General features: G+C 53.3%; 4 protein-coding genes across 6 annotated transcripts; 2 read left to right on the forward strand and 2 right to left on the reverse strand.

Moving 5' to 3' along the window:
* The first annotated feature begins 9,786 nt into the window (after nt 1-9,786).
* Mad2l2 (mitotic arrest deficient 2 like 2) lies at nt 9,787-14,464 on the forward strand. 2 transcript variants are annotated; one of them, XM_052178146.1, is made up of 8 exons: nt 9,787-10,436; nt 10,516-10,634; nt 11,919-12,014; nt 12,447-12,547; nt 13,197-13,291; nt 13,569-13,642; nt 13,893-13,985; nt 14,140-14,464. In XM_052178146.1, the coding sequence occupies exons 1-8, from the start codon at nt 10,397-10,399 to the stop codon at nt 14,179-14,181; spliced, it is 660 nt and encodes a 219-aa protein (XP_052034106.1). In that variant the 5' UTR covers nt 9,787-10,396; the 3' UTR covers nt 14,182-14,464. The 2 variants fall into 2 exon arrangements, with proteins under 2 accessions (XP_052034106.1, XP_052034107.1); XM_052178147.1 differs by having other exon boundaries at nt 9,791-10,436; nt 11,943-12,014.
* A 95-nt stretch (nt 14,465-14,559) lies between these two features.
* On the reverse strand, nt 14,560-20,432 carry Fbxo6 (F-box protein 6). Its single transcript, XM_052178145.1, is given in 8 exon segments — nt 14,560-14,758; nt 14,761-14,935; nt 15,051-15,186; nt 15,553-15,648; nt 15,967-16,093; nt 17,971-18,259; nt 18,400-18,578; nt 20,326-20,432. Coding segments are annotated over 6 exon segments (855 nt in total). The 5' UTR covers nt 18,230-18,259; nt 18,400-18,578; nt 20,326-20,432; the 3' UTR covers nt 14,560-14,696.
* A 1,413-nt stretch (nt 20,433-21,845) lies between these two features.
* Nucleotides 21,846-29,280, reverse strand: LOC127681660 (F-box only protein 44). Of its 2 annotated transcripts, XM_052178148.1 has the most exons (6): nt 29,093-29,280; nt 27,946-28,232; nt 26,086-26,212; nt 25,898-25,993; nt 25,651-25,786; nt 21,846-22,701 (listed from the first exon to the last, which is right to left on the reverse strand). In XM_052178148.1, the coding sequence occupies exons 2-6, from the start codon at nt 28,208-28,210 to the stop codon at nt 22,558-22,560; spliced, it is 768 nt and encodes a 255-aa protein (XP_052034108.1). In that variant the 5' UTR covers nt 28,211-28,232; nt 29,093-29,280; the 3' UTR covers nt 21,846-22,557. The 2 variants fall into 2 exon arrangements, with proteins under 2 accessions (XP_052034108.1, XP_052034109.1); XM_052178149.1 differs by lacking the exon at nt 25,898-25,993 and having other exon boundaries at nt 26,115-26,212.
* A 361-nt stretch (nt 29,281-29,641) lies between these two features.
* Fbxo2 (F-box protein 2) lies at nt 29,642-35,910 on the forward strand. The gene is made up of 6 exons (XM_052175753.1): nt 29,642-30,054; nt 33,537-33,914; nt 34,160-34,289; nt 34,367-34,462; nt 35,133-35,262; nt 35,483-35,910. The coding sequence occupies exons 1-6, from the start codon at nt 30,033-30,035 to the stop codon at nt 35,615-35,617; spliced, it is 891 nt and encodes a 296-aa protein (XP_052031713.1). The 5' UTR covers nt 29,642-30,032; the 3' UTR covers nt 35,618-35,910.
* The last annotated feature ends 32,311 nt before the right edge of the window (nt 35,911-68,221 follow it).

Consider the following 68,221-nt stretch of genomic DNA (forward strand, 5'->3'; position numbering starts at 1 on the left):
AGAACACACCCAGCCTCAGGGGGGCGTCGTCGAAAGGGACAGAGGCGCCCTGGGGTCAGCTCTGCCCCCACTCAGGGAGTCTCTGGAGACTTCTTCCAACCGTGATGTCCGAGTCCCCGAACTGAGATACCACCCAGAGTCAGAGACAAAAAGACACCGGGTCCCAAAGGTAGAAGAAGGCTAGTGCTGAGGTCCTGGTACACCGAGAGGGCGGCAAGGGCGCACGAGGCAGAGTACCACAAAGCACGATAAAGTGAGTGTCCAGTCCGGTGTCAGGGAGCAGATCAGGACACAGCTGGGAGCCAAGGGGACACGAGGTGGTGAAGTGGAGACAAGAGTTAGATGAACAGACATACAGACAGACAGACGCGCAGGTCGGAGGGCAAAGAGGAAAGCAAAGCATCCTCCCTTCGAGCAGGTTGCGGACCGAGGTGGTCCACCAGGTGAGCGATGGGCGGGGCGGAGGGCGGGCCGAGCCGAGCCTTACCTGTCGGGCGGACGGGGAGGGGACCGAGGGCGCAGGTCCGAGCGCCTGCGGGAGCCGAGCGCAGCCGAGGGCGGAGGGAAGAGGTGCACGGGTGGCGGGAGGCTGCTCGGGCTGCGAAGGAGGGAGTGAGCGAGGGGCGGGGACGGCGCGCAGGGAGGGGACGTAGGAGGGGCCGCCGGGCTCCCCGACCTCCCGCCGAGGGCCAGCCCCTGGCCGGGCCGAGCCCCGTGCGCTGCGGGCGCTGCGCCCTAGCCAGCTGCGCTCGCCACTCGCCGCCAGCTCCCCCGAGGCCTCGGTGCCGCCGCCAGGGCGCGGGGCAGACAAAGGAGGCAAACAAAGGCGAGCGCAGCCCCGCGGCCGTGTGGGCACCGGGCGAGGCGGGCCCGCTCCTCCCGGTGCGTAAAACCCACCTCAGCGAAGCCCCGGGACGCGTGGAACGGGAGGGGGCACCGGGCAGCGGTGGCGCATCTGGAGTGGCCCCGCGGGGACAAAGGGCAGCGAGAGGGCGTCACTGACCGACCCCCTTCCCCCAACAATAGATCCAGGCTGTGCGTTCAGCTGCGGCCGCGTCTGGCGGGGCAGGAGCCGGCGGGGTCCCCCAAAAGGATTATTCCGCCTAGGCTGTCAAATGGGACGGAAGAAATGCCCGCGGCAGGGAAGGCGGGACCGACAGCGGCGGGGCCTTTGTAGCCTGAGAAAGTGAGCGGAGTGGGGGAGGTTCTCAGAGAAGTCTCGTTACTAAAGAGTGATCGGACCTCACCTAGGTTCCTAGGCCTTCTTTTCACTTCCCTCCCAACACACACACACACACACACACACACACACACACACACACACTCACACACGTGCGAGTCAGCTTCTCGCCGCTCTCGCCGCTCTCACATCCCTAACCGGCCTTGCGCGCCACTCAGCCCAGCCCAGTCCGGACAAAGCCAGCCAGCCTGCCAGCCCTCGGGTCGCCTCATCCATCACCGCGCGGGGCGCCGCGTCCTGCCGACCCTGGGAGTCCCGGAATGCTGGGTTACGGGTCCCAGGGCCCCCATAACTCACAACGGGGTCAATGGGGCCGCCGACATTGCAAAGATCAAAGAGTAATGGGGCGGACCTGGCACGTGGGAAAAGGGGGAGGCTTCCATTTCCAGGGTGACAAACTGTGGCTTAGAGGTTTAGAAGTGCGGTTCCGCATCAGGCAAGATTCCTCCTCCGGTGGTGCCAAAGGGTAACCTCCTCCTCAGCAAATTAATTTCTTCGAGGGGGTCATGGTAGGGAACTCCAGACTTAAGGCTTAATGGCAGAGGTCTGTATAAGAAAAAATGTTCTGAATCTCCCAGCCCACAGAAGAGGCTCCAGGGAAATTAACCCATTGCTATTGTTGATGCTATCACGTGACCACGGCGGGCCGGAATGGCTTGGTGAGAAGCTAGGAGCTTGCTAGCTGGAAGGTTAAAACGACTGCTTCTGTGTGTGCCTACTGGACACAGCTTCCCTGGGACTCCCCGAGAATAGATTGCAGCAGAGGAGAAGCAAAGGCAGTTAGTTTAGCTTCTAGCACCCAGTTCCAGGACTTGAGAGAGATCTTATCTCGAAAAAAAACAAACAAAAAATAAAGAAAACCGAGAGTCAGGTAGAGCAGTTAGGAACTGTAGCGGAGAAGAGGCCAGGCTTTGGAGAGGAAGTGGGAAGCAGGGAGAGCGCTCTTCCAGGAGCAGGCAGTGGCCTGGTGTGCGTGGACAGTAGCTGCCTCTTGGGGGCAGTTTCAAAGGTTGCTCCGCCTGTTGCCCAAGTGTGGGACTCTCTTCCCCAGGTTCTGCCAGAGAGGCTCAGTTAGGAGAGGACAAGGCTCCTAGATTGTGGACTAGTCATCCAGATTATGGTGACTTGGGGTGGGGGACTCGGTTTCGCTATCTGTAAAGTGGGTCAGTTGATTGGCCAAAGCAGATCCAAATGTCCGTTGGCAGATCAGAGGACAAACACACTGTGGGGTCCATCAGGAGAAGGGGATGGTAACTGGTCCTAAAGAGGAATTCCAGCCGGGCGGTGGGGGTGCACACCTGTAATCCCAGCACTTGGAAGGCAGAGGCAGGTGGATCTCTGAGTTCAAGGCCAGCCTGGTCTACAGAGTGAGTTCCAGGACCGCCAGGGCTACACAGAGAAACCCTGTCTCAAAAAAACCAAATAAATAAATAAATAAATAAATAAATAAAGGGATTGGAGAACAACAGAGAGGCTCGACATGTAAAAAAACGCTCGATTTCAGCTAAGGCTGACCACCTGAACTTGAACCCCAAGGCCCACATGAAAGAAGTGACTCCCCCAGATTGCCCTTTGACCCTTACACATGTGCGATGGTGCGTGCTTCCCAATAAATATAATTTACTAATTAATTAGTTAATTGAAGGGACTGAAGTAGGGCTGGGGATATAGCTCAGTGATACAAGGACCAGAGTTCAATTCCCAGCACCAAAAACACACAAATAATACCCCAGCAATAACATCAAACAAGAAATATTTGTGTGTGTGTATATATATATACACACATATATCACAACTTGGATAAACTTTATCATCTTTAAGCTAAATCAGAAAAGCCAGATATAAGGTGTCACAGGGGTCCAACTGAAGTTTTATTTTGTTCTCTCTTGTTTCTTGGGTAAAATGGAACTCATTTTGCAGATCAGGCTGGCCTTGACCGCGGAGCTCCTCCTGCCTCTGCTTCCTGGGTGCTGGGATTAAAGGCACACACCCCATCACCTGCGTAAATTTCTCTTCAAGTGTTTCAGTGTTTGCCTGCATGCATGTTTGTGTTCCACGTGAATGTCGTACCCAGGGAGGCGGGAGAGGGCCTTGGATGCCCTGTACCTGAAATCACAAGTGGTTGTAAGAACCTGGGCTCTTTTGCAAGAGCAACAAGTATCTTAACTGCTGAGCCATCTCTCCAGCTCCTCTTTTTTAAAATAACATTTTTTATTATTGTTATTATTATGTGAGTGTGTGTGTGTGCACATCCAAGTATATGTTTATGTGTACAGCACACATGTGCTACAGGTCACAGAACAACTTCCTGGAGTTGATAGCTTTCTTCCCACCTATGTGTCCCAGGGACCCAATCCAGGTTTCCAGACTTGGCAACAAGCATCTTTATCTACTCTGAGAGCTTGCCGCTGGCCCGATCTTTTTTTTCTTCTTCTTCTTCTTCTTCTTTTTTTTTTTTTTTTTTGCTATAATTGATGAGAATGTTCTAGAATCAGATAGTGGAATGTTCAACTCTTCAACTTTCCTAGAACCCACTGGAAAAAAAAAGCAACCTTTATGATTTATGAATTAGTTTTCAGTGAAGCTATTCATTAAAAAGTATCAGCTAAGCCAGGTGGTGGTGGCACATACCTTTAATCCCAGCACTTGGGAGGCAGAGATAGGCAGATCTCTGAGTTCAAGGCTATCCTGGTCTACAGTGCTAGTTCTGGGATAGCCAGGGCAGTTACACAGGGAAATCCTGTCTTAAAAAGGAAGAGGAAGCCGGGCGGTGGTGGCGCACACCTGTAATCCCAGCACTTGGGAGGCAGAGGCAGGCGGATTTCTGAGTTCGAGGCCAGCCTGGTCTACTGAGTGAGCTTCAGGACAGCCAGGGCTACACAGAGAAACTCTGTCTCAAAAAAAACAAATCCAATCCCCACCCCCCCAAAAAAAAGAAGAAGAGGAAAAGGAAGGAGGAGGAAGAGAGGAGGAGGAAGAAGAGAAGGAAAAGGAGGAGGAGAAGAAGGAAGAGGAAGAGGAGAAGGAGGAACAGAAAGAGAAGGAAAAGAAGGAGGAGGAAGAAGAGGAAGAGGAGGAGAAGGAAAGGAACTACCCTTCCCAGGTCCCTTTCCCATGGAATGATGCTTGCTACCTACATTCAGAGTAAATCTTCCCTGCTTCAATCAATCCTCTCCAGAAATACCCTTCTTAATTCAGGCTCTTCCAAAGCTAGCCTCTTATCTTAGCCCATCCTAACTGGTGGTGTGCAGTCTGCCCCTGCAACCAGCGAGGCCAGCACTGCTGAGGAGGGAATGGCGTGTGTGTGTGTGTGTGTGTGTGTGTGTGTGCACACGCGCGTGTGTGTATGTGCACGTGCGCGTGTGCATGTGTGTGTGTGCGTGTGTGTGCGTGTGTGTGTGTGTGTGTGTGTGCGTGTGCGTGTGTGCGTGTGGGTGGGGGGGCTGTCTTCTAACTGAAGGGTTGGAAGCTCTCTGGTGCCGTGTGCCCGAGGAGGAAGCTTTGGTGTAGGTTGGAGGTCAGTGGATCCTAGGACCAGGAGCAGCTGTTTATGCCCGGCCCTGCTCCGGAAAGCCAAGTGAGATTGTGTCTATTTACCCCCTGAGCACCCAGGCTTTGAGAAATGGAAAAGAGGAAGGTCGGATGCTAAGGATAGATAAGATAGCTCTTGTTTGTTTGAGACAGAGGCTGGCTTCGAACTCCCCAGGTAGCTAAAGATAATCCTGAACTTCTTCGGTCACCTCCACCTCCTGAGGGGTGAGACTGGGGGTGTGGTGAGCCACACCTGGTTCCCGAGATGCTGGGGACCCCCTAAGGGTTCCATGAATGTTAAACATGCATTGCTCCAACCCAGCTTCCTGTTTACCCAGTGTGGATTGGGGAGTCTGTAAGGGTTGGTTGTCTGTTTTTCAGACAGTTTCACTGCATTGCTTTGGCCTGGAACTGTACGTAGTAGACCAGGCTGGCCTGAAATTCACAGAGTTGTTCCAGCCTCTGCCTCACCAGCGCTGTGATCTAAGGTCTGCTCTGCCATGTCTGATGGTCTGTATAGCTCTTCTCTGTTTTTAATATCTTTGTTTTTATGCACTTAGGTGTTTGCTTGTCTCTGTGTGGGCATGTGTGTGTGTGATCGGAGGGCCATTGGGTGGGAGTGGGTGGGAGTGGGTGGGAGTGGGTGGGAGTGGGTGGGAGTGGGTTCTCTTCTTTCCTCATGTGGCTCCCAGGGGTTGAACTCACAACAGGATCATCAGTCCTGTGTAAATGTTAATACTATGGTCATAAGGCCACTAACTGACCAATACAAACGCTATGTGTTTACATTTTACTTACTCAATAGTATAGAATTTTATTTTGTTTTGTGTTGGGGAGATGGCTCAGTGGATTAGGTCTATTGCTCTCACAGAGTTCCTAGGTTCGATCCCAAGCACCCATATACGATGGTTCACAATCACCCATAACTCCAGTTTCAGGTTATCTGATACCAACTTCTGACCTCTGCAGGTACCAAACATATGTGACACGTACACACACATAGGCAGGCAGGCAGGCAGGCAGGCAAAGCCTCCTACGTGCTAGGACTCAAGGTGTGTACCACCATGCCTAGGTGAGCCTTTGGGAATGGATCTAGAATGTCCCATTTCACAGAGCAGCAAGCTGAGGCTGAAAGAAGGAAAAGGGTCTCGTGGCTGAAGGAGCGTCCCGGTGGTAGAAAGAAGCTGAGAGTGGACACACAGGTGGGCTGTAGGTGTGCTGGTTCCCCAAGGAGCAGCCCACAGTCTGCCTCTGCTTCCAACCCAAGAGCTGGCATCAGAGGTCTTAGCTTGTTCTTTCTAAGCAAGCTGGGTTTGCAGATCAGGCCCCTGGGCAGGAGGAGTTCCTGTCATGAGGCCCTCCTTCCACTTTCCTTCATTCATTTAACACACATTCTGTGTTCTGTGAGAACAGGAACTGGCCAGGCATTGGGCGGGACATTAAGCCTCCCAAAATGAACCAGATGGACCAGTTGCCTTCTTGGGGAGCAGCTGGGTGGAGCTTCAGGGTGTTCTGGGACTGACGTGGCGCTTCCTGTGGTTGGTTCTCCTCCTCTCCTTCTCTGTTCATTGTCCTGGGAACTGGAGACAGACGGGAAAGATGCTGTGTCTTTATTAATTCATTAAATCTATCTTTTACATTTATTTATTGAGGGGGGCGGGTAGCACGGGTGTCTTTGCAGAAGTCTGTTTTCTCCTTCCCCCGTGTGGGTCCTGGGGATTTGAACTAAAGGTTGGCAGCTTTGGAAGCAAGCCCTCTGAGCCACCTCGCCCTTCCAGACGATGCTGTTGTGATTCCCCTCTGTGCGCAGGAACTTGGCTACAGAAGCATCATGAAGATCTGCACGCTTTGTTGACAAGTGTTTTATCCAGTTCATTCCGAGTGTTTGCTTAGCACACTCCCCACCCCACCCTGAGAACCCTTCAGCACATCAGTATCAGTAGAGGCTTAGTCTTTCCTGGGCCGGGGCATTTGTTTTTTTGTTTTTTTTTTTTCCAAGACAGGGTTTCTCTGTAGACCAGGCTGGCCTCGAACTCAGAAATCTACCTGCCTCTGCCTCCCAAGTGCTGGGATTACAGGCATGTGCCACCATGCCCTCTTTTTCTTTTCTTTTGTAGTTTGTTCTCTCTGGGTTTTTTTTGTTTGTTTGTTTGTTTTTGTTTTGTTTTTTTGTTTTTTTGAGACAGGGTTTCTCTGTGTGGTCCTGGCTGTCCTGGAACTCACTCTGTAGACCAGGCTGACCTCGAACTCAGAAATCCTCCTGCCTCTGCCTCCCAAGTGCTGGGATTACAGGCGTGCGCCACCACACCCGGCCCTTGTTCTCTCTGTTTAAGTGATTTTCCCTCCATCCCTATTGCTGGCCCCCAGGGACCGGCTCTAGTAGGCAAACACACACACACACACACACACACACACACACACACACACTTTCTCTTCTCCTTCACATGCATCTTTCCTTCCCAGCCCCCCATTACATATTGTCTTCATGACAAAAGCATGCAAATAACATTGAAAAACGGTCTCCCACCAAATGGGGATTCAAGAACCAATAAGTTGCCTTATAATGTAATCTCTGTCTTAGAGCCATCCGTCATGTCACGCCGAAGTAGCTTACATGAAAACCTGGGCAGTGTGGAGCCAACGGCAGAGGTCCCCAGCTGGTTCCCAGCCACCTTAGCCTCACTCCTATGCCCTTGTTCCATTCCCAAAGAATTGCCCCGACCCCCACCTCCACCCCTGCATTGGTAACGAAAATGCTGTTCAGAGGCTGGGGGTGGGGTGGATAAAGGACCCGGCAGGGCGGGCGTGCCCCAGCCCACCATGATGAAATCTCACTACCCTAAGGTCTACGAGGCAGGGAGCTGCCCAGACAGCTCTTCGTAGAAAGGGCTCTGTTGAACATGGCGGAATGGGGGCAGAGTCTTGAGAAGGGTTGCTGAGCCCACTGACAGGCGCACCATTCCTAAAGCCAAACCAGCATTCTACCAGATTAAGCACGGGCAGGATACAGAATGCAGGCGAACTCCACGGGCAGCTTCCACATCCCCGGGGAGCTTGTTAAAGAGCCCAGCCCCGCTGCTAGCCTGCCCTGGTCAGGTAAGGCAGGGCAGCTGGACAGCCAGGGTTTAATAGGGTCCCTGGGGGCTGAGATGAAGACTTTCTAGGGCTGCATTTTGAGAAGTGCTTTGCTCATATTCCAGGGTAATCCTCCCTCTGGCCTGCTCTTTATCCCTTCCCAGGAGAAGGAGGTGAATATATATTTGATAGCTTCTGGGAGCGGCAGGGCTGGAGGGTGGGGGTGGGGTGGGAAGACACCCCACATTGCAGGGATGAATGTAAAGCAATGTTTCCTATAGAGACAGGACAAGACAACTCTTACATCCCTGGAGGGCAGAGTCTAAACCTTCCTAACGCTGCGACCGTTCGATACAGTTCCTCGTGTGGTGACTCCCAATCATAAAATTATTTCCACTGCTACTTCATAACTGTAATTTCACGACAGCTAAGGTATTTTAATGTAAATATCTGATATGCCACACCTGGGAAAGAGTTGTTTGACCCCCCCCCCCACAGGGGTCGAGGCCTACACATTGAGCCGCTTCTTTAAATTCTCTTGGCTTCTAGGCCTTCCATGTTATGCCTAACTCCAGGCCATTTCTCTAACCTCAGATTTTCTTTTTCTTTCTTTCTTTCTTTCTTTCTTTCTTTCTTTCTTTCTTTCTTTCTTTCTTTCTCTTTCTTTCTTTTTTCTTCTCTTTCTTTCCTCCTCCTCCTCCTCCTCCTCCTCCTTCTTCTTTTTTTTTTTTTTTGGTTTTTCGAGACAGGGTTTCTCTGTGTTGCCCTGGCTGTCCTGGAACTCACTCTGTAGACCAGGCTGGCCTCGAACTCAGAAAGCCGCCTGCCTCTGCCTCCCAAGTGCTAGGATCAAAGGCGTGCGCCACCACCGCCCAGCTCACCTCAGATTTCCTATCAGTTAAATAGAAGGGTGTGAGTTAGGCTGAATTCTCACTAGTGTCAGAACATATGTTACCCATGTGGCTTTGGCAAAAGGAACATTCCTGAGCCTAGTGTACATCTATAAACTTGGGCTGTAAAGGCAATCCTTAGCTCCTAGGGCTAATGAAGGAATTAATATAAACCAGAGTTTGGGGAGGTGGAGAGATGGTTTAGTGGTTAAGACCACTGGCTGCTTTTCCAGAGGTCGGGGTTTGGGTGGGATGGGGGGTTGGGAGTGGGAGGTAGAATACTGGGTTTTGAGTGGTGGTTTCAATTTGTAGCACCTAATCCCAGCACTTGGGAGGCAGAGGCAGGTGGATTTCTGAGGCCAGCCTGGTCTACAGAGTGAGTTCCAGGACAGCCAGGGCTATACAGAGAAACCCTGTCTCAAAAAAAAAAAAAAAAAAAAAAAAAAAAATCCAAAAAATCAATTTGCAGCTCCGATATAGCGGTTCACCATCATCTGTAACTCTAGTTTCAGGAGATCTGACGCCCTCTTTTGGCCTTCTCCTGCACCAAGCAGTCACGTACTGCCCAGACATATACATGTAGACAAAACGCCCACGCACATCAAATAAATAGAACTCAGGGTTTGTAACATAAAAGGGTTCCATATAATGGATACAATTCTCGTACTATTAAACTTATCTGAGGCTGTTTCGGCTCTTCTGGAATTGAGTCTGTACCTCTGCAGGAAGGACCCTGGAGCAGCACCGCTGCCCGCCCACTCCGCTTGCTCACGACAGACAAGTCCTCATCAGTCGCGTCGGCAGAAAAAAAAAAGACAGCTGGGAAAACCCACACGTATTCTGAAGATTTATTGAGTCAACCCACAGACACCCAGCTCAGCGCCTACGGACTGCAGCTTCCAAAGGTCAGCTATTGTGAAGAAACCAAGGGACACTTAATTCTCTAGGGAGGTCAAGCCGAGCTGCACTCGGGTTCCGGGTGGGGGTGGAGCATCTCGGGTCCCTGTCCCCGCCCCCAAGCCTGCGGATTCGCTTTCGGTTGGGCAAGCTAAGAGTCCGGGGACGTTGACTCCGGACTAGCACAGATGTCGCTGCCCTCCTTTGGTACCCGGCTGTGCTTGCAGCTGGTTCTCACTTGCAACTACTAAGAGAAATGCCCGGGAGAAGAAAACACAGCGATCCGGTGCAGAGGCCACCGAAATCTCTTTATCGCTCCCACCTGAAGTCCAAATGCAGCTTAGTTCGCTCTTTGGAGATTCCTGTCGTTCAGGCGGGGCTCCGCCCCTAAGCAGCCCCCTCCTGCCCCGCCTCTCCCAGCAGGGCGAGGTCCGGATTGGACAGCACCAGGGTGGGCGTGACCTATGGTTGTGCTGGGACCGCCGGAGCCCCGCGGTGGGTACTGAGGCCGGGGGATTCCGGAGTAGCGATCGGGGGGGTCTCAGGCTGTGGCTTCTGTAGCCCGGTCGTTGATTTCGAACCTGAGATCGAAGCCGGAGCCGGCGAGTCGGGGAGGAGCGCAGAGAGGGCGGGATTTCCGCCGAGAGGGATCCGGCTGCTCAGGGGGTGGGGCTTCCCCGGCAGGGCTGCGTTTCCCGCGTGCGGGGCCGGGTGCTGTGAGTCCCTGCAGACACCCTCCACGCCCTCCCCCAGGCGGCCAAGGATGACAACCCTCACTCGCCAAGACCTCAACTTTGGCCAAGGTAGGGATGTGGGCCTGCTGGGGGGAGGGGGTGCGGTCCTGCATGGAGTCCTGCTCGACAGCTGTGTCCCCCTCCACAGTGGTGGCCGACGTGCTCTCCGAGTTCCTGGAGGTGGCAGTGCACCTGATCCTCTATGTGCGCGAGGTCTACCCGGTGGGCATCTTCCAGAAGCGCAAGAAGTACAACGTGCCCGTTCAGGTGAGCCCCTGTGCCCGGCTGGATTTACAAACCTTTATCTTATCTACAAGCGGACAGCGTCCTGCCTCTCACCACCCAGCCCTTCCCGCCCTGAACTCAGATGGAATTCTCTGGGTTAGGTGGTTAGGGGCCCTGGATGAGGGCTGTTCTGGCTTGCGATTTAAAGGGGTTTCTGAGGCTGGGAAGCTTCTTTCTCTCATTTTCTCTAAACTCTAATTATTATTATTTTTTTTTCTCGAGATGAGACAGGGTTTCTCTGTGTAGCCCTGGCTGTCCTGGAACTCACTCTGTGGACTAGGCTGGCCTCGAACTCAGAAATCCACCTACCTCTGCCTTCCAAGTGCTGGGATTACGGGTGTGAACCACCACTGCCCGGCTCTATTAATAATAATAATATTAATATATTAATGTATTAATATATTATTATATTATATAATAATTATATAATACATAATATAAAATTAATATTATATTTATTATTATTATTATTATTATTATTATTTTGGTTTTTCAAGACAGGGTTTCTCTGTGTAGCCCTGGCTGTCCTGGAACTCACCCTGTAGACCAGGCTGGCCTTGAACTCAGAAATCCGCCTGCCTCTGCCTCCCAAGTGCTGGAATTAAAGGTGTGCACCACCATTGCCCGGCAAGATTTTTGAAAAAAAAATTATTAATTATTTGAGATAGGTCTCATTGTTTAGTCTTGGCTGGTGTGAATTTCCCACTGTGTAGGTCAGGTTAGCCTGAAACTCACAGAAATTCTCCTGTCTCTGTCTCTCAAGTGCTGGGAACAAAGGTGTGAGCCCCATACCTAGCTTTCTCCTTTTTAAGATTTATATTAATTATGTGTGTATGTGTTGGGATGTGTCCACAGTAAACTCGCTGTTTTGGGGGGTCAGAGGCTCTGAAAACAAAGAGCTACTAAGTAACCTTCTGTAGGTTAACAATTCAGAGATGTTAAGTCATTTGCCTGTGGCTACACAGCTTCTTTTTTGCTTCCCCTCTAGTCAGGGTTTCTCTGTATAGCCCCAGCTCTGTAGACCAGGCTGGCCTCCTTCAATTTAGAGTTCCCCCTGCCTCTGACTCCTGAGCAGAGCTGAGATTAAAGGTGTAGCCACCATCCTTCACCTGACAGAGTACCTGTCTTTGATTACCTCTCCAGGGACAAGTAATTGATCAGTTGGGTCCCTCAGGCAGGGAGACCTAGGAATGGCTATTCTTTGTCCAACCATGTATGAATGTGGGTTTTTGGTGTTTCTCCTATTCGCGCCTTGGGCTTTAATAGCCCTGTGGGGTTGTGTGTGTGCAGATGTCCTGTCACCCGGAGCTGAACCAGTACATCCAGGATACACTTCACTGCGTCAAACCACTCCTGGAGAAGGTGAGGGGGCCCCTGGTCCTAACGGACACCCCGCGCCCAGTCTTTTCCATCTTGCTGCTGGCCTGACTCCGTGGGAAGTACTCGTGTCTTTCAACAGCCAGAAGCCTCAGACTGAAGACCACCCCCAGCTAGCAATAGGTCCCAGGGCATGTAGGTCACATCTGGGATGTATCAGTTGGGCTAGATCTGGCTGAGGCCTGCCCTGACCGGTCCCATCCCTGCTGGGCTGGGCCTCTTGGGTTTTTTTTTTCCTGTTATCTTGTCCTGGTATAAGACTTTTTGGGGAGCCAGACATCTCCTCCTGGCCTGTACCAGTCGTGAATTGGGGTCAGTTTGCATTGCTGGGCTCCTAGGTGGCCTCAGCCAGTGCCCTGTCCCACCTCTCCCGGGGTCTTCTGCATAGCTCTGGAGCGGGGGTTCCTGTGCTTACAGAACGATGTGGAGAAGGTGGTGGTGGTGATTTTGGATAAGGAACACCGCCCCGTGGAGAAGTTCGTCTTTGAGATCACTCAGCCACCCTTGCTGTCCATCAAGTAAGTTGTCCCTCTCCCTCGGCCGCTTGCTGCAGTCTCTCACAGGGACGCCTCTGCCGGCTCCACGTTACCTTAGTAAAGACCCTGAGGTGGCAGTATATACTGTTTACATCTGAGACACACTGGCCACAGAACTTTGTGAATCGTGCAGAAGTGACAGTCACCCCTCTGTGTCACCACCCCTGGGACATCCCAGGAAGTGGCGAATGTTAGTCCCTAGCCTGTGTAGACGGAGAAACCAAGGTCTAGAGAATAGACCTGATTGACATCACACAGTGGTTGCAGAGCCCAGGACTGGTTACCATGGCATCTCTTGTAGCCACTCAGCTACGGTTCTCTGTGCTGAAGCAAGGGCACTAGAATCGGGAATCAGCTCTATCCCTGGCTAGGCGGCCTCAGCAAACCCTTTCTCTCTTCCGTCGTGGGGTTCCGGAGGTATGCAGCCTTGAGCGCCACCCTGGGTGTCCTCCAGCCAGCTGAATGTTAGAGCTGCCTAAAGGGACCTTTACACCCTGCCTCCATTCTGTCAGGTGGGTGGGACTGGGCTGGCTCCCTCCAGCACCAAAGGGGTTTGTCCCAGAGTGCACCGGGTGCTGGAGGGGGCGGAGCAACACGGTAGATGGGCGGCGACCTTCTTTCCCGCTCCCAGTTCAGACTCCCTCCTGTCTCATGTGGAGCAGCTGCTTCGAGCCTTCATCCTTAAGATTAGTGTGTGCGACGCTGTCCTGGATCACAACCCTCCAGGTGAGATGCCCTGCTCCCCTGCGGTTGCCTCGGTTACCACGGCATGCTGTCTTCTTCCTAGCTGGCTGCCCTGAGCCACCCTCCTCCTCTCTATCCTTTGAGCACCTGAGAGTGTCCTCTCCAGGACTGACAGAGACTGTCTTCCTTGGCATTTGGCTACCCGTTCCATCCAGTGGGTGGCGCTGCCCAGCCAGCGAGGGGGGCAGGGAGGCAGCCTAGTCCACTGGGTTCTGAGGCTGCTTAGCTTTCACCTTGACCTGTTGTTTGTCCCCCTCAGGCTGCACATTCACAGTCCTTGTGCATACAAGAGAAGCTGCCACTCGGAACATGGAGAAGATACAGGTCATCAAGGTGTGTGTGTGTGTGTGTGTGTGTCTCGGGGGTGGGTACAGTTTCGATGTCGAACAACTAGTTCACCCCTGCTCCTCCAGGGAGAGGCCTTATTCTTTGGTTTTCATTTTAGAACCACCCACCTGGACCTAAGAATTGCTTGAGTTCTAGCTCTCCACACCAACCGCAGTGGAGTGTGGGTCCTGGAGGGGAGGGTTAGCAGAGTGAGGACAGACCGAGGTGTAGCCCCTTCTAACTAACCCTCACCTAGGACTTCCCGTGGATCCTGGCAGACGAGCAGGATGTCCACATGCACGACCCCCGGTTGATACCCCTAAAAACCATGACGTCGGACATCTTAAAGGTAAGCTGTCTGGGTGGAGGCAGGGCCCAGAACTACTTCCAGGCTAGAATTTGCTGCCTGAGGTTTGGGGGCTGGGGTGGTTCTTTTTTCTCCCCTTCCTCTGAGTCTTCCCAGCAGGCACCTCATGGTCTGACCAAAGCCATCTCTCTGCTAGATGCAGCTCTACGTTGAAGAACGAGCTCATAAAAACAGCTGAGTGCAGGCCAGCCACCCGGCAGGCGCCCAGCCGTCCCCCGCTCGGGGCCCCAGCCTCCAAGTGCTCTTACTGCCTTGACATGTGGCTGCCCCCTCTGGCCAGGCTGCTCAGCCCTGCTTGCCTTCGTGAGACAGCCTTCCCCAGAGCCTCGGGAAGGATGCCAGGACAGACGCCACTTCTCAGAGCCTCCTGGGCTCGGCTGGCCAACACCGTCCATCTGCAAGACTGTGCCGTGTTATTGTGTTAATAAAGTGGCCCCAAGGGCTGACCGTATTGTCATTAACCGGACGGGATGAACAGGTGTATGAAAGCTGCCCCTGAGAAGGGGCTGTTTCTCATCAGAGGGCCAGCAATCCACCTGTAAGCCCCAAGCCAAGCTGGATTACTGAAAACATTTATTATAACAAAATGTCTGTCAGAGCTGTGCGGGCTGCGCGTGGGACTAGTCACCACTGAGTTGATGGGCTTGTCCCTGGGACTGGGGACATGACTGCCCACTAAGGGCTTAGCTCTTGCTAAGAGTTATCCTCATGGTTTTTGGAGCCAAAGCTGGCTGTCTTCCTCCTATTGCTACAGTGTCTTCAGGAAGAGTTCTGGCAGGGGCGGGGTTCTTGGCTGTCCTGTGGCTGACAGTGATGCTGCTGTTGGTGACACGGGGGCCATACCAGCCTTTCCAGAACTGAGTATCCTGGCCCCCGTGTTGGAAAAGGATGTGACGGACGCCAGGGGGGTAATCGGAGAAGGTGTGGGAGACCTGGAGAGGAAGAGACCATTGAGACTTGCCAGGGAAAGCACGGCCTGGTAGAACAGTTGCCCCTCGCTCCTTAGGACCTAAGAGCCAGTGGCGGGACAAGCGGACTGGGTCTCACCTCTTGCCACTTGGCGTCATTCCACTGTTCGATGGTCACAGGCGGAGGCTCAAAAGAGGCCAAGACAATGTAGTCGGCAGAGACCAGCTGTACCCGGAGGTGATAGGTGCAGCCGCAGTCGGCTCTGGGGGCAAACCTGGGGAGGTAGAGGAGGCTGTGAACTCTCTACAAAGACACTGTCCAAGCCTGTCACCAGAGGGGGCATTGGATGAGGGCCTGGGCTAGCGACTGTGTGTTACAGAGGGTGAACTTAGGCTCTGGCTCCATCCTTAGCACCCAAGAGATAAATTCAAGCGGTATGGGGTAATCAGAGGGAAGGGGCGGGAGACGCTATGTAAGAATGCAGATGCGTTTCCACCCAGGGCAGATAGCTCGTTGGGAGGCCTCAGTGTCCATCTACAAACATGGCTAAAATTCCGTCAGGGCAGTTGAACCCTCCCTGTGGGTTCTCTTGGCAGGAGGGAAGACAGAGGGACAGGCCGCGGAGGCATAGGCCACTTACCAGTCCTTTACCACAATGTCGGGCCGGAAGGTGTCCATGAGCTCCTCCCAGTAGCCCTCGGCCTTGAGGTCCACCATCTGGGATTTGAGGCACATCCTAGGGGCAGAGGACAGGCTTGCACTGCCAGCATGCTAAACAGGGCCCTTCCTTGCCAGGCAGGTGGCTCAAGGGACCCAGGCGACTTCCAGGACAGAGCCTGCCTGGAGCTCCTTGGGTCTATCTGAGGGACATGGGGAGTGTATGGTCCCATGGGACATTATGTTCAGTGAGCTCCTGTCACCTGAAACCCAAGTTGACACCTGTTTGGGAACCCCCTCCGTGAGCTTCCAGAGGTGCCCCCAATTATCCCACCAGTCGGTAGAGTCTCCAGACTCTGCCCTCAGCACGGGCTCCCCCACCCCCACCATGGCTTACCCATAGGAGGTGACAAAATACTTCTTGACCTTGGTGTCAGGAAAGCTCGTGCCGTGGTCCCCAGGGAGGCTCTCCACTTTCCACTCATCACCCTCATTGGAGTCTATCCGCCATGATCTCAGGTTCTCTGGGGAGAGGGGAAGCACAGGTGAGATCCCCCTGCACCCCGCCAGCAGCTGCAGCCCTGAAGTTCACACTTGAAACTCTGAGGCCTTTCCCAGTCCTGGGAGACATCATGGGTGGTGAGATCTCTTTTTGGTTAGGGTTTATTTGAGCTCAGATTTCCAGGGTTGTGGATACCAAAGGATTCATCCGTTTGCTTCTGCAGTGTTTTAGGCAGCCAAGTTTAGCACCCGACCAGTCCAAGAGTGTGACATCATATCGCCATGGGACCCCTACAAGCATTATGTTTCAGTCCTTAGAGACTGATCATAAAGGCCCGTGATGGAGCAGACCTTACGGCTGACAGGAGTTCCCAACGTGGCCGCTTACCTGGCCACTGGCTTTTCTGGGTTTGGCGGGGGAGAGGCCCTGGTTAACTGTGACCCAGATTCTAGCAGCCAAAGGAGCCCACTGTTCCCACATGATCAAATGGCCTTTCCCTGGGCAAATGCCAAAAGGGCACATTGGTGTCCCTTCGGCTGGTGGCTGCAGGAGTCCTGTGGCATACAGGAGGAGGGTCAGATCCAGGGGTTCACCCCCTTCAGATTGTGGATATAGGAAAACACTTCAATCTTTATGGATGCCCGGAACCATCGCCAGGAGAACTCTGCCCGTCCACTCACTATCCGGCACCCCCAGGAGCTGGGTCGGCATGAGCTAAGGCTATGGGAGATTTGAACAAGGCTAGGCTAGCCTAAGTCGGAGCTGCAGGGTAGCTCTGTGAAAATGCCCTGAGATGAGCAGGCGGCCTGGCGGGGCAGGTTCTGAGTGGAATCTAGGGCAGGTAGGGAGATCAGGTATCTGAGGCATTGCCTGTGCGTCCTCTGCCTGGCCTGAGCCTTAGCGGGATGGCCCTCAGTCGGTGACCCTTCTGAACGTTAAGCCCAGTCACAAACCTCAGGGCCCAAAGTACTCTGAAGTAGACTTACTGTTTGTCTGTCTTCCAGAATCACAATGAGGAGAGGGAAAAGAGGGTGAATATCTGAAGTGAAGACAAGCCCTCCCCCCTTTTTGTTTGTTTGTCTTGTTTTGTTTTTGAGTCAGGGTCTCATTATGGCTGTCCTGGAACTCACTCTGTAGACCAGGCTGGCCTTGAACTCAGGGATCCACCTGCCCCTGCCTCCCAAGTGCTGGGATTAAAGGTGAGAGTCGCTATGCTCCACTCAGACAAGGCTTCCTACTGGCCAGGGGTGAATGGAGCATAGATACCGAACAGGAGGAAAAGCCCAACAGAGACGAGAGAGTGTTATGGGAAAAACCAGCCTCAGACCAAGAACTCTCAATCCTCCAGTCACAGGAGGCTGAGCTGCCACACCCTTAAAGCCCCAGGGAGACCCTGGACAGACAGCAGGAGACTAGAAAAGAGCCACAGGGGACAGGTGGCCCTGCCAGGTGACACACAGGGTCCTTTACACCTTAGCAAGGGACAAAGGCTCTGAAAAGTGTTACAGAGTCATGCGGAGTTGGTGACTGAGGGGAGACTGTCATTGGTCAGGTGTCAACCCAGAGGGTGACAATGGCTAGGCAGGTGCCGGCTGTCGTCAAGCCTGACAACTTGAGTTGGATCCCCGGGTCCCACGTGATGGAAGGAGAGAACCGGCGCTAGCAAGTTCTTCTCTCTCCGCGTGCGCGCCGTGGCTGTGCACGGCCCCATCCCCCAACCATGCGCACAAAACAGTGTAACAGATGAAGCACTCGAGGTAGGTCCGAGACCCCAAGAACGAGGAACCAAAGTGTAGGGGGTGTTGGGGACACGGGGACAGTGTAATCAGAGTGGGTTCCCTGAAACCCCGAGGTTCAGGGGAGCGGAGAGCAGGCTCCCAGGGCTCACCCCCAGCCCACCTTCGGCACACGGGTTCCGAAGGAGGTTCCTCTGCAGGCTGCACAGGATGTAGAAGATCTTCCAGTCTTCCACGGGCTCGTCCCGGTCTTTGGTGAGGAAGCCCTCTCGGAGGCTTTTGCGCTTCCACAGGGTCACCACGTCGATGAGGTCCCGCCAGAGGCTGCAGACCAGGCGGCAGTTGCGCAGCAGCTGGCGGGCCGGGACGTGGGTGAACAGTTCCAGTAGAATGTTCTCCGGCAAGTCGTTGATGCTGATCATGGTGGCGGATGGAGAGCTGTGCTCCCGGGCCTGGGAGTGGTAGGGGACGACAGTGGCCGTCAGGCCTGAGCCGAGGAGCACTCGAAACGGCAGACTCCTCCCCTCCCGTCAGGTTCTGGATCGCAGGTCCACCCCCTGACCGGAAACCCGGCCAGGAAGCACTTACTTACAGGGTGGGGGTGGACTGCGGTCCTGGAAATCCTCAGGGGCTGTTCCGTGTGCGTTAGGAGAAGGGTAAGGTGATCAACGTGCCGGACTTGGCTGCTCGGCCTTCACGCACTAAGGAGCCTAAAGCAGCAGGATCGCTTGAGCTACTTAGGCCGGGTCAGCCTAGGTTGGTCTTCAAAAGCTACAAGTACAAAATTAAGCTTTTAAAAATTCTTTGCAGTGCTAGCAATGAGACTTAAGACCTCCTGTGTCCTGGGCGAGCACTCGGCCTCTAAACTGTGCCCCAGGGCTTTTAGTTAAAGCCCTTGGGGTAGAGGTGGGTGGCTGGGTAACGCTAAAGTCTCAGTTAACTCAGAAACAAACAAACAAAAAAACAAGGGTAGTGTTGGAGTGGTGGCTCAGTGGTTAAGAGAACCGACTGTAGACCCTAGGGTCCCCGGTTCAAATCCCAGCCAGTGCTTCAAATCCCAGCCAGTACAGTCATCTGAACGGTAGATTAAAGAAGAAAAAGAAAAAGCCAAGAGTGGAAACTTTCTTGAGCCTATCTAGGCCAGTATGGGCAGCAGAGCGACCACTGCCTCTCAAAAAAGAAAAACAAGCAAAACAGAACCACAAAAAAGACAAGAATTCTAAATACGTCCTTCCCGCCATTGAAAAAAATAATTGCTTAGAAGCCCCACCCTCACTTCCAAACTGCTTTGTTTTGGAGCCCGTTGACCCCGTGACCACCTTAGTGAGCCAGAGGTATTCCCTTGGGCAGGGCAGAATAGGAATCTCAGGCAGTCTGCAAGCTCTATTACCCTGGGGACTTGCCCCAGGTAGGAGGTAGGATACTCAGTGGTCACACAATGAGCACGCCTTCCTAAATCGGGAGAATCGCTTTCCCACCCACTTTCAGGGAAACAGGAACTGTTGCTTTCTCTGACTTTTCAGAGGCTTTCCCGGAAGCTAGTGGTCTTGTGAGGGCTCCTGTCCCAGAACACAGGCGGGTGGGCGTATTCTGACCCTCCTTGCTCTGGAGGAATATTTACCACGGGGAAGGAAAGGGATCTGCTTTATCGCTTAGCTAGGGAGGACAGGGTCTTCCAAATGCTTACAGTTTTTAAACGTGTGTCAAAATACAAAATGATAATAATTAAAAAAAAATGCTGGCCGTGGTGGCGCACGCCTGTAATCCCAGCACTTGGGAGACAGAGGCAGGCAGATTTCTGAGCTCGAGGCCAGCCTGGTCTACGGAGTGAGTTCCAGGACAGACAGGGCTATACAGAGAAAGCCCGTCTCGAGAAAACAAAACAAAACAAAAACAGCAACAAAACCAAAACGAATAAACCAAACAACAACAACAAAAAACTGATCGGTGGAAGCACACCCTCACAGTGTCAGATACTCGGTGGAAAGTTTGAACTTTTTGGCCCAGTCTAATCAATTTAGCCCCCCCACCCCCCAGTCTCAAAATACAAAGTAAAAGTAAACAGGTCCGGGAATGACTGACTTCGCAGGCGCTGTGTATTTTGAGGCAGCGGGGAGGGAGGAGGAGCAGGCGAGCCTTGCCCTCAAGGGGGTGGTACCTCCTTATCTAGCACTTGGGAGGTCCCGGTTCCATCCTCAGAAACAACCAACAATCTTAAACTATGCGCATTAAAAGATGTCTGCAACTCCTACAAGCTGCCAACGCCGCGAGTCACGGTGCCCCGAGCGGGAGTCTCGCCCTGCCGTGGCCCCGATGTCGTTCCACTCCAGTGACACTCACTCTCCCCCACAAACAAGCCGCCTTGCAAGGAACACTACAGTGCCCCTGGTGTGCCTTAGTGGAAAAACTACCCCAGGCTGTGGCCGGTCCCGAGCGGAGCGGACGTCCTACCCTAGCGCCTGAAGCCCTGCGCCCCAAGGGGAAGCGGGTGTCGCCACCGTCCGGGACCCTCGCGTACCTACAGCAGGCTCGGCGTCCCCGCGTCCCGGCGCACCTGCCGCACCCCGCTCGAGTCTCCCCAGGAGCGCGTGACCCGCGCCCCGCTCCCAGCCCCACCCTCCCGCCGGCCACCCGCGGTCCCCGCCGCCCCGGCGGTCTCAGCTCCCCCGGCCTAGGGCCTGGACCTTGGATGGCGACGCGATCAGCTGTCGCCTCGCTCCGCCCCGTCCCGCCCATCCTCCCGCTGGCGTCACGCACCGACCAGAGGCCTTCCGCGTCACTGCGAAGAGGATGAGCTCGGAGCCTTAGAATCGCCACTGCTGCAGCCAGGGCTCCGCAGGCTGGGTTCCCAGGCCTTCCATCTCCCCCTCCAGGCGACAAGCGGCTCCGCAGCCGGCTCCCACCCCGGGCCTGCTACCTCCTCTCGGGAAGGAAGCACTACCTAGAATCTAGTCCAAACCAGACACACGACCTGATCTGCCCCACCCACCGGGAGGGGCAGGGTTGTACCTTCTGAGTTTTTGGTTGGTTGGTTGGTTTTTTGGTGTTTTGTTTTGTGTATTGAGATTAGGTCAGTCGGACAGTGGTGGAGCACGCCTTTGATCCCAACACTTAGGAGGCAGAGGCTGGTCTACAGAGTGAGCTCCTGGACTGCCAGGACTAAATAGAAAGACCAGATCTCTCTCTCTCTCTCTCTCTCTCTCTCTCTCTCTCTCTCTCTCTCTCTCTCTCTCTCTCTCTCAAGACCAGGCTGGCCTCGAACTCCGAAATCCACCTTGCCTCTGTCTGCCTCCCAAGTGCTGGGATTAAAGGTGTGCGCCACCACCTGGTGTCCAGTTTCTTTTTGGGTTTCTCTGAGGAGAAAAACCTCTTTCTGGTCCTAGTTAAAATTAATTAGTTAATTAATTAATTAATTAACTAACTCACATTTATCAAGAAGAGCAAGCGGAGGACAGCTCAAGGGGAGCTCAGTAATCCTGGTCAAGGCAGGTGGCTGTGAACTCTGGCCCATCCTAGCTCACCCTGTCTGTTTTATTTTTGAGTGAGATAATTAACTTTGACAAGGACTGAGCTCCCGTTGCATGCTGGGCTCAACCAAAAGTAAGGTTCTGGCCAAGGGGACAGTGGAGCCTGGAGTAGCTCCCTTGGCTTGCACTCCAGGGCAAGAAGACTGTAGCGCAGAGGGCTCTGCCCCTGAAGCTGGGGATGCCATGGCCACGCTCCTGAAGTGCTCAAGCCCTTGTTATAGCATGGGCGGCAGCCATGCCCCATGACTCTCTAGGGGCAGGCAGGATTGTCCATGAACGAACCCTAGCCAGGCCGTGGGGGCGCATGCCTTTAATCCCAGCACTCTGGGAGGCAGAGGCAGGTGGATTTCTGAGTTCGAGGGCAGCCTGGTCTACAAAGTGAGTTCCAGGACAGCCAGGGCTACACAGAGAAACCCTGTCTCAAAAAAATAAAATAAAATAAAATAAAATACCCCCCCCCAAAAAAGAACCAACCCTCCCCTCCAAAGCCACAGGGCACAAGGAGGCTGGAAACATTTTATTTGGCTATGTAACAGGAGGGGTGGAGTAGTGCTGGGAGCAGGGGGTGGAGTGTGAATTGATGCTCCTACAGATTGGGCTGGGATGGCTCCCAGCCACAGAGAACTTGGCCGGGTCCTTCCACTGTTTCCCCATCCCAGCTTGCAAAATCCTGGTCCATTCTGACCCTCATCTGGAGTCCTCTGGGGAGTCCTGCACTCATTTGGTACCCACCTTGGCTTTGGGCTTTTGCTGATGACCAGGACAGTCTGATCCTACCTTTCTGGTACCAGGCCTGACTTCTAAAGCCCAAAGCAGCAGCTGTCAACCAGGCTAAGGACTTGCCAGCAGAGCCTTCCAGCCCAGAGCTGCCTTATGACGTCTGCATCGTGAAAGGCAGTCTCCAAACCTGTCAGATATGTTGTCTGTCTCTGCTCTAAGGGCCCTTAAGGAGAACAGGGAGAGAGGTCAGGGGCAGAGAGAGGTCTAGGCAAGCATCCGAGCTGGAAACCTCAGGCACTGCACCCTTAGAGGGCAGCTCTGCTGGAGGGTTAGAGAGAGGAGGGTAGCCCAGACTTTAGAAGTGCCACACACAGAGGCAGCTGGGGGCAACAGCTAACAAGGAGGTCCAGGAGTGACAGACTTCCGCCTTCCTCCCTTTCCCAAGCCTGGCCCTTTCTGACTGTTTACCGACTAGGGCTCCGAGGGTTGGGGTTCGGGAGGCATCAGGGCAGCGGGGGCCCGATGATAATGCTGCTGTTGGTGACCCTGGGGCCGTACCAGCCGGCCCAGTAGTGAGTGTCCACGCCTCCGTGCTGAAACCAGATGTAGCGGACGCCGGGCGGATAGTTGGAGAACGTGTGCGAAACCTGAGGTGGGGCAGACAGAGGGGAGCAGTCAGGGTCTACGACGGAAGACCTGTCTACCAAAAAAAGCCGGGGGTAGGGTGGGGACTGGAGAGATGACACCACATCTAGGGGGCATTGACTGCTCTCATGGAGGACCAGGGTTCTGTTCCCAGCACCCGCAGGGCAGCTTGCAACCATCTGCAACTCCAGTTCCAGGGGAGCCAAAGCCCTCTTCTGGCCTTCTAGGCACACAGGAAAAAACACTTATACACATAAAATAAAAGTACATCTTTTACGAGAAGAACAGCATGCCGGAAGCCCTAGGTTTCATCTCCAGTTCCACGATGCTGCACACCTTTCATTCTAGCATTCAGGAGGCGAAGGCCGGAGGGTCAGAAGTTCGAGGTCATCCCTAGCTACATATTACCTTAGAGGGACTCTGTCCCAAAACAACAAAAGAGCTGTAATTCACTCAGTGAAGTACTTGCCCCGTAGAGCAAAGCACACACAGCCCCGTGTTCAATCCTCCACACTACATGAACCAGGGACAGTGAAGACACATGATCTTATTAGCATTGGGGGTTAGAGGCAGGAGGAGCGCGAGCTCAAGGTGGCCTCTTCTAGGTAGCAAACTGGGGACTAGCCTGGGCTATGTGAGACCCTGTATCAGAAAAATCAAAACAAAAATAAAAAAAATTAAATTAAAAAAGAACTATGCTACTGGGTCAGGATCCAACTCTCCCTGGGGCAGTTGGCTGAGGACTTGTTCACATCAGGGTTCGACCCAGTGATTCCTCTGTTAAGAACCTTTTGCTAGAACAGGGATCGCTTATTGTCTGAAGTTGCTTTCTCACAGAGAAAGAGAGAGCAGAGCTGAGAGTCTAGACCAGTGACTAGAAGTTTGAAGCTGTGTGTGTGTGTGTGTGTGTGTGTGTGTGTGTGTGTGTGTGTGTGCAAGTGAGTGCAGTACCCATTTCTTCCAGAAGGCAGCGGCAGAGGAAACGGAGTTGCCTAGCCCAAATGTTTTATTTATTCTTTGTTTATTTAATATCTATTTTATGAGCCGGGCGGTGGTGGCACACGCCTGTAATCAGAGCACTTGGGAGCCAGAGGCAGGTGGATTTCTGAGTTCGAGGCCAACCTGGTCTAAGAGCTATTTTATGTATATCATTTTCTTCAGACACACTAGAAGAGGGCATCGGATCCCATTAAAGATGGTTGTGAGGCTGGAAATTGAACTCAGGACCCCTGGAAACAAAGTTTTACCTCTTAAACTCTTAACCTTTGAGCCATCTCTCCAGACATACTTTTTTTTTAATTGGATATTTTATTTATTTAAATTGCACTGCATCTGCTACTACTTTTTTTTTTTTAAGATGCTAAGGTTCTGATTGGGTTTTTTTTTTTTTTTTTTTGGTTTTTGTTTTGTTTAGATTTATTTATTTATTCTATGTATATGAGTACACCACCATTGCTCTCTTCAGACACACCAGAAGAGGGCATCAGATCTCATTATGAATGGTTGTGAGCCACCATGTGGTTGCTGTGATTTGAACTCAGGACTTTTGGAAGAGCAGTCAGTGCTCTTAACCCCTGAGCCATCTCTCCAGCCTGGATATTTTATTTATTTACATTTCACTGCTTCTTCTTCTTCTTCTTCTTCTTCTTCTTCTTCTTCTTCTTCTTCTTCTTCTTCTTCTTCTTTCGGTTTTTTGATTTGGTTTTTTCGAGACAGGGTTTCTCTGTATAGCCCTGGCTGTCCTGGAACTCACTCTGTAGACCAGGCTGGTCTCGAACTCAGAAATCCGCCTGCCTCTGCCTCCCAGAGTGCTGGGATTACAGAACTGCTTGGCTGCATCTACTTCTTAAGTGTTGGGATTACAGGCATAAACCACCATACTTGGCCTTGAACATTTATTTTAATTAAATTTAATTTTTTTTTTTTTTTTTTTTAGTTTTTTGAGAGAGAGTTTTTCCATGTAGCCCCTGCTGTCCTAGAACTTGCTGTAGACCAGGCTGGCCTTGAACTTAGAGATCCACCTGCCTCTGCCTCCCCGGTGCTGGGATTAAAGCTGTGTTCCTCCACCGCCCAGCTGTCCTTGAACATTTTTTATTTTATTTCTCTGTGATGCTGGAGTTGAGCCAGCACATGTTAGGCAGACACTCTGCCACTGAATGTTATCTTCCGTCTTCTGTTTCACTGGTCCTGACTTTGAGATGGGGTCTCACTAGGTCGCCAGGCTAGCTAGCCTTCACCCACTGCTGCCTTGGTTTCCCAACGATGGACACTTCTGGTTGTACACCTTTATTTTATTATTTTATTTTATTATTTTATTTTATGTGTATGAATATTTTGCCAGCATGTATGTCTATGGCTATGCATGTGCTTGGTACCAGCAAAGGATTGAAGAGGGGATTTGAATTCCTTGGAACTGGAGTTACAGGTGGTGGTGGGTCATTATGTCAGTGGTAGGATTTGAACCTAGCCCCTCTGTAAGAAAAAAGTATTGTGAACTACTGAGGGCATATCTTTAGGTCCAATATTTTAAAAAGATTTATTTATTATATGTAAGTACACAATAGCTGTCTTCAGACACTCCAGAAGAGGGAGTCAGATCTCATTACAGATGGTTGTGAGCCACCATGTGGTTGTTGGGATTTGAACTCAGGACCTCTGGAAGAGCAGTCAGTGCTCTCAACTGCTGAGCCATCTCTCCAGCCCCCGGTCCAATTGTTTACTTACTTCCTAGTACTGGGGATGGAAGTCCAGGGCTTGGTGTGTGCTAAGCGATCAGTGCACGGTGGAGACGTTCTTTCTGGAAACTGTTTTTGGATTGGGGCTCTCTCTGCCTCCCACCTCTGATGTCTAAGTTGTAAGTTCACTCCTACTCTTCTACCAAAGCAAGTGCGGCCCACGTGAGAGATGGCGGAGTTTGGGTTGAGCCCACGTCCCGTGGGGTCCTGACCTACCTCCCTCCACCGGGCATCGCTTTTCTGCTGAATCATCACCGGGTCCGGCTGGAACGTTCCCAGGGGTGCGTGCGCTGACGACAGGAGCTGGACGCACAGCTGGTACTTGGACCCGCAGTCTGGCCTGGCCGCAAACCTGCAGATAAAGAGAAGGAAGGGCCTGTGAAGACCTGGGGGATGGGGGGCAGGGCAGGGGTGGGGCGCCTGGGCGGCAGGCCCCCCCCCAGACCCTCGCCCCTGCACTCACCAGTCCTTGACCTCGATGTCCGGTCGGGTGGTGTCCATCAGCTCCTCCCAATACCCTTCAGCCTTGAGGTCCACCACCTGGGACTTGAGGCAGGTGCTGGGGGAGGGGGGAGGAGGGGCTGGAGTTCAGCACTGGACCCGGATGTTAAGATGCGGGCTCCCCCCCACCCCGAAGGCCCTAGATCTTACTAATAGGAAGTCACGAAGTATTTCTTGACCTGGTCATTGGGGAATTCCTTCCGCTGGTCTTTGGAGAGATCCTCCACCTTCCATTCATCTCCTCCGTTCACGTCCAGGCTCCAGAACTCAAATCCCTCTGTGGGGAGAGCAGAGTCTGCCATGCAGGACGCCCCTTGGGACACCTCCTCCAAGCCCCACTTCCTCCTGCTCAGAGCTGGGACCTCCAAGCTGCCCTCCAGCCTGTGTTGTGAGTAGCATGCTGGGTGCTTCCTGTGTGCCTTGGGTGTAGGTAAGAGACTCCCACTGAGAACCCTGGTTGACCCGACTCCCTCTCTAACGGAGACTGTTGATCTCATTCAACTCCAGTAGCAATGGCTGTGTGGCTTTAGACATGTAACTTTCCTTCTCTGAGTCTCGGTCTCTTTGCCAGCTACCTTTAAGCATAGGGGTTAAACTGTGGTTTCATACACCTGCCATCCCAGCAGGCTGAGGCAGGAGGATTGCTGTGAGTTCAAGGCCAGTCTAGGCCACCTAGTGAGTACCAGGTCAGACAGGGCAAGATAGCAAGACCCTGTCTCAAACGAAAACAAAAACCAGGGCAGCGAATGCCTCACCAGGTAAAGGCCCTTGCCCTGAAGTCTGATGACGTGAGGTGAGTGTCTGAGGATCCCACACAGCGGAAGGAGAAACCTGCCTCTCACAAGTTGTCCTCTGACTTCCACATGTGTGCAGTAGCATGCACAGCTCCCCCACCACACAACCTAACACATAAATACATGTCAACGGAAAAGGCTCTGGGAAGCTTTCTGTGCAGTGCTGTAATATCTTAGGTTTGAGGGCTACACATTTTTTTCTATTTTTATAATCCTTTAAAAACTCAGCTGGGCATGGTGGCACGTTCCCTGATCCCAGTGCTTGGGAGGCAGAGACACCATGGGTCTCTCTGAGTTCAAGGTCAGCTTGGTCTACATGGTGAGTTCTAGGACAGCCAAAGCTACCTTTATTGTAATACTAGAGAGACCCTGTGTTGTCTCTCTTACCAAACAAAGCAAATCAAACCATAAAACTGTTCTCAATCTGTTGGCTTGGTTTGGACAGTAGTCTGCCCAGTGTACAACAGCATGGCTTGGGGTAGGGGGAGGTTAAAGGACACAGACAGGCCGCTGAAGGCTGTGGGCTGCCGGGACTGACGTCCTCCCCGCTTTTCTTGATGTTTGATCACATAGGAGTCCTTCCTACTTTAGCTCATCCTCGGGCTACATTCAGCAAGCGCGGCCTGGGCTGGAGGGCACCCAGATGACTAGATGAAGATCTGGTCTCGAACCAGAGTGCAAAGGAGACTTCATTGCTCCTGCATCCGTAGGCAAGGCCCCTTCTTGAACAGTCTATAGGTCTAACCTGGGCTCCGTGAGGACAGAAGATTGTGGCTTCGACTAGTGTCTTTGGCACAATCTGTTCCAACGGGCCTCGTTTCTTTTCCTAGGGAAGATTTTAGGAGAGGCTAGCCTCAAACTCACGATCCTCCTGCCTCAGTCTCCGGAGTGGTGGTCTTACAGGTATTAGCACTGTCACCTAAGGAGAAGTGATTGTTTGTTTTGAGACAAAGTCAAGTAGCCCAGACTGGCTGCTGACAGGCTGGCCTTCTTGTATCTACTTGCCAAGAGCTGGGATTACAGATGTGCACCCTCATTCCCAGTTGAAAAGTAAGACAGTATGTTGACCTCAGTCTACCCACTCGAAAAGTGGGTGCATCAATAGTGCCTGCATCTAAGAATTATTGTGAGAGGAATAAATGCATTACACAGCTAAAGGGCTCACAGCCAGTGTTTAGGATACATACGGTGGTTACCTAACAGAGCGTGATCATACCTTCAGCACAAGGGTTGTGAAGGAGGTTCCTCTGGAGGCTGCGTAGGAAGTAGAAGATCTTCCAGTCAGCCACGGGCTGGTCCCAGTCCTCGGTGATGAAGCCCTCTTGAAGGCACTTGCGCTTCCAGAGGGTCACCAGGTCGATGAGGTCCCGCCAGAGGCTGCAGACAGGTCGGCAGCGCAGCAGCAGCTGGCGGGCCGGGACGTGGGTGAACAGTTCCAGTAGAATGTTCTCTGGCAAGTCATTGATGTTGCCTACAGCCATGGCGGTGACTCCCAGCCGGCTCCTGTGGGTATTGGAGAGCTGTGCTATACACCCAGCCTGGCGAGTCGCAACCCCAGCACCCAGGGAAAGAGAGGTTCCCAACTCAGCTGCCACTGACTCTCTCCAGAGTCTCTGTGCTGTTCTGACCTTCAGTTTCCACAGTAAACAGGGCCGGGAAGGGTACCTCCCTCCGGGGTCTCCCGCAGCTCAAGGCGCATGGGAGTTGCTTGATAAAAGATGAGATATGGTTTCCCCCAACCTGGGCACCTAAGACAGCCTCCGAGGAAGCCCAGGGACCTTCCCAAGGTCACACAAACAGGCGAGGAGGGGAGGCAGTCCCGGCCCTCACTGAATGCAGAGCCAGCCATTTTCAATAGGCCAGCAGACTTTTAAGAGGAGCGTTGACAATGGGAAGCCTTGTGAGCAGTCCCCGGCTTGCCGCTCTTCATTTCCTCCCATCCCCCACACGGGGAAAGGTGGAGAGATGACGATCGGGAGTTATCACTGGCCCTCAGGACCGGTCACGGAGTACAAAAGGCTCAGTGACGTTCTCAAGATCTCAGAGAATATGACCCGTTTACCTGAGCCCGAGGAAAGATGGACGAGTGGAAAAGAGCCTTCCTATCTCCCTCCCGCATCCCCGCCCAGGGCTCCTTGCAGTCTTCCATGTATGCGTGGCCCTAAAACGGGCTACCCTGCTCAAGATCAGATTCAGATCTCTGAGCACCGATAGCGTCCTTAGTCCAGTTCTTGGAAGCCTGAGGCCAGGGCCTTAAAGGCCCTAGGCCCTCAGGAACGCAGAGAGCGCGCCCCTCCTCCCCGCTAGGTCTCTGCCCACTGCGTCTCGGTCCCCGCGCTGGGTGCTCCACCTCCCGCAGTCACCTGAGATCCACCGCGCTGAGTGATCCTGCCAGGCCGTGGGGCTGTACAGTCCGAGCCTGCGTGCCCCGGAATGCAGGCCTGCCTACTACTCGCCAAACGACTCCCTGCTGGGGCGCTCACTGCTCCCCTCCTTCTGTCACCTGCTCTTACCGGGGTTACGCGTTGGAGAACAGCACCCAAGACACAGCCCCGCCTACTACTCATCAGACCCCGCCCCAACCCCATCCCACAACACTGCCCCCTCCCTCCTCATTCTCCTTGTCACCAACGTTAGGTCGCGCTGCGCCATACCCTTGGTTCTTAGGGGGTGAGCCTTACAGGCCAATGTAGGCCTGGGGTGCGACCCGCCCACTGTTTGTCAGACCACGCCCCACTCCATTTTCTCTGTCACCCGCTTTTGGTCCGGCTCCCCCACGACGCTAGGTCTTGGAACTGCGTCTTTCTGCCAGTGCTGGCTTTGGATGTGGCCCCGCCCACTGCCCTCTAGTCCCCGCCCACCACGCCTCCAGGCCCCGCCCACCACTTCTCCAGGCCCCGCCTCAACCCGCGCCTTCCCGGGACTCGCCCCCACCACAGTGTAGGAAAATTACCTGGGGGAGGGCAGGAAGGCTCCGATACCCCCAACTCCACTGGGCTCGGCGCCCACCCCCTCTGCTCCCTAGTAGTCCGACCCCAGATGTCCTCCTGCAGCCATCCTCCGGGCACCCTTGGAGCCCACCCATCCTGTCGCTGTCCCTGCCCCTCTCGGTCCCCGGCTCCTCCCGGAAGCCGCATCTTGGGCTGCGGGGGGTGCAGGACTCCCTGCCCCTTGCCGAGGGGCCAGAGGCGGGGCGCACGGGGCCTTTAAGAGGCGCGGCGGCGCGGGCCCGGCTGACGCGGGCAGCTCCAGGACTCGCCACCCGCAGCGCTCAGGCTGGTCTCTCTCGACAGCGCCGCAGCGATGGATGGAGATGGTGATCCAGGTATCCGCTGCTGGTCCCCGCTAGACACAGACCCGGGAGACAGGGCGGACCGGCGCTGCAGACCGCGTTCAAACTTTCGCGCCAGGGAAAACCCTCGAGACAGTCTAGGGAGCAGGTTTCTGCCTGGTGTCGTGATGTGGAGGGAGGAGGACTACTGAGTCTCCAAAATGGCATCGGAGGACTCTGGCATTCCAGGCTCCAGACTTTCCTGGGGTTTGAGAGCCGGGTTCTTGCAAGCTTTTGCTTCCATGAACTTATTCGGGTTTGCTAGCGCTGCCCACCCTGCCTCTTGAGCCTCCGGAGTCCCCGCGGGGTCCTTGGGTTTATAAACTCCACGTTGCATCCGTCCTAGCTTCCTGAGGGACTCTCTTCTCTGGAAGGGCCGTCTTGTATCGGAGTAGCGGGTTTGATCCATGAGGACCAGGCTAGCGGTGAGGAAGGCTGCTTTTGGCAGAAGCTCTGGGTCCTCAGGATTGCCCAGTCATCTTTTCTGGCACCAAAGACCCCACCCCTTCTGCCCTCCAGCTCCCTGCCGGGCCTGTAGGGGGTTGCTTGCTGAGTCAGACTGGGGAGCAGACCTGCCTGCCATGACCCTTATCCCATCCTCACTGACCACGCTCGGAGAAGTCACTGTTTAGGGGAGGTGAGGGAACAGATGAACTCTAAGGTGGTCAGGCTTCCCTCCGTCCCCGACCCCTCCCCCCTTCTCCCAAGCCCCACTCTCAGTCAGTGCCCCCCCCCCCCAGCTTCAACATCATCCACAGGGCCCCAGAGTAGGCTCCTGTTTGCTCCCTGGTCCCAGGAAGTCCCTGGCCCGATCAGTGAGTGACTCAGCTTGGGGTCAGCATCCAGGGCTAGATAACTTTCCGACAGCAACAATGTGGCGAGTTGTGTGCGAGGGAGCAGGTGGGGGGGGGCTGTAATGCGATCTGGGGCCTCAATGCCAGGCCTAGGGGCCAGGAGAGAGGGCTGGGTGAGGTACACCTTTCCGGGGAGCATCGGGTATCTGCTGGGGCCAGGGCAGGGCTGGGGTGATGGTGGAGAGGTGAGGACATTGGGCCCAGCTCGCTAGAGCTGTAGGAAGCAGGACGAACAATTTTTTCTCTTTCTGCTTGGTGATGTCCGGTGGTGGAATCCGGAAGAAACGCCAGGACTCGGGGAGTAAGCCCGGACATATGAAAATGTGACCAAAACATGTTAGAAATGCAGGGAAATGCTGGGCGGTGGTGGCACACGCCTGTAACCCCAGCACTTGGGAGGCAGAGGCAGGCGGATTTCTGAGTTCGAGGCCAGCCTGGTCTACAGAGTGAGTTCCAGGACAGCCAGGGCTACACAGAGAAACCCTGTCTCGGGGGAAAAAAAAAGAAAGAAAGAAAGAAGAAACAAGAAAGAAAGGCAGAGAAAGAAAGTATGCTCTCTGTCTATCTCTGTTTCTGTTGCTGTCTCTGTTTCTGTGTACATGATTCACCATGGCTGATGGAGGATTCATTGTGTGCTCTAAAGAAAGAAGGGAGATCTAATTCGGCTTTGTAGGCGATGATGTTGGATGCATCTCCTTAGGCGAGGTTTAGGGAAGAGGCCGCCTGTCTCTCCCCGGTTCCAGGCCTGCTCCCTCACTTCCTTGGCTTCTGGGGTCAGTCCAGTCTCCAGAAGCTCTGAAAGACGTGGCCTCCATTTCCCAGGGTGGCTGGGTCCCCTCCCCGCTGGCCTCTCTCCTTCAGAGATACGGAACATTCAGTGTCTGTTTACTCGAGGCTTCTTTGGTGGCCCAGAGGAGGCGGCTGAGATCCAAGAGATACACAGCTGCCCACACCACCCTGGGTATTCAGTGGACTGAGCTCAAGCACCCAGCCTGGAGACAGTGCTTTCCCCTGGTGCCTAGTCCCCACTGTGGGGTCAGGAGTTCCCACTAGGTTAGCAGAGTGGCTGCCCCCATTACCTTGCTCCTCTGTGGGAAGGGGATGAATTTCAGAATAAATCTGGTGGTCTGACACAACGATGACCCCATTTCACAGATGGGAAAAGAGGGGAGAAAGACTCTTCTTTGTCTGCTTTCCTTCCCCACTTTATACAGCATAGGCTGACTGGGGATAGCTGGATTTCTAGCTCAGATCCTCCCCCTTGAGTCCCCAACCCTAATACTGCCGATGGGACCTACACCAAATCACTTCATATTCACGGTTGAGCATCCACAGTATCAAAACCAAGGCCAGATTACCAATTCAACCAGTTCTTGTGGTGGCTGGCAAAGCTGGCTCCTGTGTTGGACTGAATGGCTCCTAACTACTTAAAAGTTGTGTGATTTCCAGGCAGTGGTGGTGCACGCCTTTAATCCCAGCACTTGGGAGGCAGAGGCAGGTGGATTTCTGGGTTCAAGGCCAGCCTGGTCTACAGAGTGAGTTTCCAGTACAGCCAGAGAAGCCGTGTCTTGAAAAAAAAAAGTTGTGTGATCCTGGACCTTGCCACCTTTCTGTCCCTCCATGAAGCAGACTCGGGCCCAGGCTGGACGAGCTGGTTTGAAGATTTAGAGAGTAATCCAATGCTCAGAGCCGTACCTTGCTCTCAATAGATAAAATACAGCAGCTCCTGACTCTACACAGGGACCTAAGTGGTGACTCCCAGGCTGCCACATCCTTGAGGTCAGTCCACTGTACACAAAGGTTGTTATCAAACAACCAGGGCCAGTACAGAAGCTGAGAAGCCCCCGAATGCCTGTGACCTCGCGCTGTGAGAGGGTGAGCTAAAGGCATGGCCAGGAAGGCTCCCCGGAGGCGGAGGTGGCGGCGGCGGCTAGGGACCCAGTGGTCTGGGAGGGTGCTCAGGAGAACTGACCCATCAGTAATCAGAAATCCCAGATCCCTGTGAGTGTCGACCAGCGCTGCAGGGGGCGCAGCAATTGAAGCAGGTCTTCTGGCTTAGGGGCAGTATCTGTGGACTTCCATTCTGGGCACAGTTTAGGGCTACAGAACGTGTGTGTGTGTGTGTGTGTGTGTGTGTGTGTGTGTGTGTGTGTGTGTGAGAGAGAGAGAGAGAGAGAGAGAGAGAGAGAGAGAGAGAGAGAGAGAGAGAGAGGTGGGGGGGGAGAGAGGGAGAGAGAGAGAGAGAGAGAGTCTACCTTTTCTGGAACTCAGTGTGGCATGCTGGCCTCACACTCACAGAGATGTACAAGTCTCTGCCTCGCAAGTGCTGGACTCATGGGCGAGTGCCAGCAAGTCCCAGTTAAAAACCTCTGTCCCATCCGGCCCGGGCCGTGGTGGCGCACACCTGTAATCCCAGCACTTGGGAGGCAGAGGCAGGCGGATTTCTGAGTTCGAGGCCAGTCTGGTCTACAGAGTGAGTTTCAGGACAGTCAGGGCTACACAGAGAAACCTCTGCTCTCTCCCCCCAACCCCCACCCCCCGCGCGCTGTGGTTTGCTCAAAGTGCGACGTGGGAGTGGCACAGCTCGGGAGTCACGGCTTTTCCTTACTCTCGGGTCCGCAGAAAGTGTGAGCCACCCCGAAGAGGCGAGCCCAGAGGAGCAGCCGGAGGAGGCGGGCGCCGAGGCGAGTCCCGAGGAGGAGCAGCCCCGGGAGGAGGAGGAGGAAGAGGCGGAGGCCGTGGAGTACCTGGCGGAGTTGCCCGAGCCGCTGCTGCTGCGCGTGCTGGCCGAGCTGCCAGGCTCGGAGCTGGTGCAGGCCTGCCGCCTGGTGTGCCTGCGCTGGAAGGAGCTGGTGGACGGCGCCCCACTGTGGCTGCTCAAGTGTCAGCAGGAGGGGCTGGTGCCCGAGGGCTGCACCGATGACGAGCGGGACCACTGGCAACAGTTCTACTTTCTGAGCAAGAGGAGGCGCAACCTGCTGCGTAACCCGTGTGGGGAAGGTGAGGGCGGCATAGTTGGACGCCCGCTGTCCCTTCTAGAAAATGGCCCTCCGCGCCAGCCCGCTTCAAGGTTAAACGAGATGCAGCACTTGGTGCCACGTCTAGCCCAGGACACCCCTCTGCTCCCTGGGGAGTCTCTTCCCAGCGCATCCACTATCAGTGAACCGGGGTGGGGGGCTGGGGGCGGAACAGGTCCTCGAGCAAGGGGGCTGTGTGACCAGGGTGGGGCTGTCGTCTCCCTACAGAGGACTTGGAGGGCTGGAGCGACGTGGAGCACGGTGGGGACGGCTGGAGGGTGGAGGACCTGCCCGGAGACAGTGGGGTGGAATTCACCCAAGATGACAGCGTTAAGAAGTACTTCGCCTCCTCCTTCGAGTAAGGAGAAGGGGCAAAGGGGGGGGGGGAGGCAAAGTGAGGCCGCAGGATCCTGATGCCTGTCCCCCCCCCCCCAGGTGGTGTCGCAAAGCGCAGGTCATTGATCTGCAGGCCGAGGGCTACTGGGAGGAGCTGCTGGACACCACCCAGCCCGCCATCGTGGTGAAGGACTGGTGAGCTGCCGGGGAGGCTTCGGGACTGGAGGGAAAGGGGAAATGGCGGTGGTGGCGCGGTTGGCCGTTTGCTACACTTTCAGCGTTGTGGCCTCGTGGGACACGGGTCTGCCAGCGTTGGCAACGGGTGGAAAGCTATTCCTGCCTTGAGTTTAAAATGTTAATCGAGGCCGGGCAGTGGTGGCGCACGCCTGTAATCCCAGCACTCTGGGAGGCAGAGGCAGGCGGAGTTCCAGTTCGAGGCCAGCCTGGTCTACAGAGTGAGTTCCAGGACAGCCAGGGCTACACAGAGAAACCCTGTCCACTGCCCCACCCCCGCCCCAAATTTAAAATGTTAGAGAATGGGTGTGCATTTTCTCGTGCTTAAGGCAACTAATAAGTTAAGGCTTGCTTACCTCTTACATGTACACACACAGACACACACACACACACATTTGTGTACCCCCTAGGATGGCTTTGGTTCCAAGGTTGGGTTGGGTCTGGCTCATTTTGAGTTTGGCCCTGGGGCGGGCGGGGGGGTCCAGTCTCCTCTGTGGCCGCGGCTTCTTTATCTGTGAAGTGGGGACACTGGGGGACACCGGCCCGGCAGGGATGCTGGGCTGGGCAGAAGAGATCTCTGGCAGAGTGAGGCTCTCAGCAGGTGAGGCCTGCGCCCCGCGCTCCCCTGCAGGTACTCGGGTCGCACGGATGCCGGCAGCCTGTATGAGCTCACCGTGAGGCTGCTGTCGGAGCACGAAGATGTGCTGGCGGAGTTCACTACCGGACAGCTGGCTGTGCCGGAGGATGGCAGCTGGATGGAGGTGACCCGGCTGGGCCGAGGGTGCAGGGCGGGGACGTCCGGGGTGGAGCTTGTGGAAACTCAGTCTGCGGCGCTTGGGAGCCGAGCGGGTGGTCCCCGGTTTGTAAAACCTGTGCAAGTAGAGCCCACAATTAGAGCTGGGGTCGGGGTACTGCGCCCGAGTGGGACGGCAGGGACAGCCTTAGACCCCTGAGGCTGACGCGATATCCTTTCACCCCCAGATCTCCCACACCTTCACCGACTACGGGCCAGGCGTCCGCTTCGTCCGCTTCGAGCACGGAGGGCAGGACTCGGTCTACTGGAAGGGCTGGTTCGGGGCCCGGGTGACCAACAGTAGCGTGTGTGTGGAACCCTGAGCGACCCCCCCTATCCCCCAACATCCGCCCTCAGGGGCAGAATCCTGGGGTAGAAAGGCCTTAATTTAGCTGGTAGCATCCTCACCTGCCTCGTCCACGCCTTGTACCTGTCCCCCCTTCCTCTGGTCTGGTCCCCGAGAGGAGAGAAGGATTTGTTGCTTTACTGTGGGGGAGGCGGGTGGCTTCCATTCGCATCTCCACGGGCAGTTGCTTCTAGAATGTACGACCCGAGGGGAGGGGGTTGGGACTGCTGCTGGATCCCGCGCACCTAGCATTGTGCCTGACTCAATAAATATTTGTCCAAAGAAAGCAACAATGGAAGCGCAGATGAACGGACAGCTCCCCCTCCCCATCGCGCTCTTCTCCCCAGGGCCCCTGGCCCGGCCTGGAAAAGTACTTGGTGGCCGTCCAGCTGCTCGGGTGTCCAGGGGCTCTGGGGTTGGTGTGGGGCCAGCCGGGCCCGGGCAGGCCGGCGGACAAAGGCTGGGATTGTGAGTCTGAGGAGGGGCTGGCTGAGCCTGGTGCCTGAGGACATCCAAGCTGCCCAGAATCCACAACAGGGCTTGGTAGAGGAGTGCGGGGCGCCTGCCCAGCGGGCCCTCGTGGCCCAGTAGTTAGGCTGTGTCTTGCTGCGTTGTCCCTACCCCTCTCTGGGGCAGTTTGGCCGAGACCCCGCCAGGTCTGGATATTCATTCTCTTGGACTTAGAGATGAAGGCTTTGGGGTGGCACGCGCGTGCGAGCACACACACACACACACACACACACACACACACACACAGAGCACTGGGAGGAAAAATCTTGGCTACTCCTTTTTATTCATCCCTATTTCATACTAATCTTCCTGGCCAGGCTAGGATTGGGTTTTATCTACAAGCTGGCTTCTGGCGCCATAATTGAGGTAGGCAGTGGGGAGGATGTGTTAGGCTGTAGGTTTAGGCTACTAGATTTCTGGCGTCTCAGCTCCTTCCCAGAATGCTCCATGGCTGACTGGGGGTGAGGAGAGGTCTTGTCACTGTCGTCCTAATATAGTCACTGTGACCCCCACCCCACCCTTTTAACTTTTATTCTGAGGTTTGGTGCCACCTGCTGGTGAGGTGGGACAGCCGCCCGAGCTGAGGCTTGCTCGCCTTACTGTCTAGACCCTCCTAATTGCCGCTAAGTCTCTCTGTCTTGGGTCTTCTGGGGCTACATGTACACGTGTGTGTGTGTGTGTGTATGTGTCTGTGCATGTGTATGTGTGAGTGCGTGTGCGTGTGTACATGTGTGTATGTGTGTGTATGTGTGTATGTATGTGTGCATGAGCGTGTTGTGTGTGTGTGCATATGTGTGTGTGTGCATGTGTGTGTGTGAGTGCGTGCGCGTGTGTACGTGTGTGTATGTGTGTGTATGAGTGTGTGTGCATGAGCATGTTGTGTGTGAGAGAGTGTGTGTGTGTGTGTGTGCACGCACGCACACATGAATGTGCTCTCTGGTACCCATAAAAGAAAAGCATCAGATTGCTCGCATTTGGAATCATAGGTGTCTGCGAGCCTGACATGACTGCCAGGATCTGAATGTGATTCCTCTGAAAGGACAGCAAATGCTCCTAACCTCCACGCCATCTCTCCAGTCCCACTCCAAACTCTCCAGTTCCCCCGTTTACCCCAGCCCTTTCTAAGGGGACCCTGATTCTGTGGGGGAGGCAAGATGCACACCCACCTTAGTCGCTAATCATAAGGGAAGCAACTGGTCACCTTGGGCGTAATGGACAGAAGGGTGAACTCTTGAGCTCCTGGGTTGAAATGAATATTAGGGAAGGTGGAGCTTTAGGGCAAGGGACTGGGGTGTGTGTGGAGCCTACCTGGCCCAGAAGAGGGAGCCCAAGGCACTGAGGGTGGCCCTTCTGCCTCCAGGTTAAAAAAAAAAGGCTTCTCAAGAGTCAGGAACCCACCAACAAGACCTGAGGAGTTGGCTGAAGGGTGGGGTGACAGTTAATCACTAGTTCGGGGAGACCAGCTGGCTGGTGAGATGTGGGGGTCAGGAGGTGTTGCTGGAAGAGGTGCAGTGTGATTTCTGGGGTACAGGGTACACTCAATTATGAAGTGACTGTCACCAACCTTCCCTAACATGAAACAGAATAAGGTGGCACGTGGCACCCGGAATCAACATAGAAATATAGCCCCCGCTGGGGAATTGTGATCCAAGTCCACTCTTAACCCTCAGCTGGGCTGAGCCCACCCTGGAGGGAGCCTCTGTGGGGGAGCTGAGGTTAGAGTTCCTCAAGGAAAATTCCACGTGTCGGCCAGCAGGTGGCACCCAAGGGCGCTCTCTCTCTCTCTCTCTCTCTCTCTCTCTCTCTGGGTAACAGTTGAATATGAGTTCCTACTATGTGTCAGGTGGAAATCACAGTCAGCCTCTGCTGGCACTCACACTGTAGAGGGAGAAACACCCACTACAAACAATCAAATGAAGCCAGCAGTGGCCAGCACAAGGTGACACTCTCCCTACACAGCAGGGGCCCTTTAAGAGCTGTGCATGTGTCAAAGACTCACAATAGCCGGAGGTTGTTCAATTACTAACTTACTATCTTGTTTTGTTTGTTTGTTTTTGTTTCGTTTTGTTTTTCTGTGACAGGATCTCTCTGTGTAGCTTTGACTGTCCCAGAACTCATCCTGTAGAACAGGCTAACCTCAAATTCCCAGAGATCCACCTACCTCTGCCTCCCAAGTAGTGCCCAGTGACAATTAGTTTCTTTTAATATTTGGGCATGGTGGTATATATCTTTAAACTGAACATTCTAGAGGCAGAGGCAGGTGGATCTCTATGAGTTTAAGACCAATGTGGTCTCTACACTGTGAGTTCTAGGCCAGCCAGAGTTACACAATGAGACCTTGTCAAAACAAAATAAAACAAAACAAAACAAAATAAAACAGAAAACCACAACCCCTTCCTCCAGAAAACCCCAAATCAAAAACAGTAGCAAAAAAGATAAGGATTATTTTAAATATCAATTTTTATTTCCTGTATGTGTATGTGTCTCTCTGTATGTGAGTCACATGCGTACGGATGCCCGAGGAAAGCACCTGATCGCTTGGAGTGGAAGTTACCCACACCATACCTCCTGGTGTGGGTTCTGGAAACTGAACTTGTGTCTTCTGGAAGAACGGCAAGTGCTCTTAAGTGCTGAGCCATCTCTCCAGTCCCTGTTATTTCTATAACAACAACAACAACAACAACAACAATAAATTAATGAGACAAAGCCCAGACAAGGCAGGCAATTTCCCCGAGGTCACACAGTCCTACACAGAAGTAGGATTCTACCCAGCTACTCAGGGACCTGGTCTCCACAGCAGTGCCAACAAAGGAGGGTGACAGGGTTGATCTTTGGAGATGATGATGAGGACCCAGCCACGCAGAGGTCTAGGAGAACACCACCACAGGAGCAGCAAATGCAAAGGCCCTGGGATGGGAATGAACTTACCTACTCATCAGGAAAGCAGGCAGCATGCCTGGAGCAGTGGGCACGCAGTGGGCACACAGTTCGGTGTGAGCTTAGAGGTGCAGGTGCTAACCCAGAGAGTCTCCCCAGGTCACGGTGTGTGCTGTGCTACATGGTGTGAGTACTCCAGGGAAAAGGGGTGACGTGTGCTTCCAGTAGAAACAGGAAGTTGCTGAGAACAGGGGATTAGACAGCAGCAGTTTACAGTCTTGCCTGTGAAACCGGACGGTAGCAGTGACGACGGTGTTGTCACCACAGTGTCTGCAGCGGCGACAGGCACAGCTGAGGACTCCTGCACTGGTTTTCTTTTTTTTGGGGGGGGGGGCGGGTTGGGTTTTGGGTTTTTTGGATTTGTTTTTTTTTTTTTTTTGAGACAGGATTTCTCTGTGTAGCCCTGGCTGTCCTGGAATTCACTCTGTAGACCAGGCTGGCCTTGAACTCAGAAATCTGCCTGCCTCTGCCTCCCAAGTGCTGGGATTACAGGTGTGCGCCACCACCACCCAGCTGCTCGTTTTCATTGTTAAGAGCTCCCCTTCAGGCTGGGTGGTGGTGCCCACCTTGAATCCCAGCACTTGGTAGGCACAAGCAGGCAGATCGCTATGAGTTCCATGCCAGCCTGGTCTACAAAGCAAGCTCAGGACAGCTAGGGTTCTGTTACCCAGAGAAACCCTGCCTCGAACCCCTCCCCAAAAGATTCACCCCACCCACTCACCAGCCTGATACAACTGATGTATCACATGTATCAGTTACTGTTCTGTTGCTGTAACAAAAGACCTGACAAAAGCCACTTAAGGAGAGGAAGGGCTTGTTTAGGTTTACAATTGGAGGATACAGTTTTCCAAGAAGTGGAGCGATCCAGCATGGAGGCCAGAGGCAGGAGTGTGTGTGAGGTGGCTGTAGAACTGCATCCGCATCCTCAGTCAGGACGTCTTGTTTGTCTTCTCCCCATCAGGACTCCCAGGCCATGGGATGGCGCTGCCCGCAATCAGGGTGGATCTATCCACCTCACTTAACCCAGTCAAGAAACTGTCTCATGGACAAGCCTGGAGACTTGTCTCCTACGGAGCTACTGTAGGAACTGCTAAGTGGACAGCATCAAGTTGTCCTAGGTGGGAGAGGCTGGTCGCTCATGAGGATAGGGGAAGTGGCTTCCAGCTCATGGATCTAAGTCACCGTGGATCAGGATCAGAGAGAACCGAACCCCGATCTTCTGGAAGGACGGTCATTGCTCTTCTCCACAGATCCATCTTCCCAGATTCTCTTTCTTTTCTAATTTGTCCTGTAAATAAGAAATTTCACAAGGAAGCAGAGGGCAGTTCCCCTTATGACCACCAGATGGCAGCATCGTCAAGGCAGTCCTCAGCTTGGCGACGTCGGATTTGAATCCAAAGCGCAATCAGGCTCCTTGCTGAGGGCTCAGTCGCCATCTTCAGGGGCTTTGAAGAGGTTCAGCTTTGGGGTCCTGCCACGCAACTTGTCTTTTGTTGTTTTGAGACAGACTCTCAAGTATGCCAGGCTGGCCTGAAGCTGATATTGAATGTCTGCTCCTCCGGCCTCTGCTATCTGGTCCTGGGACTGCAGGTGTGCTCCACCATACTTGATTTAGGCTCAGGCCTGAGTCTTACAGGACCTAAAGGGACTTGGTGGTGGTCCTTAGGAGCTCCCGTGCTCCTGCACCCCAGCAGAGCCCTGGGTCTTCATCAAGCCCCCCTCGACTGAAGAAAGCCTAGGATACCCAGACAGATCCTATCTAATCCCCTAGTGAGTAATGAGTCCACTGCTCCCCCATTCCCCCAAATTAAACCTAATCTTGTGTTGACTCTGCTGAGCAGGGAGAATAATGCAGAAGATTAAGTCGAGATGGTATTCATTCTCCTCCAACAAAAGCCAATTAATTGCTGGTAGGATTATCTCCCTGAGTTAAAGCTGCTGTCAGCTCGGCAGACAACCAGGGGGCCTCAGCTTAGGTCTGTGCTGACACAGCAGGAGAGATTCAGGGAGATACGAGGAAGAACTGCCTGGATGAGGAAGGGGGTGTGAGGATGGTGGAACTAGCCATGGGGTGATGTGGTCAGAGGGGAGCTCTGTGGTGTTCCCTGCATTTGTGTCCCGAGGCCAAGTCACATGATCACATCCATCCCATGCCGTCTTTGGGCCATGAGTGAATGTGGGGTCAACCCCCTCCTCTCCCCTCACTTCCCCTCTTTTTTTCTTCCAGGAGTCAGGAGATCCAAGTGTCTAGGGACAGGAGCACACCTTTAGCTCAGGCCTGCAATCCTAGCTACTGGGAAGGCTGAGACAGCAGATGGCAAGTTCAAGGCCAGCCTGGGCTACCGAGTGAGCTCATCGCTAGCCTGGGCTACTGAATGAGGGCAAACTCAGTCTCAGAAAGAAGAAATGAAAAGAGGGCTGGGAATATAGGTCAGCGATAGGGCACTTATCCAATGTGTGGGGGGCGCTGGGTCTCACCCCCAGCACAGAGAGAAGGAGAGGGGTTTGCAAACAGACACGTCAGGGCCTCCCCTGGATCTGTCGCTTCTCTTTATAGCTCTTTATAGAAATAAAGGTGCAGCTGGGCGGTGGTGGTGCACGCCTGTAGCCCCAGCACTCTGGGAGGCAGAGGCAGGCGGATTTCTGAGTTTGAGGCCAGCCTGGTCCACAGAATGAGTTCTAAGACAGCCAGGGCTACACAGAGAAACCCTCTCTCGAAAAAACCAAATCAAAAATAAATAAATAAAGGTGTAATCTGGACCCCGTGGGTCCTGCCCTGATATTGCTTAGGCTAACCTATCTGAGAGATATACTACACACTGTGGGCTGCAGGAGGAGAACGTGTGTGTCTGTGTGTGTGTGTCTGTGTGTGTGTGTGTGGGGGGGGTGCCCACACTCACGGGTCTCCCACACTTCCTGTCTGAGTCGCTGTCCACTTCCCCACAGTCTTCCCGGGGGCTAACCTCTGTCGCCCTGATGCACAGCTGGGGTTCAAGGAGGCTCCTCTCCACCCCCAACCCCTGCACTGTACCCTGCAGAGGCACAGGGGTTCAGGCCCCTCCCGAGGCACACGGCCTTCCCACAGGGTTGTGACACACACCTCTTGTGTGTGGACGAAGCCCTGTTTTCGACAGATAGAGGCTGGGCACACACAGCCCTTCTCTCTGGCCCTCAGATCCGTGCTCTGTGGGATGTGTGACTCCCCTCACAGGTCTGTGGTCCACCTCCTCCCGCTCTGTGGGAAGCCCGCTACCCCATCAGGAGAGCACAGCTTCATTGACTTTGATCCATGAGTCATCGATAGTTTCCCTGCACACAACAAAAATGTCCCCCAACGTGCAGCTCAACAAACCAGGATGGGTCACCGCTGTGTGCCCGGTGTGCTAAGCAACCTCCATTTCTGGTCATATTTAATCCACTCAGGAGCGTCTGTACTGGGTCATTGAGTCTGGAGGCTCAGAGAGGGGCAGCCGGGCGCTGTGCAGCACAGCACACGGTAGGGGTGCTGGACTCAGTGGCCGTCAACCCCACAGAGCAGAGCAGGGGGATCATGCAGAGACCAAGTGGTTTCCTGCACCCCACAGACTACACTTAGGCCTGACCTGGGGGCTACACCTGCTCATAGGTGGACTCACTCAGCACCCAAGCACTTATTAAGCCCCTTCTGTATGCCAGACACCTTGTTGTGCTCCCAGGAGATAGCAATGGCCGGAAGGGGCCTCACCCCTGGAAGCTCAGACTGTGGGAGAGACAGAGGGCTTTTTTTTGTTTTCTTTTTGTTGTTTTAGGGGAGTTACCCACTCTGTGACTCATCTCCTCTGTCATAGGTGTGGGACAGTGAATGAGCTGTGAGGGAACAGCCTCTTTAGGTCGGATGGTCAGTCAGGGAGGGCTTCCTGGAGGAGAAGGCGAGTGGACCCTTACCCTGTGGACGGCAGGGACAAAGAGCGTCCCTGTTAGGAAACGTGGGCCCTCTGGCCCTTCCTGGCCACAGGGTCTTCCTGACCAATCGATCGTGTTCTACGGTGGGACAAGGAGGTTTGTGGGTTGTCCTCTGTCCTTAGGTGGTGATCGAGTGTGGGAGGAGATGGCTTTGGGCAGTGGGCTGTGTGTGTGTGAGGAGGAAAAACTTGTCCGGAGACCCTCAAAGCTTCTTAAAGACACATACCCCAGGGAAGAAAGAGGAAAGAAAAAAAAGCAAAAGAAAAAAATGGAAAACAAGAAAGAGAGAATCGGGCGGGGGGGGGGGATGATTTTCTCGGCTGGCGTCCAGGGGGAGTGAAATCCTCTTTCTCGTCACCGGAGAATGGAATAATCCAATCTGTGAGGCAGAAGCCCCCTCCTATTTATTGCAGAGCCTTTGACCTAACATATCGGGGCTGCGTTTGAAATCAGACCATCCCGGGGAGGGAGCGCCGGAGGGAGGGAGGGAGGGAGGGAGCGCCAGCCCCCGGACCAATTACTCTGCTCGCCGACACCAGAAAAATGAATTATTCCCCGAAAGCAGCCTCCTCGGCTGATGAATTCTGCACTGCAGAGCTGCGGAGTTCTCCCAAATTGAATCGAAGCTCTGAGAGATGCTTAACACCAGGTGGAGTGTGTATTGGTGGAGACGGGGGTCCGACAGCCTCAGGGGCTTCTGCCGCCGCCAGGGGTCCAGGGAGGGAGCGCGGGAGAGCCCACTTCTCCTGCTGCAGAGGTCCCCCGTGCCCAGCTGGGGCGGACTGCTTTGTTCCCAGCCTGGAGGCTCAGAGAGGCCAGGCTGTCTGTCTGAGGCCACACAGTGAGCAGGTAACCATGGCAACCTGGTACCTTTCAGTCCCTGTCCTCTGGGCCTTGCTAGAAACGCCCCCTCATCCCTCTCCCTCCCCGGGAAGCTCAGATTGAACACGTTGGCGCTAAGCAAGAGGCTTCCCACTCGGAATCACTGAATCTATAAGCTGTGTGACCCGGGGCACCAGGCTCCATCTCTCTGGGCCTCGGCTTCCTGACCCTTGCTCCCAGTGATGCTAAATAAAATCCTGGATTGCCACCCTGGCAGCTAAAAATGACAGAAACATTTGTCACTCCAAGTGGCCAAGTAAAGCAAACTTGGCATATCAGTCAGAGTCCCCTACAGGCGCAGAACTGATACGATCGCATCTACAGTGAAAGGGCACGGATTACGAGGCTTTATAAGCTGTGCTCCAGCTAGTCCAACACCGCTGCCTCTTGACTGAAAGTCGGAGAATCCGGGAGTTGTTCGGTTCATGAACCTGGGTGGCTCAGCACTCCCAAAATCTGGTGCTGGCTTTCTGGAGGACTCTCGGAGACCTGCTGATCAGTCTGTGTCGAAGCCCTGAAGATGTTGACTCTGACACAGGTGAAGGAGTGCCTCTGCCACAGGATAGATGGACTTGCCAGCAAGAGTGAGGGCTAGCAGGCAAAAAGCAAAGAACCATGTTTTTTAAGGTGGGCAGCCACCAGAAGGCACGGCCCAGATTTAGGATGGGTTCTTTCTGCTTCAAATAATCTGACTAAGAAAATCCCTCACAGGAGTGCCCAGAGGCTTGGGTTCTGGTTGTTCCAGAGGTAATCAGGTTGACAGAATTGAACTCAGTTGGTCAGATCTGTGGGGCGAGTATACTGCTCCCTCATCTTCTTCTACCTTCTGTGTACAGGGGAAAACTGGGCTTCAACAGAGCAGACAGGGCTACACACACGGTCATCTAGCTAGTTAGTATAAAACCACGCTTCCGTCTGAGTTTCTCTAATCTGATGGGGAGGCATGGCCTCTGCACCCAGCGGACACTGAGGCCCCGAGGCTGCTCCCATCCCTCTGAGGGCTTGGATCTTGGATCCCCTAGCACTCCTGGGTACACATGCACGGAGGTAGAGGGAAGGGATCACGGTGTGCTGGTTCACAGGCAGCCACGTGAGTCCCCGTGGGAGCTAGAACATGGGATTGTTGTGTCCCCATTTCCAGCTTCTAGAAAGAGACCTAGGATCTGCTACTGGTCTCCCCACCCACCCCCCTTAGGCACTTAAAGAACAGACCAGAACTGATAGCTAAATTAAACCTGCTGAGAGTGCCTGTTTAATTGAAAATGCCATCTGTAATTTAAATGTCAGAATCAGGGAAGCTTAGTGCAGCCGCCTTGAAGACGGGGTCTCATTTCACAGTTTCATAACAGACCAAGAGAAACAGCAAATGGACCGTGGCCTGCGGCATCGTGGAGCGATTAATAACTTCTCTGGTCCTGCTGAGCTCCGGTTTCCGTGGCAGCCCAGCACAGGAGGCTCTGCATGGGGGACGGGAGCCTTGGGCTCGGGGCTCAGCCCCTGCCTCATCTTCACCCAGCGTCAGAGCAGCCTTGCCAGACTGAGGGTCTTTTCTTCAGAGGGTCTCTAATGCCTTCCAGGGCCGGGCAGTGGGGGCACACGCCTGTAATTCCAGCACTCTGGAAGGCAGAGGCAGGTGGATTTCTGAGTTCGAGGCCAGCCTGGTCTACAGAGTGAGTTCCAGGACAGCCAGAGCTATACAGAGAAACCCTGTCTCGTGGGAAAAAAAAAAACAACAAAAACCAAACCAAACCAAACCAAACCAAACCAAACCAACCAAACAAAAACCCAAATCTAATGCCTTCCAGGGATAAAAGCCCTGCCTTCTAACCTCCTTCTAGGAGTGTCACATGCCCAAAATTCCTATGACCAAAGACAACCACAGAATTTCAGCCATTTGGGGTGGGGGGTGTCCTTTTTATTTTCTCTCCATATTCTCTGCTTGTTAGAGGAAATCTCAAGGACAGACCGGCTTAGGCAGAAGACAGGCTGTAGGTAGGCATGTTGCCTCCTGCCAACTTTGCAGGAAATTTGGATGTGGGACTTCCTCGTCCCAAGTTCAGGGTTCTCTTCCCTGCAAAGATATCTACACACACTAGTTCTTAGAAACCCGGTTCTTCCATGAGGTTTCCAGGCAACCGGAAAGCCCACTAGCCGCTCTCATCCCGCCCCTTCTCCTGCCTCTGCATCTGGAAGCCTGGCCAAGAGCGATTCTGTGGTGACTTCTGGGGTATGGGAAGACATGATGCTGTCCTGGAGGTCAGCGGACTCAAGAGGCACCTTGCTGCAGATGGCCTGTCATCTGGAGCCGGGGAGGGGACTTGAGGGTAGGGTCATTTTGACAGTGGGAGGGAACAAAAAAGAAAAAAAAAAAACAAAGAAACAAACAAAACCTAAAGCTGTGCTTGACTCTAGGTGCTGGAAATCGCTGTGAGCCGGTGAGTTCTGAGTCACAGGGCTTCTGAGGGAGAGGAAACATGGATGGGGGCATCTTTGAAGAGGTGAGAGGCAGAGTGAGGCAGAGAGAACTGAGAAGTCTGTCTCTGCCCTCCCCACCTCCTCCTTTTCCACTTCTCCTTCTTCTAAAACAGGGTCTCACACAGCTCACTCTGGCCTCAAACTCTCCAAATTGCCAAGAGTTTTCTAAAGCGACTGACCCTCCGGCCTCCACCTCCCCAGTGCTGGGATTCAGGCGTGCACCGGCATACCTGGATTGTCAAGGGTCTAACCCAGGATTTAACGCACGCTGGGCTGCTATATTAACTACATCCTTAATTCTTCCTTCCTTAATTCTTTGTTCACTCAGTAGGTAATTATTGAAGGGCTATTATATGTTGACCAATAGGAAAGGGACTAAGTAATAAGGTTGGGAGAAGCCGGGGATGGTGGCACACGCCTTTGATCCCAGCACTCTGGGAGGCAGAGGCAGGCGGATTTCTGAGTTCAAGGCCAGCCTGGTCTACAGAGTGAGTTCTAGGACAGCCAGGGCTACATAGAGAAACCCTGTTTTGAAAAAACAAAAAACAAAGAAGGTTGGGAGATACCAATATTATCAGGTGTGGGGTGGACGTCTATCCCCCAGTGCAGAAGGGCAATGTAACACCAAATGTGTTACATGTAATACCAAAATCTGGGATTTGGGGTCCGAAGGTGCGGAGGGCAGGCTCTGGAAAGAATGGGGTCTGGAGGGCTTTAAGGTGCCAGGTTTGATTTATGTCTCTCTGTGCTTCTCCTGCAAGCTGATGCTGTCTCAGGAAGATGACCGGCAGCCGTGGAGAGCAGACATTCCCACTCGGGGAGCATGGCATGATTATAGGCATGTCCTATAATCACCACCACGTCCTGTTTTATGTGGGGCTGAAGATGGAACACAGAACCTGAGGAGTGGGAGGTGGTGATGGGTAGAAAGCGCCTCCTCACACTTTCCCTGCCCCCACTCGTGCCCGTGGGACCCCCACCTAGTGGCCATCACCAGCAGCTCTGACTGGCTGCCTCAGGGAACAATCTCTGGTCCTGATTAACTTTCTGTCACCTCAGAACTGAGCGTCCCAGGGAAGGATGCTGAGGACTGAGAAGGGAGGGTGAGGGAGGCCAGGCATTTATTTCCTGGGCCTTTGCCACCATGAATCATGGAAGTCCCAGACACTTCCCTGCGTCCCAGGGGGCGGCTTGCCAGGTGAAATGTTCCATGGTTGAGTCATGATTCAGGCTGTGCCCTGGAGATGCTGGGGGAGCTGATGGTGGATGGGGAGGGGGGAGGGGTGGAGTGTGGGAGGGGAGCGGCCACCCTCTGCTTACAGGGTGCTGTGATTCCCCACCTGTCAGGGAGCACTAACTCTGTCCCAGCATCTCCTGCTGTACCTTGGGGCTGGGGCTGGGTACAGTGAGGAGCCAGTCCAGCCTGGTCTCTGTCCTTACCTACTTTTCCCTATAGGTGGCGCTGTTCTGAGCCCTGCCTGAGGGCAGATAGACACTTAGATCTCTCTCTTGCCCTTACCCATCTATCCCTTCCCTTCTCTGTCTGCCTCTGCCCAGATATTCGGGGCCTGGGGATGTAGCTCTGTTTGGGGGAATGTCTGCTTAACACTCTCAAGGTCCTGGGTTCAACCCCTAGAATCCTCTAAAACTGGGAATGGTGGTGCACACCTGTCATCCCAGCTCTTGATGGGTGGAGGCAGGAGAATTAAAAGTTCAGCTATCAGCTACAGAGTGAATTCAAGGACAGCTTGGGCCACATGAGAGCCTGCCTCAAAAACAGGGTGCTGGGAAGATTGCTCAGTGGACAAGAGTACTTGCTTCAAAAGCACAATGTCTTGAGTTCGAATCCCCAGCACACGCTGAAAAGGCCAGGCGTGGGGCTGGAGAGATGGCTCAGAGGTTAAGAGCACTGACTGCTTTTCCAGAGGTCCTGAGTTCAATTCCCAACACCCACATGGGGGCTCACAACCATTCGTAATGGGATCTGATGCCCTCTGCTGGTCTGTTTGAAGATGGCTACAGTGTACTCATATACATAAAAAAGTTAATAAATAAAAATAAAACAAAATGCCGGGCGTGGTTTTTTGTAAGCCCAGCACTGTGGGGGGCAGGGGGAGGAGGGTGCCTGGGGCTTGCTGGCTGCAAGCCTAGTTCCAGGTTCAGTGGGAGACCCCGTGTCAAGGGAATGGGACAGAAAGTGACAGAGCGAGATACCCAGTGTATCCTGCTTTACACATGTGTGTGTATGCCCAGGCACACATACCTGCATGGCCTTGTGCACATATACCATACGTGTGTGTACACAAAATGTGAATGGACAAACAATGGAATATTTAAATCCTAAATTACAAGTTCTCTCCATAGACCCTCCCATTCCAGGACCCTTCTCTGCCAGATCCTTCCTCTGCCAGGACCCTCCCTTCCAGGATCCTCCCTTCAAGGCCCTCCCTTTCAGGACCCTCCCTTCCAGACCCTCCCTTCCAGGACCCTCCCTTCCAGGACCCTCCCTTTTGGGACCCTCCCTTCCAGGACCCTCCCCTTCCAGGACCCTCCTCTGCCAGGACCTTCCTCTGCCAGGACCCTTCCCTTCCAGGACCCTCCCTTCCAGGACCCTTCCCTTCCAGGACCCTCCTCTGCCAGGACCCTCCCTTCCAGGACCTTCCCTTCCAGGACCCTCCCTTCCAGGACCTTCCCTTCCAGGACCCTCCTCTGCCAGGACCTTCCCTTCCAGGACCTTCCCTTCCAGGACCCTCCTCTGCCAGGACCTTCCCTTCCAGGACCCTCCCTTCCAGGACCTTCCCTTCCAGGACCCTCCTCTGCCAGGACCTTCCCTTCCAGGACCCTCCCTTCCAGGACCTTCCCTTCCAGGACCTTCCCTTCCAGGACCCTCCTCTGCCAGGACCTTCCCTTCCAGGACCTTCCCTCCCAGGACCCTCCTCTGCCAGGACCCTCCCTTCCAGGACCTTCCCTTCCAGGATCCTCCTCTGCCAGGACCTTCCCTTTCAGGACCTTCCCTTCCAGGACCCTCCTCTGCCAGGACCTTCCCTTCCAGGACCCTCCTCTGCCAGGACCTTCCCTTCCAGGACCCTCCTCTGCCAGGACCTTCCCTTCCAGGACCTTCCCTTCCAGGATCCTCCTCTGCCAGGACCTTCCCTTCCAGGACCCTCCTCTGCCAGGACCCTCCTCTGCCAGGACCTTCCCTTCCAGGACCCTTCCTTCCAGGACCTTCCTCTGCCAGGTCTCTCCCTTCCAGGAGCCTCATCTCCTGGGCAGACGCAGGAAACCCTTGCCTTCAGAGCACTGCCTTTGGGGACTTCTTTGTCACCCTCCCCATCTGTTACTTTCACTACCCAGATGAGGAGCTGCGTCGGGGCCCCTCCTCCATCACCACTCTCTTCTCAAGTCTGTCTCACTGAAGCCAGATTGGTGGCTTGAAATTGACCTTGAAATTAACACCGTGGCAAAGGGCAGATGCCGGGAATCAGGGCATTTCCACCTTAGGGCGCCAGTCAGGATTCGCCCGTAGGCTTCTGTGCCCGATGCCTGGACCAGGACTCACCCAGAGAGGCAGTCAAGAATGGCGTCTCCTTGGAGTATTCAGTAATGCCCCATTTGCGGGTGAGGGGCTGCTCCCAGGGAGGACTGGGGCTTCTGTCTCTGCAGGGCCGCCTTCAGCCCCACCCGTGTTTGAAGATCGGAATGCGGCTCCCCGCCTCCCTTCCCGCCCACGCCTAGGTTAACGACGGAGATAAGACCTTGGGCTAATTGAGGTCTTGCTCAAGGTTAACTGGTACTTTCATTGGTGTGAATGATAGCTGCTCCTGGGTCTGAGAGGGAGGCAGGGATGTGATGATGCAGAACCCAGAGGGAGCTGGGCCGCCTAGATACACTCTAGGGCGGCCATTTCCCTTTCTCCCATCATCCCAAGAGCAGCCTGGGCATCCTGTCTGTGGCAGGCTTCTCTTCCCACCCCCAAAATGCCCTCATTAGTTTATTTTCTACTGATTTACTTCTATTTGTGTGTGTGTGTGTGTGTGTGTGTGTGTGTGTACACAAGAGAATGTTTTTCTGTCACTGAACTGGGATTAACCAAGAAGGTTGGGCTGTCTGGCCAGCAAGCCCCAGAAACCCACTTGTCTTTCCCTCTAGAGATGGGATTGCAAATGAGAACTGCAAGGTTCATATTTTTAAAATGAAGGCTTAATTACTTTCTTTAGTGTGTCTGGGCGTTTGTCCTACCTGTGTGTCTGTGCACCACGTGTGCACCTGACAGCCGGCAGGGGGCGTTGCCTCTCCTGGAAGTGGAGTTACAGCTTGCTGCGCTAGCCCGTGGGCGCTGGGTGTCGAACCTGGTTCCTTTGGAAGAGCATCCAGTGCTCTTGATTGCTGAGACACCCCTCCAGCCAGATTTGTAAGGCGGTGTCAGGGGGTCAAACTCAGATCTTCACGTTCTTGCAAAGAGCAGTTTACTGACTTAAGCCTTCCCCTTTGCCTGGATGTTTACTTCCAGGCGTCTGCTCTGCAAGAAGCGAGGGCGGAGGCTCTGCAGGCTGCTTCTCTGCCCAGCTGCCCGCTTTCCACCCCTTACCTCTCAGTTCTTCAGCGGCGCCTCCTCGTCCTGACATCCACTCAGCCGTGCGTGTCTATTTACTTGCTTTTGACCAGGTCTCCCTCTGTGGTCCAGTCTGCCTTCAAACTTGTGATTCTCCCGCCGTGGCCTCCCTCCTTCTGGGATTATAGGTGTGTCCCACTCCGTCACCTGGCTTTGGATGTGGTGTGAGTGTGTCCCGGAAAATCTCAGATGGCCGGAAGCTTGGTCCCAACATGTTGGTTCAGATGTGTAGGCATATCTTTCACTCGTGGGATTGAATGGGACAGCGAGGTCGTGGGTTTTTTTTTTTTTTTATCACCTCTTAGCTCAGCTCACTCATAACTCAAGACTGGATTAGGTCTCACGAGAAGAAAGTGTTGTTGTTGTTATTTTAAATAATAGCTAGCTGTGATGGTTTACGTCTCTAATCCCAGAACTTGGGAAGCTGAGGCAGGAGGATTTTTTTTAAAAGATGTATTTATTATATTATGTGAGTATACTGTAGCTGTCTTTAAACACACCAGAAGAGGGTGTCAGATCTCTTTACGGATGGTTGTGAGCCACCATGTGGTTGCTGGGATTTGAACTCAGGACCGTTGGAACAGCAGTCAGCGCTTTTAACCCCTGAGCCATCTCTCTAGCCCCAGGAGGATTTTTTAAAAAAGATTTATTTATTTATTTTGTGTATATTAGTAGCCGTATAGATGGTGGTGAGCCACCATGTGGTTGCTGGGATTTGAACTCAGGACCTCAGGAAGAGCAGTCAGTGCTCTTAACCCCTGAGCCATCTCTCCAGCTCCCATGGGAGGGTTTTTTTTTTCTTTTTAATGGCCTGGCCCTCAGTTTCTTTCTGCCTCACATGGTCTATGATGTCACCGGAGCACTGCACACGCCACGGCTTGGTCTTAGTTCTCCAGAACTGTGAGTCAGACAAGCCTCCCTTTCTTCACCAAGCACCTAGTACCAAGTATTTTTTTCATTGTAATAGGAAGAGAAAAAGACCATCTGTGATCTTGGGAAGCGCCTGCTGCCCCCCTCAGCTCAGCAACGCACAATTGAAGGAGGCCCAGGTGAGCCAACATCAGTTCCTCAGACTCTGAGTCAAACGGTTGGCTTAGTTGGTTGGTTAATTTTTCCAGACAGGGTTTGTGTAGCCTTGGCTGTCCTGAAACTCGTTACATCGACCAGGCTGGCCTTGAACTCAGAGCTCTGCCTGCCTCTCTGTCCCCCAAGTGCTGAGATTAAAGACGGGCTCCGCCATGGATTGGCCAGAATTCTGATTTTTGTACCCTCTTTCAATGGCCTTTAGCTTTGGGACCACGGGGAGGGAGCAGACAGGAGAGCCTGAACCGGACCTGACAGACGCAATAGACTCCATTTTCCTTGACCCCTGACCTGACACTCCCTGATAATTCATTCAAAGACAATGTTCCTATTCTGCTGTGAAGGAAAAAAAAAAAAAAAGGTCACATTTGTTCTAATAAAAAAAAATCGTGGCTTTTTTTGGAGAAAATTTCGGAGAGCTCAAACAGCGTTGGAACCAAGCCCCAGCCGGGCTCCTTCCTTTTCCAGAGTAAACCCCTCACGTCGGAGCCCAAGACCCGCCCCCTCCGGTAATTATAAGTAACATTAAAACTGCCTCCCGGAGCAAGTTATTACTTCCAAGAATAATAGTCTGTTACTACAAGAAACTAATTAACAGCATGCAATGAGGGAGAAAAATTCAATTAATTAGTGGTTTAATAAGCGCTCCCAATGACTCAGGCCCAGCTTGGGGGCCTTAGGGTGGGAGAGAGGCTGGGTTGGGGATGGGGGTGCGTGTGGGGCTCAGCACCCTGTGGGGACAGGGCGGCTCCTGAGGCCCAGGAGAATCTAGGAGGAGAGCTCCCCTGTCGGTTCAGCCCTGGTTTTGCTGAGTCCCTGCGGGGCTGAGGCGTTCATTGCCCCCCCCCCACCCCCGTTACATCGCAGGGTTCTCTTAGGGTAGGATCGTCCCCGGATGGTGGCTTGGTAGCTTTGAGGGGTAGGAGAGATTTTCTTTTCCGCGCGCATCCCGTCTGCTTGAGCGCATGCGTAGAGCTCAGAAGGTAAACTAACTGGCAAGCCTCTGCCCTCTCCTTCCATCCTGTGGGTCTTGGGGATCGAACTCACTGTGGTCAGGCTTGGTTGCAACTGTCAGTATCTGCTGGGTCATTTCACTGGCCACTCCCCCTCTTTGTATAACGACTGGGATTGAGTGTGGAGCTCACCGATTGGCTAGACTGGAATGCTGGCCCCGGGATCTTCCTTTTCCCACCTCCCAGTGCCGGGTTTCAGGCTGTGCCGCAGCTCTGGGTTCTGGGGATTGAACTCGGGTACAGCGAGCAGTTTCTCTCTGAGCCTTCTCCCTCATCTCTGAATTATTTAAAAATACAAGTCCTCATATCTCTTCCCCTAGACTGAAATCAGTTCCTACTAACCTAACATCCTGTTCGGTCCACTCGAGTCTATGCATCGACTTCTTCCCCATGTTGACAGCTCTCTCTACCTCTCCACCTTCTTTTTTTCCTTTAAAAAAGATTTTATATGCTGGGCAGTGGTGGCGCACACCTTTAATCCCAGCACTTGGGAGGCAGAGGCAGGTGGATTTCTGAGTTCGAGGCCAGCCTGGTCTACAGAGTGAGTTCCAGGACAGCCAGGGCTACACGGAGAAACCCTGTATAGAAACACTGCCCCCCACCCAAGAGCTAGGCTTGAAGCTGAGTTCTTTATAAATGTCTCCTCTGGTTATAAGCCCTCTTCCCCTCTCCCGCCACCATGTGGCTGGGTCTCTGGGTCTCTGGACTTTTCCTTTGTGAACGTTCTGTAATGACAGTCACCTATGAAATAGCCTCTGTCCTCCCCTCCATGCCAGTTGTGACTCCACCTGACGTAGAGGTGAAGAAGAGGCCGGTATCCACTAGGCGCTTAATAAGTACACGGTAGCTAAACAGAGGGGTACGGGTGCTGCTCCCAGGGTGGCAAGAGGAGTGTGTGCTCCTGAATGCAGTTGCCTATAGAGGTCAGGCTGCTCAAAAGTGGGACATGAGCCATGCCACACCTAGGAAGACAAAGACCATCTCATGGGTGCCCAGACAGTAGGTGGCAGAGTGTGTGTCATGAAATCCCCAGGCTGAAGAGGCAGGCTGGGTTAAATTGTGGTGTAATGGGGGGCCACCCCTGGTTCTGGAGCACCATTACGCCATCCTAGCCTGTCCCCTGAGAGTGCTCAGTGTCACAGCTTACCCTTGATGAAGTCCTCTCAGCTGGCTGCAGTTGACCTGGGGCGGCAGCTAAACTTGGTGCCTGCTGGGACTGGGTTACCCTGACCTGTCCTCTCCAGCCCCTGCATGTCGCATGTCGCCATCAAAGCAGCTGCCGTGGGCCTGCCGTTTCCAGAGGGAGGCCAACGGGCGCTTAGTGAATGTATGGTTTTAATTTATGACAATTCTAATCCCATTATGGGTTCCCTTTTGTCTGTAGCCTGCACAGCGGCGTTTAATTACGGCCAACCTAGAATTCCCACACACAGGGGATCCCGCCTGCCAGCACCCACCCTCCCCAGCCTGAGGGAGTTTGGTGGCCCCACATAGCAGAGTCCACAGAGGAGGGGGGCTCCCTGGCCATGTGGTGCTGGCATTAGAGCAGTATCCTCCACAGGATGCGCGGTGTTGCCTGCTGGGTAATAATGAGATCTGCAGTGTGTGCTGGACCAGGCACCCGTGTGCAGCCTGTATAGCTGCTGGGACAGAGGTGGGGTACCCTGGGATGGCAGGGGCGTGGGCATCTCAGAGACCTGCTGAAAGGCAGAGAGATGTACCTTAGTAGGCGGTACTTCCTGGGCATGCACAAAACCCTGGGCTCCATCCTGGTACTGCATTAAACCACACAGAAACAGGAAGACGTGAAGTTCAAGACCATCCTCAGGAAGAGCGAGGCTCCAGCTAGCCTGGATTTTATGAGATCCTGCCTTAAAAGAAAAAAATGAAAGAGGACAACTCTACTGGGGTGGCCTGTGCCCCCATCTGCCCACCCGAGAAAAGGATGCCTCCCAAGATGGCCGAGGAGGCAAACTCCAGTCGGGCTCAAACACATGGTGACTATGTAACACTGTGGTGTTGATGGAGGCCACTGGAGAGTGGATTGTAAAGCACTGCAGTGGAGAGGTCAGGGGTCACAGGTCAGGGGTCAGGGGTCACCGGTCAGGAGCTGATCCCTGGCTGCCAGGAAGTTCCTGTGTGACTCCAGGTCATAGCTCCTTTCTCTAATCTTAGGGGCATGTCTTAAGGTTTTACTGCTGTGAACAGACACCATGACCAAGTCAACTCTTATAAGGACACCATTTAATTGGGGCTGGCTTACAGGTTCAGAGGTTTAGTCCAGTATCATCAAGGCAGGGCATGGCAGCATCCAGGCAGGTGTGGTGCAGGAAAAGCTGAGAGTTCTACATCTTTATCTGATGATGAAGGCTGCTAGCAGAATACTGACTTCCAAGCAGCTAGGATGAAGATCTTTTGTTTTGTTTTGTTTTGTTTTGTTTTGTTGGTTTTTTGGATTTGTTTTTTTCAAGACAGGGTTTCTCTGTGTAGCCCTGGCTGTCCTGGAACTCACTGTGTAGACCAGGCTGGCCTCGAACTCAGAAATCCGCCTGCTTCTGCCTCCCAGAGTGCTGGGATTACAGGCATGTGCCACCACCGCCCAGTTTAGGATGAAGATCTTAAAGCCCACGCCCACAGTGACACAACTACTCCAACAGGACCACGCCCACTCCAACAGGACCACACATGCAAACAGTGCCACTCCCTGGGCTGAGCATATACAAACCATCACAAGACTAAGCCTAAAAACCTAGGCTTCAGGCAGCCAATCAGAAATTACCACACACCTGACCTCAAGCAAGGACAATAGTCAGCAGTTTCTGGCCAGCTCCGAGCCCCAGTAATGGAAAGTCCTTAGAGATGGAGTAGACAAAGCCCACCTCAGGGTTCCTCAGCAACAGTTTCCAGCCACCACGCCCCGGTAATGGTTCTGGAATGCCTAAAGATAGAGCAAGACAAAGCTTGCCTATCCCAGAAGGCCTTTAATGTGCTTTAAAAATCGGGCCTTTGAGCGCATCTTGGTAAAGGGAGACCCAGCATGCTGGACCTGTGCAGGATGCACAACGCACTCCTTGTATTTACAGACTAATGAGCCCGGGGTCTCACTCTTCAGCAAATCATGGACCCTCACACTTCCTCACCTATAAAGCAGGGAAGGTGACAGCGCTTCCTGGCCTCCTCCTGAGGACAAGGGGCGGCTTCGGATCATACAGGAGGGCACTCACTCAGCTCACCGCTGTCACTGACGGTGGCATCTGACCTGGACACGGGGCTAAGGCTGTGGAGCCTCTGGCGGGTCATGCTCTCGGTGTGTGACTTCCTCGTGCCTCAGTTTCCCAACTTCTGAAAGGAGAACTGTGTGGTGCCCAGCACATGAAGGGCTGTAACAAGCCACAACGGCTGTGGCATCGTTTCTTGGAGGGTTGACTGGCTTGGATACGTCAATGTCCAAGGTCTGAGGGCGGGGCTGGAGTGGGCATGGGCCCTCCTGGTGCCCATGGGACTGGAGTGAGAGACGGAAGACCCTGGGAGGCAGGCAGCAGACCCTGGGCAGAAGACGTGAAGGCCCAGGATCCATCTCTAGTGAAACCGCAGGCCTCTTTGATTGTGTCCTTGTAGGAGACAGGTACTGGCCTTTGGGTCTCTCTGGCTGAGGTCTGTGGCAAGGCCTGGCTGGGACTTCTGCTAATCCAAGCTTTGGCTCCGAATCTATGAAGCACAATGATAAGTCTATGCTGCTGCTGTGCTGGAGGTGTACAAATGACAGTGAGGTGACAGTGACTCCAGCAGAGCCAGCACATCTCAGGCAAAAATATAACTTGAAAGATTTATATTAATCTGGGCTTGACATTAGCACATCTCAGGCAAAAATATAACTTGAAAGATTTATATTAATCTGGGCTTGACATGAGACTCTATATGTCACATGTCCAGGGGAAGGATGAAGTGACCAGAAGGGAGTGTACTATGGGGCAGGTGTCATCAGGATCAATGCTCTCTCCTCCCCTTCCTCCTCCCTCCTCCCTTTTCTACTCCTCCCCTTCCTCCTCCTTTTTCTTCTCCCTTTTCTCTTCCCCTCCCTCCTCCCCTCTGTCCTCCTCCTCCTCCCATCCCTCCTTCCCTCCTCCCTTCTCTCCTCCTTCCCTCTCTCCTCCCCTCCCTCCTCCTCCCTCTCTCTTCCCCTCCCTCCCCCCTCTGTCCTCCCCCTCTTCTCCCCTCCCTCCTCCCCCTCCTCCCTTCTCTCATCCTTCCCTCCCTCCTCCCCTCCTCCCTTCTCTCATCCTCCCCTCTTTCCTCTCCTCCCTCCTCCTGCCTCTCTTTTCCCCTCCCTCCTCCCCTTCCTCCTCCCCCTCCTCTGTGATCTGTGGGGTTCTCTGTTTGCTGGCTTGCTTGACACACAGTCACACACACAGCCGCACACACCCACAGTGACATGGGAAGGAGTTTCTTTCCCTTTTATCTGTACTTTTTGCCTCCTGGTCCCTGGTGCTGCACACAGTCCCCCCTTTTCTGTGATGTTCGCCATTCTAATTAAGTGGAAAAGTTTTTTTTTATTCTGTACAATTCTCCAGTTATGAATAATGATATTGGCTCATAAATGAAAATCACTTTTCTATTTAAATTCTCTGTGTAATTTTTTTTCTGATTTGAAAAAAAAAGGAATTAGGAACCCAGAGCTCTTGGGTCATTTGCAAGTTATTCATTTTAAGCAGGGCCCTTAGCTAGCTCATTAACGGTGAGTGTGGGGCCCAAGTTAAACGCGAGGATGTTAATTACCTTGCAGGCTTCCATGGGAATAGAGGGCCAGCTCCTGGATTGGTAGAAGTTTGGTAGGGAAACATGATTCTGTTCTAGAATCCATGAGGAAGGGAGCCTGGCTCAAAGAGATCTTAGGAGGGCATATGGGGGAGGGTCCCAAGATTTAACCCCGAGGCCATTTTCCCAGAACCTGAGGACTCTGGGATGAGGTGAGTGGGTGGGTCATGAGTCTGAGTGAGGGGCCACAAGGAAATGGTCAGTGTGTGTAATGAGGAATGTGCTGATGGTCAGTGTGTGTAATGAGAAATGTGGTAATGGTCAGGGTGCATGAGGAGGAATGTGCTAATGGTCAGTGTGTGTAATGAGGAATGTGCTAATGGTCAGGGTGCATGAGGAGGAATGTGCTAATGGTCAGGGTGCATGAGGAGGAATGTGCTAATGGCCAGGGTGCATATGGAGGAATGTGCTAATGGTCGGGGTGCATAAGGAAGAATGTGCTAATGGTCAGGGTGCATGAGGAGGAATGTGCTAATGGTCAGGGTACACAAGGAGGAATGTGCTAATGGTCAGGGCGCATAAGGAGGAATGTGCTAATGGTCAGTGTGTGTAATGAGGAATGTGCTAATCATCAGGGTGTGTAAGGCGGAATGTGCTAATGGTCAGGGTGCATAAGGAGGAATGTGCTAATGGTCAGTGTGTGTAATGAGGAATGTGCTAATCATCAGGGTGTGTAAGGCGGAATGTGCTAATGGTCAGGGTACACAAGGAGGAATGTGCTAATGGTCAGTGTGTGTAATGAGGAATGTGCTAATCATCAGGGTGTGTAAGGCGGAATGTGCTAATGGTCAGGGTGCATAAGGAGGAATGTGCTAATGTTCAGGGTGCATGAGGAGGAATGTACTAATGGTCAGGGTGCATAAAGAGGAATGTGCTAATGGTCAGGGTGCATAAGGAAGAATGTGCTAATGGTCAGGGTGCATGAGGAGGACTATGCTAATGGTCAGGGTGCATGAGGAGGAATGTGCTAATGGTCAGGGCGCATAAGGAGAAATGTGCTAATGGTCAGGGTGCATGAGGAGGAATGTGCTAATGTTCAGGGTGCATGAGGAGGAATGTGCTAATGTTCAGGGTGCATGAGGAGGAATGTGCTAATGGTCAGGGTGCATAAGGAAGAATGTGCTAATGGTCAGGGTGCATGAGGAGGAATATGCTAATGGTCAGGGTACACAAGGAGGAATGTGCTAATGGTCAGGGTGCATGAGGAGGAATGTGCTAATGGTCAGGGTACACAAGGAGGAATGTGCTAATGGTCAGAGTGCATGAGGAGGAATGTGCTAATGGTCACGGTGCATGAGGAGGAATGTGCTAATGGTCAGGGTACACAAGGAGGAATGTGCTAATGGTCAGGGTACACAAGGAGGAATGTGCTAATCGTCTGAGAACTGTGTCTAAATTCTCAGACTTGGTCATTTCATGTCTATAACCTGTGGCTATATCTAGGCATTGGTCTTGGTGGGTTATTTAAAGGGGGCGGGGCTACTAGAGAGGTGGGTCAACCGTTAAGAGCACTTGCTGCTCTTGCTGAAGACCTGGGTTCAGTTCCCAGCACCCGTGTGGTGGCTCGCAATCATCCTTAATTCCAGTTCCGGGGAATTTGGTGCCTTCTCTCTCCCACACATGTGGTGCACAGTTACACATACATGCAGGCAAAATCCCCATCCATATAAAATTAAGAATAATTTTTTAAAAAGAGGGCTGGAGAGATGAGTCAGATGTCAGGAGTATTTAGTGCTTTTGTGGAGGATCTAGGTGTGATTTCCAGCACCCACATGGTGGCTGGCCAACTGTTTATAACTCTAGTGGTGATGATCTGACTCTCTCCCAGCTTCTAGTGGGCACCGGGCATTCATGTGGTATATGCACACACATGCCCACACACATATACATAAAATAAAAATAAAAATGATTTTTTATTTCATATATACAAGTGCTCTGTCTTCAGACACACCAAAGGAGGGCATCAGATCCCATTATAGATGTTGTGAGCCACCACGTGGTTGCTGGGAATTGAACTCAGGACCTCTGAAAGAGCAGACAGGCTTTTAACCACTGAGCCATCTCTTCAGTCCCCAATAGATAACTTTTTTTTAAAGATTTATTTATTATTATATGTAACTTTAGACACATCAGAAGAGGGCGTCAGATCTCATTATGGATGGTTGTGAGCCACCATGTGATTACTGGGAATTGAACTCAGGACCTCTGGAAGAGTAGTCAGTGCTCTTAACTGTGGAGCCATCTCTTCAGCCTCCAATAAATAACTCTTAAAAGAAAAAGACACAAAGTTGAGAGTGGGGGGGGTGGGAGAAAAGGGGGGGCTAGGAGTTAGGAAGAGGCGTGGGTGTGAATGTGATCAGAATACATTGTGTTCTGTATAAAATTCTCAAAGATTAGCAGGGCAGTGGTGGCGCCCGTCTTTAATCCCAGCACTTGGGAGGCAGAGGCAGGCGGATTTCTGAGTCTGAGGTCAGCCTGGTCTACAGAGTGAGTTCCAGGATAGCCAGGGCTACACAGAGAAACCCTGTCTCGAAAAACCAAACAACAACAACAACAACAAAAAATTCTCAAAGACTGATGAACATATTAAATGAAGCGGAAGGGGGGGGGGTAGACAGACAGTCATGTTGACCTTTAGTTTCTACACATACGCACCTCATACGTGTGTATACCCACGTAGTCATGGACACACAAGAAAGCCAGACACAAGGCAGGCCTCTTGGCTTTGGCCTCTGGTGGCAGACGACAGCTGGGTGGAGGAGGCTTGGCTGGGCGGTGGCAGACATTGTGGGGAATCCAGCGTTTCTGACCTCCTTCTCCATCCTCCATCTCCACCGTAGCGACGCACTGGCTGTTCGATTATTTATTTACTGCTTTTATTTTCATCGACTTATTTTTTAAAAACTGAAATTTAGTTTAAAGGGGAACTTTATATTTCAGCGGTAAAAGGGAAACTGGCACCCCAGTCATAAATCCAAAGAAACATAAAAATGAATACATGACTATTAAAATAAATAACGTCCGTTCCTGCGTCCTCTGAAAGCAACTCCCACACAGCACAAGCTGCCTCCACTGTGCTGTGGAGATCCCGGGATGAAGTAGAGAAAGCACTGTTCGCCCTTGTGCTCTGGCAGCGTGCGGGGGACAGGTGACCCGCCCAGGGCCCCGCCCAGGGACCTGACTCTCTGTGGCAGGCGGCCCACTGTGTAGCTGAAGCCCAGAAGCTGCAGGGGCAAAGGCAGACCTGGGGAATTTCCTGGCATTTTGGACTTCAGGGAGTACCATGCAAATGATATGCAAATCACACATATGTAAATTCCACCCTAGCCGGTCTAAGGTGCTCTGGGGATGCGAGGCTCAGCTGTGTGGCCAGAGCTCCTACCTAACTTCTTCTCCTGGGGCCAAGGATTTGCAGCACGGAGCCAGAGGGCTGGGCAGGGAGCACTGGTTTGGGGGTCTGGAAGGAAACCGTAAGCTCTGCTGCTACTCAACCAGGTGACCTTGGATGGCCCCTGGGTCCTCCCTGGATCTCAGCGGGGTTTTTTCTACAGGTAAAAAGGTGGAGAAAGCAAAGCAAAGTCTAGAGATTTGGGGATAGTCAAGATTGCGGGCCATGGCGCTGGCTCCAAGGTGTAGGTTAACATTCCCCAGAAACTTGGATGAGATGAACATCCAGTTGTACGGACAGTAGAGAAGGAGCCCGCTGTCGTGGGGGTGGGCCTCTTCTGTCTAGTTAGTAGAAGCTGTGAGTACGGCCTGCTGCCATCTGAGGGACTGAGACCGGCTTGTCATTTGACCTGTAGGTATTTGACATCTGGGTAGCATCATCTGGGCAGATACGGGCATCCTCCCACCTAAGCAATTAACTTTAAATCGGGCAGTGGTGGCACACGCCTGTAATCCCAGCACTTGGGAGGCAGAGGCAGGCGGATCTCTGAGTTCAAGACCAGCCTGGTCTATAGAGTGAGTTCCAGGACAGCCAGGACTACACAGAGAAACCCTGAAGTTCCCCACTGCATTCGGAAGTCAGAGGACCACTTGAGGAAGTTTGTTCTTGCCTTCTATCATGTGGGTTCTGGGGACCAAACTTAGGGGCTACCCCAGTATTCACTCTGTAAGATGGGGGTCTAGGTGCTGGGTTTGGAGATTAGGGAAGGAGGCAGAAGCAGCAGGCTCCAGGGCGGGGTGGCAGAACTGACCCAGGGTCCCATCTTTCAGGCCCAGCTCTTTATCCTTTTTAAAATGCAAATCCCAGGAGAGCTGACAAGTTCCAGCTTCTCCTTTTTCTGAGGCGCAGAGGATTTGAGGCCCTGCGAGCTGACATGGGAGACTTAGACTCGCTCCGTCAGCTCTGCCTTCATCCCCTGTGATGTGTAGCTGCTGTCGGAGGCAAGCCTCGGCTTAGGTCCCAGCCCTTGTCCACGGTAGGCTGCCTCTGCCCTGAGGATACTATCACCCCCTCCTCATTCCCTCAGAGCTGTCTCCTCCTCCAGGAAGTCTTCCCCAAATGTCCAGCCCCTGTCCAAGGAGGTGACCCGTCATGTGCATTGTGTGTGTGCGTGTGTATGTGTGTGTGTGTGTGTGCGCGCGCGCGCGCGCGCACGCACCATTTCCAGGTCCACTCTTCTGTAACTGCCCCATTTCCGGTCCCACTCCTCTGCGTTGGTCTGGTGTGACTAACACAGGAGGAAGGACTTCCGCGCTGCTTCGCTCTGACTTCTGGTCCACCCAGGCCGTGCCCTGCTCCCGCCTGTGGTGAATGATGCAGGAATGGATTGAGAATCCTGGTTCCCATTCACTTTGCAGCCAGGCCTCAGTGAGGGCATCTGGGCAATGGAGGCAGAGCTCAGGGAACAGAAGGCAGGCGCTTGCCTGCTAAAGTCCCTGCAGTTCCGGACCGTGACCATGTGGATGGGGATATCTCTTCCTGGGACTGAGTCCCGTGGGCAGTGAAGGTCTTTTTGCCAAGAGGCTGAGGCCTTGGGTTCTAGTCTCCTCAGGAGCCTGGGAGTAGAACAAGGTTGAGGAATGGAGGGGTGTGTGTGTGTGTCTGTGCATATGTCTGTGTGTGGTATGTGTGTGTCTCTATGTGTGTCTGTGTCGTTGTATGTATGTGTGTGTGTCTGTGTGTGGTATGTATGTCTGTGTGTGTGTGTGTGGTTTATGTGGTGTGTGTGTCTATGTGTGGTGTATATATGTCTGTGTGTGGTGTATGTGTTTGTGGTATGTATGTGTCTCTGTGTGTGGTCTGGGTGGTGTATGTGTCTGTATGTATGACTTGTGTGTGTGTGGTATGTGTGGTGTGTGTGTGTGTGTCTGTGTGTGTGGTGTGTCCATGTGTCCGTGTGTGTCCTTGTGTGTGTGTGTGTGTGGTGTGTTTCTGTGTGTGTATGGTTTGTGTGTGTATGTCTATATGTGGTGTGTGTGTGTCTATGTGTATGTGTGTGGTATGTGTGTGATGTGTGTATCTCTGTGTGTGTGGTCTGTATCTGTGTGTGTGTGTGCATGTGGTATGTGTGTGGTATATGTGTGTCTATGTGGTATGTGTGTGGTGTGTGTTTCTGTGTATGTGGTGTGTATCTGTATGTGTAACTAGATCCTGTTATACATAATCAAGGGCAATTGGATGAACAGATACAATAGGGGCTCCACTTTTCTCTTCCCCAGGGTATGTCCCCACCTCTCTGGCCCCCCCCACCCTGAACCTGCTTCATCAGGTAGCAGGTGTTGCCAGCAAGGAGCTCCGAGCCTGGTGGAAGAAGGTGGTGGGATGGGGTCCCCGAGTCACTGGACGGGAACACTCCTGAAGGGGCTGGAACTACAGGGTGCGTTTCCACCCCTTCGATCCACACGCCAAGCTATGCCTGCACCATGGGGTGCTGCCCCTCAGAGGCTGTAATGGTGGGGTTTGTCCTTGACAGAGCTGCCGGGTGCCCAGCTGTGCTATCTGCCCTGCCCAGACCCGCAGCTATCCAGCAGCCAGTGTGGTGAGGTGGGGGACGGGCGTGGCCCCCTTCCTCCAGGTTTTCTCTCTTTGTTCCCTCGTGAGGGGAGGGGACTCACGCTGCAGGGTATTAACTAGAAAATACACCCCACACTATGCGAGCGAGGTCAGCTGCCTGGTGACGTAACATTTTTTACTGCTTTGCTCTTCGTGGATAAGAGGAGGTCTTTGCCACAGTGATCGTGTTGTGGGGACCGCCAGTGGTTCCCGCTGGCCTCGGCGGGTCCCAAGGTGGTCCCTGCTGGCCTCAGCCCTGACCCAGTGTGGTTCTTAAAAGCCCCTCTGCGTTGGAGATCAGATCTTCAGATTTGCCTAGAGCCGGAGAACAGGATGGGGAAACTGAGGCTCAGATAGCCCCTCTCCCATCCCTTCACCTCACTCCAGGTGTCTGAGCCCCTTTAGGATCCCACAGAAATCTCCGAGCCTTTAAAATATGTATCGGCCCGCCAAATGGGGAAAGAAAACTGGGAAATCGAAATTAATAAATGTTAAATGTCTGCACAGAATAACACGAGGTCAGATGCATTAATTACCACATTTGGTATTCATAAATGTGTCATTACTTGAGAAAGCAATTTGTCAGCTACGTTTCAGAGTAGGCCAGAGAGAATGGATGGAAGACACAGCCAATTATCAATGGTACCACGGCCCGCCAGTCCAACAAGTCTGACAGCCAAATTAGAAAAATCCCTTTAAAAAAAAAAAAAGAAAAGAAAAATCCCTTTAAAAATTGTTGGCCAAAAAAAAAAAAAAGTTGTATTTAATGAGAGTTGCTGGTGTACTTTGCTCTGGTCCAGGGAGGGAAGATTGTAAAATATTTGCTGGGGGCTGTCAAGATGGCACAGTGGCTGAAGGCGCTTGCTACCAAGCCTGACTACTTGAGTTTGATCCCCAGGACTGGTAAGGTGGCAGGAGACGGCTGAGCAGGAATTGGGCTCAGGAGCTGGAGGCCCTGACTGCTGGGCAGACTGAGGAGCAGCTGCTGTGTGGGCTGAGGGAGGACTCTCAGGGCCCTGCTGGCCCTGCTGTTAATCCTTAGCACCCACCTCTGGGACAGCTACCTCAGCTGAGCTGTTTCTCACCTCCCCTTGCTTCTGTCCTCTGCAAGGGGACCGAGGCGGGGACCGAGGACTCGAGGCCCCATTGTCACAGAAGGCCAGGATTAAGCCGTTAGTGCCCATGGCCCAGTTCCCACTCCAGGGAAGCGAGGAGGGCCCAGGCCATACAGGTTGGCAGAGACTCTCCTCCCCACTTCCTCAGCAGGGCTCCCGTGACCATCTCTCTCCCTGAATCCCAGGGCTGTGTCCCGAGTTAACAATTGTTGGGTGCGGATCAGAGCCAGTTAGGTCAGATAACTGATGTTCAGGGCTAAGTGGGTCTTGTCCTTCCCAAGCAGTCAGGCGAGGACAGCGGCGTGGTTCAGACCCGGCTGTGTCCTGGGTGACACTTCAGACCGCTCCTGTAGAAAAGAAAGGGCGATGTTCTCCTGAGATACCAGGATGCGGGGGTTCTGCTCCCATGCCCCTCATCACCCCTCTGCAAGGATAGCCAGCTAGCTGAGGTGCTTGCCACGGACAGCCCCCCCCCCTCCAGGCTGACCTTCCTCTCCTTCAGAACCCGCTGTGCCCCTCAGCTGACATGTGTACTGCCTCGTATAGGAATACCAAGGCAGCGAAATGGTAGAGACATACACTTCATCAACAGATGGTCACGAGGGAGAGATGATGTTTGTAGTGACCCGGAAAGTCCTGAGGTGCTGGAAGAGAAGACTGAGAGACAAACGGTGGGACAGCACTGGCTTTTCAAGGAGCTGGAGCAGTGGATCTTGACATTCCGAACACTGCGACCCTTCAATATATATAGTTCCTCACACTGCGGAGACCTCCAACCATAAAATTATTTTTGTTGCTACTTCATAACTGTCATTTTGCTACTGTTAGGAACTGCCATGCAGAGCTCTGCGTTTTCTGATGGTCTTAGGCAACCCCTGGAAAAAGGTCATCTGACACCCCCCAAAGGGGTTGAGACCCACAGGTTGAGAACCACTGAGCTGGAGGGGGTAGGGGGATCAACAGATTTGGGAAGGAAGGCCCCGAGGTAGAAGCAATGGGGCTGTTGTGAGGTGAAGATGCATGCACGGGGAGGAATGTGGGGATAAAGGGTTGTAGGAAGAGCAGAGGGCAGCTTCTAGGATTTGCAGTAAGGCTGTGGTGGCTGGGGAGTAGAGGGGGTGTGGGGGAGGGGCAGGCAGACTGGGGCTGACCTTTTGGAGATCAAGCTGGTGGGACTTGTTGATTGGATGCAGGAGAGCCGGACACAGAGGGATAGAGATGAGCGCATATGTGGCCTGCCTCACTGGGATAGGAGCCTGAGGGAGGTGTAGAGGCACAGGGGATCCATGTTTGGCATTTCCCATGGCAGTGGCGTTGTCACCGGTGTGGAGAAAGGTCGGGTCTCTCAGGAGAATCGTGGAGTGAAAGGTGTGCTCACCAGGCACTGGAGAGTCTTACCCTGGCGTGTCTGCTCTAGCTGGCCATGGGCTCCCAGGGGCACAGAGCTGCCTCTAATGATTGCGTCTCCAGGGCTTCGGGGCTCAACTCAGGTATCCAAGCCTGCAACCGCTCCGCTTACTTAAAGGCTTGACTGACAAAATAAGTAGTTTGGAAGCAAACAGTTTACTGTGCAGAATGTTCTCTGTCTGCCTAGCTCTGCTGAGGGCGAGACGGGGACTGCAGAGGGTGGGGCGGGTGGAGCAGAAGTAACAGACTGTATCATGAGAAACAGTGAGAGGCTGGGGCCATGGCTTAGCTGGCAGGACGCTTGCCCAGCTCCCATGTGCAAAGCCCAGTCTGATCCTAGGTACTGAATAAACAGCCTTCCATCCCAGCCCTGGAGAGATTACAGCAGGGGTGGGGGTGGTCGGAGGGGCTCAAAGTCACTAGCAAACACTTAAGTCTCAGGATCCAGGATCCTGTCTCAGGAGCAAAGTGAAACAGAGACAATATAGCCTGTAGAGATGTCAGAGGCAGGAGGATCTCTGTGGGATTAAGGACAGCTTTGGCTATACAGTGAGTTCCAGGCCAACCAGGGCTATACAGTGAAACCTCGTCTAAATATATCTATATCTTTATCAGTATCTATATCTATATCATATCATATCTATCTATCACCTATCTACGTATGTATCTATGTATCTATCACCTATCTATGAATCTATGTATCTATGTATGTATCACCTATCTACTATCTATGTATATATGTGTCTATGTATCTATGTATGTATCTGTCTATGTATGTATGTATCTATCTATGTATTTATGTTTCTATGTATCTACCTACCTACCTACCTATCTACCTATTGGTGGAGGGGTATCTGGGATGTTCCTTAGAGGTCAGGGGCCTCTTAAATAGAGGGCATCTGAATACAGAGCTGGGTGGTTGAGGTACAGCGGTGTGGTTATTTGGAGGAAGTATATAGAAGCAAATGAGTCTCCTGTGCCTGAGGCTGGTGGAACATCAGGAGAGACCTGTGGTTCTGTGTCTTCCTGACTCTGTACTGCTTACCTTCCCTTGATTAAATGGCCAGATACACTCAGGGGATGGAGAGTTTGCTGGCAATTTCCCCCCTTTCCCATAATTTTTATGTTTTAGAAGAAATCACTGAGTAGAGGGGTCAAGAGGCTGGCTCATCGAGCGAAAGAGACAGGTGAATTCTGTGTCTCTCTCGCTGTGCCACTTTCCTGGGGCTAGCTGCGGATCTCACTTTGCCACCGTGGGGGAGGGCGTGTGAGCGGGCTCGGTGACACAAAGTGATGGACTGGTAACAGCATGTAACAGTGTAATGCCTTAATGGGGCTGTTAGCTGCAATCACACAAAAGTCATCCTGCCCCGTCGCTGTCTCAGCTGCCTCAGAAAGCCTTCCTCCTGGTTCTGTTATGTAAGCCTCAAGGGGGTGGGGTCTCATGGAGATAGACAGGTGTGTGGTCAAACCCTCAGACTGGCTCCTCCCCCTTCCCCAGCATCCTGGTGCAATGGAGGCCGGAGAAACAGTTGGTGTCTTGGTGAGGGGCTGTGAGGCTCCAGGCTCATTCTCCAGCTCAGCTCTGTCCCAGCTCAGTGGGCCGAGGCTGAATCAATGGGTTAGGCTGCAAAGAACACAGTAGGAGAGAGTGTGTGGCCTCTGGGGGAGCGCGAGGGGTCACGGGCTGCCCCTCTTCCAGAGGAGGGATGAGCCAATTTAGTGTTAACTGCGACTCTTTAAAAAACGCTGCTATGTAATTCCGTGGATAGAGTGCTTGCCCAGCACG

The sequence above is a fragment of the Apodemus sylvaticus genome, chromosome 3, assembly GCF_947179515.1.
Source record: "Apodemus sylvaticus chromosome 3, mApoSyl1.1, whole genome shotgun sequence".
Lineage (NCBI taxonomy): Eukaryota > Metazoa > Chordata > Mammalia > Rodentia > Muridae > Apodemus > Apodemus sylvaticus.

What these genes read in the sequence shown, in the direction of transcription:
- Mad2l2 (XM_052178146.1), top strand. Translation starts at nt 10,397, where the DNA reads ATGACAACCCTCACTCGCCAAGACCTCAACTTTGGCCAAG. An exon ending in TCAAACCACTCCTGGAGAAG is followed by an intron (nt 12,015 to 12,446) that starts GTGAGGGGGCCC and finishes CTGTGCTTACAG; the next exon opens with AACGATGTGGAGAAGGTGGT. An exon ending in TGACGTCGGACATCTTAAAG is followed by an intron (nt 13,986 to 14,139) that starts GTAAGCTGTCTG and finishes TCTCTCTGCTAG; the next exon opens with ATGCAGCTCTACGTTGAAGA.
- Fbxo2 (XM_052175753.1), top strand. Translation starts at nt 30,033, where the DNA reads ATGGATGGAGATGGTGATCCAG. An exon ending in GCGTAACCCGTGTGGGGAAG is followed by an intron (nt 33,915 to 34,159) that starts GTGAGGGCGGCA and finishes GTCTCCCTACAG; the next exon opens with AGGACTTGGAGGGCTGGAGC. An exon ending in AGGATGGCAGCTGGATGGAG is followed by an intron (nt 35,263 to 35,482) that starts GTGACCCGGCTG and finishes TTTCACCCCCAG; the next exon opens with ATCTCCCACACCTTCACCGA.
- LOC127681660 (XM_052178148.1), bottom strand. Translation starts at nt 28,210, where the DNA reads ATGGCTGTAGGCAACATCAATGACTTGCCAGAGAACATTCTACTGGAA. An exon ending in TCACAACCCTTGTGCTGAAG is followed by an intron (nt 26,213 to 27,945) that starts GTATGATCACGC and finishes CTCTCCCCACAG; the next exon opens with AGGGATTTGAGTTCTGGAGC. An exon ending in TACTTCGTGACTTCCTATTA is followed by an intron (nt 25,994 to 26,085) that starts GTAAGATCTAGG and finishes CCCCTCCCCCAG; the next exon opens with CACCTGCCTCAAGTCCCAGG.